The sequence below is a fragment of the Callorhinus ursinus genome, unplaced genomic scaffold (assembly GCF_003265705.2).
Source record: "Callorhinus ursinus isolate GAN/ISIS: 27379988/994484 unplaced genomic scaffold, GSC_fseal_2.0 scaffold4, whole genome shotgun sequence".
NCBI classification, from domain to species: Eukaryota; Metazoa; Chordata; class Mammalia; order Carnivora; family Otariidae; genus Callorhinus; species Callorhinus ursinus.
Genome location: NW_027397066.1, coordinates 127,877,579 through 127,949,667, shown reverse-complemented (window position 1 = coordinate 127,949,667; position 72,089 = coordinate 127,877,579). Strand labels below are relative to the sequence as shown.

The window sequence follows — 72,089 nt, the reverse complement described above, 5'->3', positions numbered from 1 at the left end:
CGAAGGCAGATGCTTGAGCCACCCAGGCACCCCTACCATATCCTTTTGATAAGAAATTTATCCATCAGTAAGAGGTGAAAATAGGACTCAGACATTCACATTTTTAAAGAAATACTTTAAAGATTTTTATCATCTTTGATTAAGCCAAGATGGGAATATAGGTATGTGTTGTCATGCTTGCACACACATACAGTGGGAGCAGCACAGCACTTGAGAGTAATGCAGAAGCTGATTTCATAACATTTTTTAAAGATTATTTATTTATTTATTTATTTATTTATTTATTTATTTATTTATTTATTGAAAGAGCATGAACAGGGGAGGGGCAGACGGAGAGTCAGGCCCCCTGCCGAGCCTGATCCTAGGACTCTTTGTGCTTTATTTTGCAGGGAGGATGTTTTAGGGAGTTCTTTGTATAATGCTTGCCTATTTCACTAGCTCATGCTTTTTTCTTTCTTTCTTTTTTTTTTAAAGATTTTATTTATTTATTTATTTATTTGAGAGGGAGCACAAGCAGCGGCAGTGGCAGAGGGAGAAGGAGAAAGCAGGCTCCCCATCAAGCAGGGAGCCTGATGTAGGGCTTGATCCCAGGACCTCGGGTTCATGACCTGAGCTGAAGGCAGACGCTTAACCTACTGAGCCACCCAGGCGCCCCTCGCTCATGGTTTTCTTACTGAAATGTCCACATGTTAGTTACCACATATTGTATGTCATCAAGTCTGAGATACATAGGTTATTAGAAGCATTCCATCTTCAAAAATGTTGTTTAAAAAATCATTTCTTAGAATTAATGAGATTCAATAAACTAAAGGTTAGCTTTTGTTCTGTAAAAACAAGCCCATTTGATTGCTTTTCATGTGACAAGTAGATGCAGTCAAGAAAACTTGTTCTTAGCTAATAGGAATAATAGGTAGAATTATCCCTGCAGGTATAGTACTATGTGTATTTTTTCAGATAAATATTCTGCAGCAAAGAAATCTACTGGCAACAAAAGGCCAACTAGACAGGTGTATCAGGACCTTAATCCTTTGAGTACCATATCTATCTCTGACACACCCAGGGCCTCATTGTTGGGCATTGCCCTTTATTTTCAGGGCTGGCACCAAAGGAACTAGAGATGAATCACTTGCCTAAAAACCTACAATGCTTTCATGCTTAACATGTGGAGAGATGTTTCACAGTAAAGTGGGGGAGTCATGAGTTGACCTATGTGCTATAGTTGAGGGATAATTAAACTGGCATGATTTCTACAGATGTGCTGTGGGGGGTATTTAATGAGGACTTTTCTGTTACATAACAAGCAAAATGGGAGAGCTTGTCCCCTTACTGTTCTGCTATTGCTCCTAAGGCAATGATACAGCATTGTTTTGGTCCACCTCCATCTATTCTGACAGAGTACTCTGTACTCAATTTATAAATTGAATGAGAACAAATGATACACCATTTTGGATAAAGGGAAATTGAAACAAAATGCCCCTGCAATATAGAAGTGGAAATTCAAAACAAAACAACACACCAGAAATTTTGTACTGTTTAAATTTTTAGTAGCCATTGATTCTGCTTTTTTTGGCAGCCAGGTTGATGCTTCAGGTTGTTAATTTTGGGACAGAGGATTGGTCATTTTGTTTGCTTGTGCATTTGTGTGTTAATATGTGGGTTTAGTAAAGGCACCAATAACATTAACATTATCTTATGTTGAAATTTATATTTAGAGGTATCCTTATATAATGAGAAACACATATGACTTAGAAGAAAAAGATCTTAGTACAAATTTTGGCTTTGCCTCCTAATACTATGGAATTTTGTTGGTATTATGTAACCATTCTTGCCTTATTTTCATCCTCTGTAAAACAGATACAACACTAAAAGTTGTCAAACAGGAGACAACATATTAATGTGCTTACAGCTATATTTGGAAATATAGTGGAGATTCAGTAAATGTTAGTTTCCTCTCTTGGTCAAGAAATAGCCTTTGTGAGCCTTAGTTTTCTCCAGTCTAAAAAAGGGTTAGTAAAAACAGCTTCATACAAATGTTATTAGCTTAACATTATTAGCATTATTTTAATCAAAACAAATTTGCATTGCATAAAAACTGTGAATGTACTTGGAAAATACTTATACTCAAAGTATTTTTTAAATGATAAAGTAGAAAATACGTGTTTTGAAATTAAAAGTGGAATAAAAATACTCTCTTGAAGGATTTAATTAAGTTCCATGTTAACACTTAGAAATTGTACATGTTCTCTAACTTACTTTATTTAGGTCTTTTTTATTTGCTAGTCAACAAAATATTAAAACAGGATGATGCCAAAAGAAAATGAATTTAGTGTTACTTTGCAATTGTATTTGAAGCAGTATGAGCAAGAAACCTTGTGTGAGGAAGAGTTTAAGAAAGTCATGAGAACTGAGTTCTTGACCACGTGAAATTCAGGCACAGTACTGCCCAAAGTCATAAAATGTTTGTCTGAATGGGCTATAGGGATCATCCAGACTAGTAACCACTACTGTTTATGAATTACTTGCATCAATACTAGATGAGTTGTTTATTTAAAACATAAAATATCCTCAGCCCCACCTCGACCACTGAATCAGACTCTTTGATGGTGAATCGTAGGACTCTGATCCTTACACTCCTCAACCAGCATTTGGGTGACACTGGTCTTCACCAAGGACCTTATTATACAGGCGGGGTCTCTGAGACTCAGATTAATTAAGGCACTTTCAAATGGTTCCATGGTGAATTTACTGGTGAAACCCAAGCTCATGATTACAGTTCAGTGCTCCTTATATTCTTTTCTCCTACCTGCATGCTCTAATTATCTGAAATAAAATACCACTTCCATGGGGAATTTTCAAGTTTGCATTTGCAATTTTGTCCACAAAGTAAGTTTTGTTTCTCTTGATCCTCTCCGAATTTGGAATGTTTTTCCTATCCCCTTAAATACGTTCTCACATAACTTTACCATGAAAGACCAAAGGAGGATACTTTTATCCAGGACAACTCTTTTTCAGAACAGAAATAAAATAATTATCAGAATCACGCAGCACTTTTGCAGATAAAGAAACTAAGGCCCACAGAGGTTAAACTGTAATCTAATTAGTGGCAGTATCTTCTCCAAAAGTTGGGTTTTCTGATCCCCAATTCAGTGCTCTTTCCACTATTCCTCATTAAAGGTTGGTGTGGGTTGTTGTTACTTTGTTTTAATGTAGTCATTGACTGCTAGTTTTTCAAGTTAATACATACTTCCCTTGGTGGTAAATCATGTATGTATACAAAATTTGGAACCAGTCTTGGAACCAGACTAAATAAGTAAGTCCTAGTAATATCGTCAAATATAAATACTAGAAATACTCTCTGGAGAGAATTTTGAGATCATGGTGGTGTGCTATTTCCTGACTCTTTGGGGATTCATTTATTTATTCAACAAATAGTTACTGAGCACCTATCAGGTGCTAGGTTCTACTTTGGACTTGGGATACAGTAGTGAACAAAACAAACCAAAACCCCTTTTTCACAGAACTTGCATTATAGTCAGGAGGGGGATGGAATGGGGGGGGGGTTGGAACTGGTTTGCAATTTTAGAAAGGTTGCCCAGAGTAGGTCTCAGAAGGAAATAGGGAAGCAAGCCATGTGGATATCAAGGGCAAGAATGTTCCAGGAACAGCAAGTGAAAAGGCTCTGAAGCAGAGCATGCTTGATGTGTTTATGGCTAAAGAAGAAAACAAGAGGGATAGGAGTAGGAAATTAGAACCTTGTAGGCCAACCCTAAAGACTTCGGTTTTTGCTTTGAAGTGGGAAGCCACTAGAGGGTTTTAAGCAGAAGAATGAGTATCACAGACTGTTTTGTGGAGAACAGAACGATGAGGGCAAAGGTGGGGAGCTGAGAGACTAGGTAAGAGGTTATAGGAATAATCCAGGTGAGAGATGATAGTAGCTAGACCAATGTAGTTAATGGTCAGATTCTGGATGTATTTTGAGGTTTAAAACTTTTAAATTTGTTGATGGGCCAGAACCATCTGACAGTGGTGAGAATGGGACAGTCAGGGATGATTCCAGAGTTTTGGGCCTGAGCAACTAATAGAATGGAGTTACATTTTACGGAAATAGGATTGTGGACGTGCATATTTGACGAGAAAGATCATGGAAATGTTAAGTTTCTATTACATATCTAAGAATACATATAGAGTAAGCAATTTTATATAGTGGTCTGGAGTTCAGGGAAGAAATCCAAGCTGGAGAGAGGAAAGTGTCTATGTGGCTCATACCTTTGTTGGAACCATCTAAGAGATGTGATTTCAGTGAGTAATTAGACTGTTGAATTATGTGTGCTTCTGGAAACAGTCTCATTTACGATCTAGTTTACAGACTGTGATGCTAATCCTTGTCAGTGGTGTACTTTTTAATAAAATGTCACAAAGTACTATCTGCTGAATATATGTATAATTTAAATCAAGGTATACTTTTTATTTGACTTGTTAAATAGTGTTTAAAACAAAAATGTTGTGGGGATGCCTGGGTGGCTCAGTCGGTTAAGAATCTGCCTTCGACTCAGGTCATGATTTCAGGGTTCTGGGATCAAGCCCCACATCGGGCTCCCTGCTCAGTGGGGAGCCTGTTTCTCCTAATCCCCCTGCTACTCCCCCTGCTTGTGCTCTCTCACTATGGCAAATAAATAAATAAAATCTTAAAAAAAAAAACAAAAACATTCTTTAAAGTCCTAGAAACATTGTGCTATGCAGGCATAGTTTTTGTCATGGACTTTTCCTCAAGTATATAGACATTTTTGACAGAGTTTTTAGTGTTTAAGGTCTGAATCAGTTATTTGTCTTCTGGCTTTTTTCGTTCTACATCCCTTGATAAAAGACACAGTTATATATCATGTATTGATAATGCTTTTCTACTCCTTTCTTAAGAAAACAGTAACAATACATTTACTGAAAAAAAAAAGAAAGCATCAAACATATATATTACCTTGAAGTAGAAATATTCATCATAGCTATTAATGTCATTAATCTATGTAAAGTATATAGAGTAGTAATGTGTTGAAACTTTTTTTACTCTTTTCATTGTAAAAGATTACATATGATATCCTTATTTTTATATCAAAATTTAACCACAAACACTTCCATAAACTATTTCTAGGGCAGGCATTCATATATGCAAAGGGGTTTAAGAAGTTTGCATTAAGGGGCATCTGGGTGGCTCAGTTAAGCATCCGCCTTCAGCTCAGGTCATGATCCCAGAATTCCCGGATCAAGTCCCTCATCCAGCTTCCTGGTCAGCTGGAAGTCTGCTTCTCCCTCTGACCCTCCTCCCTCTCCTGCTTTCTCTCTCTCAAATAAATAAAATCTTTAAAAAATTATTATGCTATCAAGTTACTTAAGCTGCATTTTTATCTAGTCAGCATAAATTGTCCATCACCCAAATCGGCATGTCCTATGCTAGTGTCCATGAATCCTTATAATATAGATGCAGAGGAACAACATGTTATGAAAACCCACCTTCGGTCCTATGTGGAATGTAAATCAAATCAGAGCTTATAGCATTGACACTAATTGGTCAGAGATGAGTGGAGATTGATCAGTGTTAAGTTTTGTCAAAGAGTATGTTTTGAACCAGGACTTGAAGCTGTGTGAGGAAAACTGAATAAAACAATCTAACTTCAAATTAACTGCTTTTGATTGGTCATGTGTATGCAGATACATGTATATGAGTATTTTTTATTTCTGTGTCAATCCTCGCCCTAACTAAAAAGGATACAAGATGAGTACTCTAGGAGAATGTTCTAGATGCATGCATATATAGAAATAAAAGGATTTATTAGAGCCTGTGTTTCCTCCTATTTGGGGGTAAAATGGGAATGTTTCCATGGTTTTTATGATTAAATAAGATAGTGTTTGTGGTAAGTGCTATGGGAGGAACACTACTGAAATATTTGATAGTATTAACATAATCTACACTTTATGATAGAAAAGAAGAAAGGAAATTCATTGTAGATTCTAAAGGGGTAAAAAAAATTTTAAGTACTTTAAAAAGCATTCTAAATAAGGCTTCCTGTATCCTCAGTATATCTCAGTTTTCAGTTATTATCTATTTCACATGTTACAAAATCCAGGTTCCTGGTTTGAGCAAGAAATGGAATGTCAAAATCCAGATCTTTCTAGCTCCAAACACCACCTATTGTTCTTTCTTCACCTGCTTCCAAAATGGACATCATAATTCACAAATGTACTTAAATCATCCTGCTCAAGGATGTTCTTTCACTTAAATATCACAAGGTTATTTAAATGTTTTATGAGATTATCGTGAGGGGAAATTCTGACATTTTAAATTATTCACATGGCTTTTTAATTTTTCCTTTTAGGAATCATGGCTCTTCTGTGCAGATGTTCCTCACTGGCAAAAAAAAAAAAAAGTTTTTAAATAATCCTCTAGTCTAGTTTAAAATAGCTCATATTTTTTAAAGTATTATGATGTATTTTTGTTTTTGTAGTACTTTGTTTCTGACCCTTTTGTTCATACTCTAATTTTTAGTTACTGTTTTATATTTTTGCTGTTTTTTATCTGAAATTATTTTCGCATAATAAATCAAAGCTCTTTTATTTTGTGGACCACAGGCGTTTGTCAGATGTGCAGTATATCCAATTATTAATTTCCCTCTTAAGTGATGCTGCCAGTTTCTTAACTCTCAGATCAGTGCCTTATTAACACCATCAAATTTTATGGTGCCCACTAGAAAGAATATAGAGAAAGGAAAATCATCTTTCAAAATATCCTATTTACTCAGTAGCCAAGTTGATGTTTCCAGATAAAACTTTGGTTTCTCAGCCAGTATTTTGATGGTAGATGAACATAAAACATTTATAATAAATATTGCAGTGCAAAAATATTTGTCAAAACCATGGCTGCTTTTTATTTTACAAAATAAAGGTAGCTAGTAAATTTGATGAGACTGATTATCATGTCAGTGACTTCTGGAGAAAATTTCACTATAAGTAGCCACCTTTTATGTTATGTATAAATGTGGATTTTCCTTTATGAGCTTCTAATTTGAGACATCTATAAAAATAATAAAAATTTCTACTTCCTTTTTCATAGAGCTGGAGTGGACCAGAGAAATTGCTTGCTTTAGATGAGCTTATTGATAGTTGTGAACCAACCCAAGTGAAACATATGATGCAAGTGATAGAACCCCAGTTTCAACGAGACTTCATTTCCTTGCTCCCTAAAGAGGTAAGGGCTATCAATTATATTCTTCATTGGGTGCTATTTGAAAATATAACTCAACAGCAACCACCTTTAAACATGGTCATGCTAATTATGGTATTCAGTATTGTCAGTTTAACACTCTTAATTAGTGTTAAAGAGAGCTGTAAATGATAAGCTACTATGACTTAATATCATTTTCAGATTGAAGTATATTTATGGACTGATTAAGTGACTTCTTTCCACCACTGCAATAAGTCATATATGAGAGTAAGCTATTGAGTTCCATTAATTTGATTATTTCTTTATCATGATTTTTTTCCCAGGTTATTTGAAGTCCAACCTTTAGTTGTCATGGTACATTTATTATACATAGTAATAGATTTTTTAGAAATTCTGATTTTAGTAAAACAGCAATTTTTTTCTTATTTTGTTGTTTATTTATCCAAAGTCCCTAATACTCCCTAATAGTTTTGTGATTCTATGAGTTGTAGTTCTCTGTTAACTTACATTGTGTAATTGTTTTGAAATATATGGAATTTCACTTTTTCTACTAATCATCCCTCTTCTTGCCCCATCTCCCCCCGCCCACACACACACACGTACACACACACGCACAATCACCGATTTCCTGCATTGATTACATTCTTACAACATTTCTTTTGGAATTAACTTATGCCCATTTGCTTTTATATCTTTATGTGAACTGACACTATTTTTTATCACAGATAGATTATGATCATATGGGCATTCTTGGCAGTATAAACGAGGCATAGCTTAGATGTAGTTCTTTTATTGATGTTAATAGGCTTCACAGTTTCATTTCTGCCAGCAAATAATGTAAGATTAAATAATCAATGTCACCATGGTTTATATTTTCACAAATTATATATGTGCCACTAATTATATGTCAGCTAAGAAGACAATATATAAAATGATAATATACCACTGCAAATGATCTTGAAACTTCAAATATGAAAAGGAGTGAATAACCATTCTAAATATCCTGTGGGCAATAAACATAGTCTCAATAATAATTTCACATTGGATACAAATAAAATAGTTTTATATTTAATGTATGAAACTAAGCATTACTCCAGGAAAAAGCAAACTGAAATGTTTCTGCTTTGGAATGATTTTTTAAAATGGTTAAAAAAAAATTGTATTGTCCCAGAAAAAATTTTTTTATTCTTGCTGGCTCATTCTAAAACTGAACACTTTGAATAGAATTGGCTTAGGAAATGACATAAGCTCTCTTTGCTTCCAGAAGAACATTCATAATAGGTAGCACTTTTATAAGTATGTGACTGAAAGTAAAGTTAGTCACCTCTAATATATTCTTCATGGTTTCCTTGGATAGCCTCCTTATTTTAGAAGGTAGTATTTTTATTAAAATGTAGACTTTTGCTTAGTCTCGTTTGGCCCCTTATATCTAAGAATGGTGAGTGTTTTGTTTTGTTTTACTTTATTTGTATTTCCATAGTAACTTTTGGACACATAAAAATGTGATTTAAAGTTAGGAGAATAGGAAATATTTTTAAGAGTCTAAGAATTGAGCACAAATTATCGATTAACTGGTGTAAGTGCAATAAAGATTTTCTGGGATTAACTGTTCTTTTAAAGATTGCCTGAGGAAAAAGAAGGGAGGCTAGACAGGAGAATGAGAGAGGACCCTGACTTAGCAGATCATCTGTGTTTTCCTTTTTTTTCAACTACTAGGAAACATTTCCTATTTTCTGTTACTGAAATTTCAAGTTTGGTCAAGGAAAAGTTAATTATATGAAAGAGATTTTCAATTTAAGAGCTTCTGTCCAGTGGAAGTCCTTAGGAGGAATTACTAATCTAGATTTTACCTTTAAGACAAATGAACACAACGCGGTATTAGCCAGACCATTTTACTTGTCTGCGAGAAACCTGTAAGCCCCTGCTTTGGTGTTCTAGAGATGTTCTTCAGAACAGTGCCCATTCTCTGTCCCGTATAAGGAACCCCACATGACAAAACCTTGCTTCCTTTGAGGAACTGGTGTACTTCCCCCATAATAAACACAAAGAATTGTGAAACTAATTGCCGTTCCCTTTTTGGTTGGCAGTTTAATTTAAAAACCATGTAAATATACTGTTGCCAGTATATTTGTGTTCTACTTTCCCCTGGTTCAAACCTTCTTTTCTGATTTATATTTTTACTAGTTCTGATTTTCTTATTCATATTTTTTATTTTGCTGTGTGTATTTTCTGAAATACTTCGATGTTTTGAATAGAACTGATTAGATTTAAATAGAATAAGTAGAAGTTCATGGTTGAGTTAGGGTCTTTGCTATTTTAAAGGAAAGTGTGCTGGTTACATGTGGAGTTAACACTTCAACGTACTTTAGCACCTAAATGTTTCTTTCCTCTTTAATGTGTGCAGACACTGGACTAGGTTATCTGACAATCACCAGTAATGAGGGATATTATAACTGATGATTTGGGATGTACCTTTGAAATCTGAGGTGCTCTGGATTTGTTTTCTAGCCTTTAAGATCCTTTGACTGTTTCTGTGAATTACCTGATTTCTACTTCAGCTGGATAACTAAAGTAAAGAATAGATTTTTTTGTATGACCATATTAAATATCTTGGGCACTAAATAGCATCTCTTTTCCACCAGTATAACTTTGTCCCTGATAATTTCTATGTTAAATATCAATTTCACATAGAAGAATATGGTGTTATCCCATTACTGTTATACTGACACTGAACAAACTTACCCAGGCTCTGATTGATTGATAATTTCAAAATTAAGTGACTTACGGAGTATCCATTAAAAAAGTACAATGTTGAGATATATATGTGTTTGCGTACTTGTATATGTGTATCTATATATACACATATACATAGATTGTTGAATGTAGTTATGCCTTTTTATTTAAAATGACTCAGACTGAATGGGCTTCTCTGATGGACCAAAATAATTATTCCACAAAAAGCCTTTCACTGTCAGTTATTAGTAGTAGTATTAAATTGAATACTGACTGGTTGGAGTATTTTCTATATGAAATGTACTCAAAAAATATGTGATTAATGGTGAACTCTCTGTATACAAAGTTCTTGGATAAGCGTAACTTACGTTATGTAATTACTGTTTAGCATCAGAAAATAATTCAAATTGTGCTTTTACTTCCCATTTGGCCTTTGGCCCTTTGAATGATTGTTTGTTTTAATTCTTGTAATTTAATTTCTGTAAAAACTAAATTTTATTGCTGTGTTTAACTCATTTTGATTCTAATATCATAACTTAAATTTTTATGTGATTAGTGAGGCTAATTGGATAAGCATACTCAGAAGCTACCATTCCCCCCTTTCTTCTTTCCTCTTCCTTATTTACCTGAATTGAGTAAACATGCTGAAAAAAACTTGTTTGCAAGTATTGGAAACAAAATTTTAAGATCAGTGATATACTAAAGAGCTAGTTCAAACATACAAAAATCTATCTGGCCGATCAAGAAAATCCCCATAAGCAATGTAAAGTAATTAGAACCTAATTACTTTTATATGTCTGTGGAGCAGTTTAGTAATTGTCCCCTATTGTCCTTTACAGTAAAGGGTATAAATGTTTGAAAAGTTCATCATTGTGATAATAAACACTTTGACATGATAAAGAACTATTAATTATATCTGTCAGAAGTGATCTGAAATCATACCACACAGAATATCTAGAAATCTCATTTCTTAATTTAAGTCCTGTCTTCATTGAATTTACATGGTCGTGGGGAGAGAAAAGTAGAGAATCTAAGCAACTAACAAAGTATATCTATAGACAGAAATAGTAGAATTCTCGAGTTGAGACTCACAGAGCAAAGGCAAGAGCAGAGGCAGGGAGGCTTAATAATTATTCCTTGAAGAGGTGAAGTTGGTGGAGTGAAGTTCATAAAAACCAATAGAGTAAGTTTTTTAAGTCTGCTATATGTTTAAGACTGACTCTTAGAAAGTACTGCCTTTCATAATTTTAAAAATTAGAATGTAGAATTATGTTTACCTAGGAGTACTTCATTCTGTTGAAAATAGTTATATATAAGTTAATTATATGTTAAATATAAATACACACACACACATATATTTAAAACGTGGGTATACTATGCTTTTTCCTTTCCATAGCTGGCACTTTATGTGCTTTCATTCCTGGAACCCAAAGACCTGCTACAAGCGGCTCAGACGTGTCGCTACTGGAGAATTTTGGCTGAAGACAACCTTCTCTGGAGAGAGAAATGCAAAGAAGAGGGTAAGGTTCAAAACCACAAGAGAAAATCTTTATACTTTGAAAAAGCAAAGTGATTCTGAAAACAAATAGAAAAAGTACAAATTAGAAGTTTTACGTGCAGGTAGAATAAAGTAGTGGATAACTGAGAAAAGAGAACTTCGGCAGCCTATCGAAGAATCAAGAATGAGTCTTCATTTATATTCACCTACTTATATAAAATCCACAGGTTATCCCACACATTCCAATGAGCCAAATCTTGGAGCTAACCCCTTTAATGATCACTAATAACTAATAGCAAATATTTCTGATTTGCTTCCCAGTCTCTAGTACAATTAACAAACAATGAAAAGATCAAGATGAGGATGATTTAAAGGAAACCCAAAAATCAAACACAGACCCATAGATACAGAGCAGATTGGTGGTTGCTAGAGGGGAGGGGGCTTGGGGGGCAAAATCATGTAAAGGGGATTAAGAGCTACAAACTTACAATTAGGAAATAAGTAAGTCATGGAGATGAGATGAAAGCGTGGGGAATATAGTCAATAATATTGTAGTAACTTTGTAAATTGGCAGAGGATAACTAGATTTATTGTGACCATTTTGCAATGTATGTATCAAATCACTGTGCTGTACACCTGTTATTAATATTGTATGTCAGTTATACCTCAATTTAAAAAAAGACAAACAAAAGACCTCAATACAAACTTTTGCTTAAAATAAGATATATATGAATTTCTACCAGCAATTTTATGGAAGAGAAAGGTATCCTGCCTCTCCAGTACTTACAGTTAGAGGTAAGGTTATAATTGCAACTGTCCTTGGGAGAGAAACTCGCTGACTAGAATTCACACTAAATAAATGACTACTCTCTCACTCACTCACTCACTCATTAAATAAAATAGAATGAGGGAAACCCCAAAATTATATTAACAGTACTCAAATACTCCATATTCTATTCTTTCCTTCCACAAATATTTATTGAACACCTCCTATGGGCTAGACATTCTTAAATGTTGGGGATATAGTAGTGAACTCCCATTTTCTTCCCATCATGGAGCTTATGTTCTTGAAAACTGTAAGAAAAAAAAACAAAAACAAAACTCCTTTCTTAGTAAAGGAGAAGGTATCCTCCATATTAAGTAAAGAAAGGACTTTTTTTCCAGCAGGCCTATAGAAAAATTGTATTTTTGAAAAAAATGTAAAAGTCTGGTTTGTTTCTGTTAATCAGAAATTTTTAGAAATAATCACAGAGCATGAGACAGATACTCTATAGGTTATCCTCCCCTTCAAGGAGGTTACAGGTGAGTGAAAGGTGAAGATCTAAGATACTTGGTTTCTGATCCTGCCTCTGCCCTGTCTGTAGCTTGGACTAATTAGTGAAACCTTCTCAAGAATCTGTATTATATGAAGTGGGATTAATCATCCCTGCCTTACCTTCTCTCATAGAATCATTATTTTAATGACTTTTTAAAAAAAATTATGGTAACATATACCTAAGACAATTTATCATTGTAACCATTTTTAAGTTTACAGTTCAGTGGCATTGAGTACATTCATGTTGTTATACAGTCCATCTCCAGAACTTTTTCATTTTTCTCGGCTGAAAGTCCATACCTATTTAATAGTAACTCCCTAGTCCTCCTCCCTGCAGCCCCTGGCAACCACCGTTCTATTTTCTGTCTCTATGAGTTTGACTTCTCTGGGTGCCTCATATAAGTAGAATCATATGGTATTTGTTTTTTTGTGACTGGCTGATTTCACTTTGCATATTGTCTTCGGGGTTTATCCATGTGGTGGCGTGTGTCAGAATTCCCTTCTTTTTTAAGTCTGAATAAATATTCCATTGTGTTTGTGTGTGTGTATGTATATATATGTATACATACATACATACATACATACATACATACATACATACATACATGACATTTTGCTTATCCATCGATGGACACTTGGGTTGCTTCCACCTTTCAGCAGTTATGAATGATGGCAGCTCTGAACATGTGTGTACAGATACCTGTTCAGGTTTCTGCTTTTAATTCTTTTGGGTGTATGTCCAGAATTGGAATTGCTGGATCATACGGTAATTCTATGTTTAATTTTTTTGATGAACCACCGTACTGTTTCCCATAGCTGCTATACCATTTTATATTATCACAAGTATTGCATAAGGGCTCAAATTTCTGCACATCCTCACCAACATTTCATAGAATTATTTAGAAAAAGAAATGAAAAAAATATGAAAACATGCCATAGAGAATGCAAACTTTACATTATTGTTTTATACTAACAGTGTTAGAAATTGGACAGCATCCTGCATTTCAGTGGTTTTGAGCATAGGAGGAAATGAGATATATTATAAAATGTGGAATTTTTATTATTGGTGACAGCAGTTATACTCTAACTCTTTAAAACTAGGTATCGATGAACCATTGCACATCAAGAGAAGAAAAGTCATAAAACCAGGTTTCATACACAGTCCATGGAAAAGTGCATATATCAGGCAGCACAGAATTGATACTAACTGGAGGCGAGGAGAACTCAAATCTCCTAAGGTAATTGAACTCTGGCACGATGTACCAGCAACCACAGATCAGTGTTGGTACCTAGTGTGCTCTTCTTGGCCAGGAGTATAACTTGACACCTATCTCCTATAGAAAGAAACAGTGTATTTTTAAATAACTGAAAATGTAATGAACAGTCGTCCCCTCTTGCTAATTTCTCCAGTCTGACAGCTGATGGTAAAAGATGATAAAAGATGAGTTGAATTGCATGTCATTCTACCTTAGGTAAATGAAAATTTCTGAATATCCTGTTGAATTTTGTGTTATATACGTTTTACCTAAGAATTTTCTTGCTCTCTGACCATGTAGTTAGAACATGATTTTTTGAGGAGTGTGCATTTGTGTTTTCGGTGTCTCTTGTAAATAGTTTGTGTTTTGGGTGTTTCTTGTGAGTTTTATTTTTATAAATTTAAGCATAATACTGATTTTCTGTCTTACTGCAAGTATATAAATAGTGGCAAAATGCTTGAAATTCTTAGATGTATTTATATGACTGGAAAAAAGCAATTAGGGGAGATACTGTTATATTAATATGTATAGATTATATCAGGCCTTTTTTCTTTGAGAGAATGAGCGGGTGCGAGCAGGGTTGGGGGAGAGGGGCAGAGGGAGAAGAGAGAGAGAGAATCTCAAGCAGGCTCCACACCCAGCATGGAGCCCTACCTGGGGTTTGATCTCATGACCCTGAGATCATGACCTGAACCAAAATCAAGAGTCAGACGCTTAACTGACTGAGCCATGCAGGCGCCCACAGGCCTTTCTTGTTTTAAGTTGAGAAAGTTGATAGTTATTGTTACTCTTGTCTTTCTAGTTTGTAAGTGCTTTTTGTTTTTGTGTGTGAAAATTGCAAAACATAGATGCGTATTTTTTTGGTTTGAACAAATAATTATAAAATACATTTGCATTTGAACCATCTTTATGAAGTTTTAATATAAAAGTCTTGACTCACTCAATTTTAATAGTTGATATCTCACATATAAATCATAGAATATGGAAAAAATAAAATGTTTAATACTTGATTCATCATTCAGGAAGGATGATACTTTGTGTTTTATATAAATTGTAATTTTAGAAATAGACTGTAGATTGCTGCTCCTATTTATGGCTTTATTTTTCTTTTCACCATTATTCTAAAAAATGTAATTTAATAACATATTTCTAATCTGTACATTTATCTTGTAGGTTCTGAAAGGACATGATGATCATGTGATCACATGCTTGCAGTTTTGTGGTAACCGAATAGTTAGTGGTTCTGATGACAACACTTTAAAAGTTTGGTCAGCAGTCACAGGCAAAGTAAGCTTCTTTCTACACTTCAGTTTTGGTATATGTCTTTGCAAGGATCAGCCAGGGAAAACATGGGTTCATTTTTGACCACAGCTTATTTTGATAACAAGTATCAGAGCTTCTAATTTATTTTTTCCCCTGGCACAAAGATAATGTTTCTCAGGATAGGGATGTCATTGGTTTCTTCCTATAAATAGTTTGTCTATCTTTGTGACTTAGCTATTGTATGATTTTTACAGATGTGCTTTATCTTTTTTTTTCTTTTTCTTGGCTTAATATTTCCCACTTTTATTAACCATCTCAGTTATATTGTCCCTTTTAATCTTTTTCAAAACTATGATTGAGGGATATTTGTTTTTCTTTGTAAACTGCTTTGTTGATAACTTACCTGTAGTTTAGAAGTTTAAATAGATGTTAATTTAGGCTTATCTCAAGCCCTGTGCGATGAAAGTAAAGCAGATACAGTATTTAAGTAGGAGTTTGAAGAAAAAAGCAGTCCAACCAATCAGTTTCACTGCATGCAGTATTATACTTCAATGGTTCTGTGGTGAATACTTATTTTTATCTGTCCACTGGAAAATGTTTGCATAAATTAAGTAATTGACCAGCTAAAAAAAACACAGAGGAAAATGTGAGGGAAAAAAACCTGTCTTTTAAAATGTTTTACAGCATGCTAATTCTTGGGCAAGAATCTTCTAAATAGTCCAAATCGGATGTTAAAATTTTTTAAAGCAGCTTCATACTTTCATAGTGTAATATTAGTTTTGGATTTATTTCAGAGTTTTAATATCTGTCTTTACTTGTCTAGAAGTACCTTGCCTGGCTCCTAACTACTGCCTTGGGGCAGATTCAGATGAAATGTGCTATATAGCCACACCTAACACGGTTGGCATTCTTTCATTGAATCCATTCCTATGGAAGTAACCAAGTTGCAGTTTTAGCATTATTTTATCAGAGACCAGGCTGGAGCTGTCATACTTTAATGAGAAGTGTTTTACTTTCTACAGACTTGTTCCTCAGTTGTATCTGTGTGTTTAATATGTAATGCTACTGAACAAGCAAAGCAATAAATAGTGATGGTATCATGTTATATTGACATGAAAAATTATTTTCTGATGGGCCAAACAATAAAATTTTATAAATAACTTTACCCCAAATTTTAATGAGCTACTGAAATGTTATGTAAATCATTTTTTTCTACCCAAAAGTAATCATCTTAAGTGTTTTTCCAGTGTCTGAGAACATTAGTGGGACACACAGGTGGAGTGTGGTCATCACAGATGAGAGACAATATCATCATTAGTGGATCTACAGATCGGACTCTAAAAGTGTGGAATGCAGAGACTGGAGAATGTATACATACCTTATATGGGCATACTTCCACTGTCCGCTGTATGCATCTCCATGAAAAAAGGTAAGGGAAAATCCTGTAGTGGTTGGGAATTCTTCCTCTGTTATCAGTTGTCTAATACAGTGTTTATTAGAGAGTGATAGTGTCCTCTTAAATTAGACTTTAATTAGTAGACTTCAGATGTTTCTATACTAGCAAAGCAGTAGTGTATTGGCTTAAAATTGGGAGATTGTCTTTAAATTTCCTTCTTCATTTAATGGCATTGTTGGCTTCCTCCTTGAAACTCTGTTCTCTAATCTTGGGTGGCACGTTATTGTTCTATATCTTTGATGACTCATCATCTCCAAAACAGTCTTTTTCTTTCTCTCTCTTTTTTTTACATTTTTATCTCTGCTCGTGGGACAAATTCAGTTATTTAGGCTTCCAGCTTCTGAGTCTTTTTAATTACCCACCCACCCTACCTGCACTCCATCATATCCCCTTATATCTAGACAAAAGCTGAGGTCTGCGGGTTTTTGTTGAGTCTCTCATTACCGATCACCTGAACTAGTGACATAGCTATCACACGTGGTTTTCTCACCTGTTACACAGCTGACAGAGAATCCTTTTCTAATTATGATAGTATCACTGCCCTTTGAGAGCCTTCTGTTGTCTGTCGAGTCAAGGAAGAAATCCTCAATCCCGTTTTCAAAATACTTTCAGCCAAACCAGACTGGCTTGCCGTTTTTTCTTCTCAGTGCCTTTACTGTTGCTTTGATCTCCTCCTTAAAGCCCTTCTGTTAAAGTCCTTTCGATCTTCTATTGGCATGTCTTCACAGTACCTCGTTAAACAAATGTGATTTCGACTTCATTTGTCATAAAAGGTCTCTCTGGCAGTCCTTACCATGAATCCGCTCCCGTCCTTACCTTACCTTTATTTCTATCCACAACATCTTCTTTGTGAAAACCATTACATTAAGCAGATTTCACGCTAGATTTGTAATATGTGAAGAAAAGTACTATTTCATTTGTAATCTGAATCTACTTTGAACAGTGTGCTCTATTAAAATTTGGGGGGGTTGACATTAAGAAACCTTGTATTTCAGTTTCCATTATATTCTGACTTAAATCTCTCAATGCTCCTTTCTACTCTTCCAAATGTAGAAACTGTGGCCTATCTTTATCTCTTAAGACTAACATGAAAATACCTGAATTTTCAGCTCTCCTTCGTAATCCAAAGGTGCTTGTGATATTTGTATCACTCCCGTCTTCCGAAGAGCATAGCTTTAATAATGTTGGGCCAATTTTTTAAGGGGTTTCTGTTGCCTCCCCGTGTGTATCTTCTAAAATCTGCATATCTTAATTCCTCCGTAGCCTGCTGACTATAATTATAAGCATAAGCAGCCTTTGTTTGAAGATATTCTAAAACTGGTTAATTTTACCAGAATTATAATGGTATAAGGCACATATCTTTAACTGTTTAAATTCCAAATTCAGATTTGTTTTGTTGAATAACGTTTATTAAATGTCTTCCCTAGTCACAAAGAGAATGTATGTTCATAATTACAATTTTGGGAAATGGCAGAAAGAATAAAGAAGAAATACAAAATTTTTCAAAATACTACCACCAGAGTTCTCCCATTAACATTTTATACATGTTGCCCACATTAGCATTTTATTTCTAAAATCAAAATCTTATTGTTTATATTTGGAGCTGGCCACTGCTGCTTCTGCTTTGAATACAATACAGCAGTTTTCAGGCCATCCCACAGAACCCCGGGTGCTGCACGCCACTTATAAATGTGGGAAATGTGGGAACCAAGCAGGTACAGTTCTAGGCTTCCCAACTTCCCATCCCAACCAGAGTAACTTGACTTTTGTATGTTTATATCTCAAGGTTTTACATAGGATTTCTTTGAAAACAGGTGTTCCTGCTTAAGAAAAGAAAAAATTCAATAACCACTGACTTTATATATCATGTTTTCTCATGCTATTAAAAATTTTAATAACTTTTTTTTTCTGTTCCCCCCCCCCACAGAGTTGTTAGCGGTTCTCGAGATGCCACTCTTAGGGTTTGGGATATTGAGACAGGCCAGTGTTTACATGTTTTGATGGGTCATGTAGCAGCAGTCCGCTGTGTTCAATATGATGGCAGGAGGGTTGTTAGTGGAGCATATGATTTTATGGTGAAGGTGTGGGATCCAGAGACGGAGACCTGTCTACACACGTTGCAGGGGCATACTAATAGAGTCTATTCATTACAGGTAAGAGATCATATCTCTCCTATCCCTTAGATGCTTTGCTGATGAATCATGAGATTGTTTTACTCAGATAATCACTGTCAAATTGCTGATTCAATACAATCCAAAAAAGACAAATCAAATTATCCTGTTGTTTACATATACTTTAAAATTGGCATGAAGAAAGCATAAATTTTTAACTTATTTAAATAATTTGTTTCAGTATTTCTGTGATCTGTTGTTCCTCTAAAATACAAATATTTGTCTTGGAACCTGAAAGTTTGGAGCCCCAAGTTTTACTATATTAATTAATGGGTAGATAGTCTCATAGGAAAATAACCTGGATTTTAATAAACTCCTTAGCAGAGGATTAATTTGGCCAAAAACTGCCCCTTTACCTTGATAGCTGAAAGTTGATGGACCATGTAATTGTGATCCATTCCCATTCAAAGTGGAAGCAGAGACTTTCTCCATCAGACTGCTCTACCATCAAAGGGCTGCTGATTTGTAGTCATAGGAAGTAAATTTGACTAACCTGATTTTTTTTGTATACCTTTGAACATGATATTCTTGAGTGAGTTGTCATATTTTTGAAATTGATAGCTAGATTAATAGCAAATTTAGAAAATGGGTCTTGTTTTATTTTCTGAAAGCATTTTCAAGTTGAAAATTTTTCCATTACTTATATAGTTTATTTACCAGTTACTGCCCATTAGTGATCAGCAGATTAGTACGTAGTCCCAGTGCTGACAGTTATCTATTCTTGGAATATTTGGCTCTTAATTTGTGGAATACTGTCTATGTCACAAAATATTGATATATAATAAAGATAAACTTAAAAAAGTTTATGAATTTGGAGGAGAGGGAATTGGCTGAAGTTGTTTTTATGTTTTGTGATATGTTCAGAACCTTAATGAATATAATATTCTCATTTAATAAACCATTAGATTGAGAAAAGAGGTAGCAATACTATTCTAGATCTTCTAGGAATTGACATCTATTGACTTTTAGTATAGCTGGGAAGCTGGAGAAGAGGTGCTATATAGCTTGCTTTTGTTATCAAAATGCCACTTCTTGTAATTCCAGATGTAATTATCTATTGGTGCATTTCCTAATTACCATTTGGTTCTTGTAAATGAAATTTTTATTTTACATACAGATTTTAATGGAACTTTTATTTTTTAAGATTTTATTTATTTATTTGACAGAGAGAGAGATCACAAGTAGGCAGGCAGGCAGAGGGAGAGGAGAAGCAGGCTCTCTGCTGAGCATGGAGCCCAGTGTAGGGCTCGATCCCAGGACGCTAGGATCATGACATGAGCTGAAGGCAGCCACTTAACCAACTGAGCCACCCAGACGCCCCTGGAACTTACTTTTAAACACCATGAGAGTTGTCTCTAGTCTTTTCATGCCGTAGGTGTGTTAATAAACACACCCTTTATCACAAGCTATGTCAGTAGTTTCAACTTTGTGTTGGGAAGTAAGATTCAAATGGCAATCTTTATTGAATGATCCATGATATTTAGCTGATCATCTGTGGCCAGATGATCTGAAACTAACATGTTCATTTTAGGTGTTTTGTTTTCTTTTAATTGTTTCTGCATCTAGTTTGAAGCCACTGGCCATAAAAAATTAGCAATTCTGGGGGTACCTGGGTGGCTCAGTTGGTTGAGCATCGACTCTTGGTTTCTGCTTGGGTCATGATCTCAGGGTTGTGGAATCGAACCCTGCGTTGGGCTCCGTGCTTGGCAGGGAGTCAACTTGGGATTCTCTCTCTCCTCTCCCTCTGCCCCTCCATCCCTCTCTAAAATAAATAAATAAATCTTTTTTTTTTAAATTAGCAATTTTGATAGAAGCTTCTGAGAACATACACTGTAGATTTGCTTGATTTACCTGCACTTTTATCCTGTTACCTCATTTTATTCCTGGCATTACCTCTTTCCTGTGCTTTATTTTTCTCCCCTGTAGGATTAAGGTCAATAAATAATATCAAGAATATCTGCACTTCTAGTCTAATAAGCTGTGTCTGTTGTAGTTTGATGGCATCCATGTGGTGAGTGGATCTCTTGATACATCAATCCGAGTGTGGGATGTGGAGACGGGGAATTGCATTCACACGTTAACAGGACACCAATCGTTAACAAGTGGAATGGAACTCAAAGACAATATTCTTGTCTCTGGGAATGCAGATTCTACAGTTAAAATCTGGGATATCAAAACAGGACAGTGTTTACAAACATTGCAAGGTAAGTCTTGGCTACTCAGCTTTAGTTGTGTTCGTTAAAAATGGGATTGTTAGTCAAAAGAGAAATATGGAGCTTTTATTGTCACAAAAAGAATTAACCTCATACAAAATGAAAATGCTTATTTTGGATAAGTTTCTGAGCATTTTCACTCTGACTTGACAGAACTAGGCTACCCTTAAGAAATTGTTTTAAATTGTGTTTTTAATATAAAATTGTTTAATACTTCCTTACATGTACAGTTAATTCGACCTAATCTTAAAGAACAATGTGAAGAAAGATCTTGGCTATATCAGAGAAGCAACAAGCTCATTTTTTTTTTGGATGATTTTTTTTTTTTTTTTTTTTTTAATTTGTAGTCCAATTCTAAATTAAAGAGCTACCTTACTGGGGTAAAAAGAGCATCTCTAATCTGATAGAAAATTGATTTGGCCTCAACTTAGACCCTTTAACCATCTGCTTAACTAGGATGGAAGGAATGATAGCACCCAGTAAAATGAAAAAATAAACATGTGAAAGCCACTAATATTAAATGAGGCACAACGGTGTTAACATTTTTTGTCATGATTAACTTCTTTTTATTGGTCATAGCCCTGAAAAGTGTTTTTTCATTGAGGCCATTTGGTGGGCTGCAATGCAACTTTTTACTCATTGGTTGTGTCTATTCCTCAGAGTTTTGGAATTGTGGTCATTTCAGCCTTCACCTCTGAGTGGTCAGTTCCAGGTGGTAAGGCTGGTAGATTTGGTGCCCATTCATCCATCAGCAGAATACATGAAGCTGAGCTATCTCCATCACCACTAGGAAGGCTCTTATTTGCACAGCCGGAAAACAAAACGTGTGCCCCATAGCTAACCAAGCTTCCTGGAAGACAGAACTCTTGAAAGTTAAATGTTTCAGTTACAAATAACTACCAGATTTTCTTGCAACCCTGCTGATCCTAAAATACTCACAGTTTCTAAATATGCAGCATTTTAAATATTTCATTTATTGTATGTTCTAATGTAGAAGGGTACAATTACAGTGTAACTTGCCCATACCCATGATTTCTAACCAGTAATTTAATTCCTTTGGTTTTGCCTAGGTCCTAACAAGCATCAGAGTGCTGTGACCTGTTTACAGTTCAACAAGAACTTTGTAATTACCAGCTCAGATGATGGAACTGTAAAACTATGGGACTTGAAAACGGGTGAATTTATTCGAAACCTAGTCACATTGGAGAGTGGGGGGAGTGGGGGAGTCGTGTGGCGGATCAGAGCCTCAAACACAAAGCTGGTGTGTGCAGTTGGGAGTCGGAATGGGACTGAGGAAACCAAGCTGCTGGTGCTGGACTTCGATGTGGACATGAAGTGAAGAGCAGAAAAGAAATTTGTCCAAATGTGTAGACGATATACTCCCTGCCCTTCCCCCTGAAAAACAAACAAAAAACAAAAACAACAGAAGAAAAAAAAGAAAAAAGAAAAAAAAAGAAAAAAAAGAAAAAAGAAAAGAAAAAGAAAAAAAATCCCTTGTTCTCAGTGGTGCAGGATGTTGGCTTGGGGCAACAGAGTGAAGAGATCTACAGACAAGAAGGAAAAGAGGAAGACATGACAAACCGTAACTGACGAGAGAGGCGTCTGCTGTCTCAGCACATAAAAGGCTTCACTTTTGACTGAGGGCAGCTTTGCAAAATGAGACTTTCTAAATCAAACCAGGTGCAATTATTTCTTTATTTTCTTCTCCAGTGGTCACTGGGCAGTGTTAACGCTGAAGCTTCGTTAAAGATTCTGTTAGCCTGTCCTTTTACCACTGAGACCTAGGAAGGGGCTGCAATAACACCCAAACAGGGACTGGCTGACTTTCTCAGTAGAGAGCATCTGCAACAAAAAGTCATTTTTCTGGAGTGGAAAAGCTAAAAAAAAAAAAAAAAAAAAAAAAAAAAAAAATTTACTGTGAATTGTTTTTGTACAGTTATCATGAAAAGCTTTTTTTTTTTTTTGCCAACCATTGCCAATGTCAATCAATCACAGTATTAGCCTCTGTTAATCTATTTACTGTCGCTTCCACATACACTCTTCAATGCATATGTTGCTCAAAGGTGGCAAGTTGTCCTGGGTTCCGTGAGTCCTGAGATGGATTTAATTCTTGATGCTGGTGCTAGAAGTAGGTCTTCAAATATGGGATTGTTGTCCCACCCCTGTACTGTACTCCCAGTGGCCAAACTTATTTATGCTGCTAAATGAAAGAAAGAAAAAAGCAAATTATTTTTTTTTATTTTTTTTCTGCTGTGACGTTTTAGTCCCAGACTGAATTCCAAATTTGCTCTAGTTTGGTTACAGAAAAAAGACTTTTTGCCACTGAAACTTGAACCATCTGTGCCTCTAAGAGGCTGAGAATGGGAGAGTTTCAGATAATAAAGAGTGAAGTTTGCCTGCAAGTAAAGAATTGAGAGTGTGTGCAAAGCTTATTTTCTTTTATCTGGGCAAAAATTAAAACACATTCCTTGGAACAGAGAGCTATTGCCGCCTGTTCTGTGGAGAAACTTTTCTTTTTGAGGGCTGTGGTGAATGGATGAACGTACATAATAAAACTGACAAAATATTTTAAAAATATATAAAACAAAGTTGCTGGTCAGTCTTAGTGTTTTACAGTATTTGGGAAAACAACTGTTACAGTTTTATTGCTCTGAGAAACTGACAAAGCAGAAACTACAGTTTTTGTAGTAAAGGCGTCACATGCAAACAAACGAAATGAATGAAAAAGTCAAATGGTTTGCCTCATTCTCCAAGAGCCACAACTCAAGCTGAACTGTGAAAGTGGTTTAACACTGTATCCTAGGTGATCTTTTTTTCCTCCTCCTGTTTATTTTTTTTTTGTTTTATTTATAGTCTGATTTAAAACAATCAGATTCAAGTTGGTTAATTTTAGTTATGTAACAACCTGACATGATGGAGGAAAACAACCTTTAAAGGGATTGTGTCTATGGTTTGATTCACTTAGAAATTTTATTTTCTTATAACTTAAGTGCAATAAAATGTGTTTTTTCATGTTAGTATGCCTGTTTCTTCTAGTGAAGTAAATGATACTTCATTATAAATATTTAGGGTTTGTCTCTAATATTTAAGATATCAAAGTCTTGGTTGGTTTCTTTGCATTCCTTGTAGTGTGACATAGAGATAACTACTTCCTGTTTCATACAGCTGAAGTTTCAAACAGCAGGCCTGTTTCATACAGCTAAAGTAAGAATGTGCCTAGAATGTAAATTTGGTTTATTGCCTTAGACTATAAGGGAGGACACTCCGCTGTGCCTATCTCTATATAACATTGGATGTATAAATATGAAAGCTGAGCCCCTCAAAGAGTCACAAAAGTTTTGTGATCGTTACAACTGGAATTCCTATTTAAAAAAAAAAAAGTTCATTTTTAAAATTTGACCACATATTGAGTACTTACCGGGAACGTTCTGTGCGTTATCTCTGAAGCCCCACCCTCCCTGAAAGGAGATACTATTCTCTTCTTTAAAGGTGAGGGTGGAACTGGCTCAGACTGGTTAGGTGATTTGTCAGAAGTCAGATAACTAACTAGCAGAGAGCCAACATTCATACCCATGCTCTTCAAGAAGAAAGAGACCTAGAATTTTGACAGACTTTCCAAAAGTGGAGTTTTGGAAAAAGTAAGTCATTTTTCTGGTACTTTCAGGCTCTTCTGTTGCTCTTTTAGTCAATAAATCTGGTATTTTATAATATGAGTGAAAATAGCAGGTTCTGTTTCCCACTCACCTCGTCTATATATTTAACATTTTTTAATCCCTACATTTAGTCACCAGACCATAGATGAAAATCTAAAACTTAAAACAGATGCTGCTTAGAGAATACATTTCACACAATCATAAAGTGTGTGTTCTTTACTCCTAGAGCAGCAGTTCTTGGGCCTCAGGTTCCGAGAGCTACTAAAGCTGAACATCAGGAAGTGGGGCCCAAGAATCTGCATTTAAACTAGCTCACCTGGCGAGTCATGTTCACAACTTAGAACCACTGCCTTAGATCCCTACTGTTGCCCATTTGGTTTATTATTCCCCAGCACATTACAGGCACAGAACCATCAGGGAGAAGTGACAGGTTAAAGGAAAAGACAGAAAAACCACATGGCTAAACACAGGCAAAAATCACTTTAGGTCTTAAGAGCAGGGACAAGCAGCCCTGCCTGCTTTAGGATAAACCAGGGCATAGCCCAGCGCCGTTACTACTGTTCATCGACAACCCTGAATGATCAAGAAGTTGTAATTCTATTTGGTAATCTTGAAACTGCTTGATGTTTCATAATACAAATGTGGCTTACCTGTAATATAATTAAAGAAAATCATCATCTTTAAAAAAATGTACATTACAGAACAGAATTGAGCTCACAGGATTTGCAGACAAATAGGTGGGAATTCAAATCCCAGTTTTGTAATACTGTCTAGTTATGGGAATTTCATCAGATTTCTTGACCTCCTGTTTCCTCATCTTTTAGTATGTAGACAATACCCACCTGCTAAGGTTATTGGAGGGATGAAGAGAATTGTTACAAAGCATGTAACACACCAGTGGCACTTCAAGCTCAATAAATGTTAGCTACTATTAAAACTTAAGGAAAAGAGACCCAGATAATTGTAACTTTCTACATTTGGGAACAATTGAATGTGTTCGTGACTCATTCAGGTACGTAATAAAAATAGCATTTCTCTACATAGAGCAATTTACGTTTTTTTAAGTGGAGTCACCTAGATTTCTCATTGGAGTCCTACTGAAACCCTGTGAGGTTGACAGGTAGGGGCACCTCAGTGATTTTGTACACACTTCGGTGTTCATTAAATATCATTTCATGAGTAAATGAATAATCTTTCTTGCAGTGGACCTGTTCCTGCAAGGGAATATGCTAACCTCGTTCTATAGGAATTAAATTGTCAGCGTGGTAAGGAAGGTTGCGAAGGGAACCCTGCTTTGTGGCCTCCTCAGTGGAGAAGTTCACCACCTTCTGTAACTGAATTTTTAAATTTTCACACCAGAATACAGGCAGTTCCCACATTTAGGTGTTACAAGTTCCTAAAGATCAAACACTGCCTGAAACTAAAGCTAAAATTAGGACAGAGAAGTAAACCCATAAAGGCCCATAAGAGGTGCTCAGTAAATACTTGTTGAATTGAGCAAAGGGAGCTTTTACTGTCTTTTATTATTATTGGAATTGTTTATAATTCTGATGCTTTAAAACTCCCTTGCTGAGATTTCAGTAACCACAGCTATTTCATTAATCGGCAACAGCCAATGCATACCACATGGTTAAGTACACGTTCCAGCCTACTGTTTTGTTTAATTTTAAAAAGTAATTGACACTCAATTGTATGTACTATTTTAAAGCCACTTTTTCTATGTCTTTTGAGCTAGTCTATTAGAAAGTCGCCTTTCTATTTATCCGAATCCATCAGAAGCTACAATCAAACACCAAAAATGACTGCTTTTCTCTCCCCAGAGTGAAACAGGAAATGAAGGCAGCCTCCCCAGCCCTGGGCTGTGCCTTGCTTTTGGTACTCCTCCTTCACACACTCACCGCACTTGGCCAAACAAAGATCCCAAGCTAGAGGAGAGCAGACACCTGGAAGGAGCCTCCTGACTCCATCCTGGCTCCTGTAACTCCTCCCATTCCAGACTGCAACCTGGTACCAGCAGGTCTGCGTGGCGGGAGTGGCTCATGTTACATTTTTTCCTGAATCCCTCTCTCAGACACAACTTTATTCATTTTCCTTCTATTAGCCGTCCTCCGCCCCCGATAAAAATCAGTCAGGATTATAACCTGTACTCCATCAGATTCATCAGCCAGTAAAGGATTCAGCATTGTGCCTTACAGCAGCTCTAAGAGAACCTCCTGTTTGTAGAGCCAGTCTACTGATAGAAAAAGGGGTTTAGTGTTGCTGATGAATTAATTTGAATAAATGCTTCTGGCGCAAGTGGGTTTATGTTCCCTGCCTTACTGCGTTTTGAAGATTACACATGCGTACATACACATACACGCACACAAACACGAATATATTGGAACCTCCGAATAATCATGTTCTCAGTCATAATAACATCATTTCCCATAAGCCTTTTCCATCTTCGTCCATGAAAAAAAGAATGGGCCATATAAAGGGAAGGTGTTGGTAGCTAAGAGGAGATTTCCTAAGTCTTTTCCAGGATAGATCAGTGGCTGAAGAGGATGTGTGTGTGTTCGCACAATGTTCCTGGAGTCCTGCATTAAGCAACCGTATGGTAATTTGAAAAGTTGATGCCTAATTTTTGATGTTGGCATTTTCTCCTGCCCCGGGACATGGATTTTGAGTTAGACTCAAAGTGGTTGCACCCAGTCCCCTTTTATTGGGAGTGCCTAGTCATTGATTTGAATTACAAACAAAAATAACATGGCATTGTTCACTAGCCAACGTGTTTCATTATCCATTCGGTTAATACTAGTGGTGCCCAAATGAGTGAGGGTCTCACCAGCTTCGTCTTTCTGCCACCTTCTCTTTCTAGGTGGAGGAGACCAAAAAATTTAAAAAGTAATTTCAAAGGTTCTTCAGGGAAAGGGAACACCAAAAACTGAAAGGACTCAAAATGTACCTTTCCCCAAAGTGTAAAGTACAAATAAATTCTAGATCCAGTTCCTAGGAAGACTCGTTGCTGAGACGAAAGCCTGGCAACGTCCCGATTTGCAATTGCGTATAAAAATAGCAGAGTTTCTATTTCAGATGATCTGATTCTCCCCAGGATTTTTAAGGACAAGGAACCACTGAGTGGACGTTTCGACATTTCATTCCTTGCTTTGAAAAATCTAGCGTGGCAAAAACCTATGAAAGCTATTTATCTTTGGGTTTTGTTTTGCTTTAGCAGTTATGGTCTGCAAAAGAAAAATTATGTTGAAATCACAATTGCAAATCAAAGGTTCAAATATAATAGACCACAAAAATATATTGCCAATTTACCCTTTTTCTAGGAGATTCAGGGATTATGAAAGAGACGTCAAACCAGTACTCACCATAAAAGGAAGGTTACTTGCAAGACTTCTAAAACTTATATTGATGAAGTCTATTAAGACTTTACTGAACCCTTATGCCTTGCTAAATGCAATCAGCAAGACAGTATAATCCCCTGCTACCATGGGGCCTTTCAATTTGAGGATGCTTTCTATCTCTGTAAAATGAGTTTGACAAGCTTAAATAAATCCAGCAAGGACACAGTAAAGTTTAGAGGTTAAAAGTAAAACCGTATGCACTTCTTCTGGTAAGAGACAGTTGTGGGTTAAACTTAAGGACCCTCATAAAGAAAAGACCCCACATAATTAGATCCCAAAGTGAGTATTTAGGATAATAAAGATTATAACAAATTACTGGAGCCTTGATACGCAGATTCCTCTTTTCTGACATCTCCTTAGGCAATTGCCAGAATTACTTAAGAGAAGTGCTTCTAATTGCAGCCTGCCTTCTCTTTCCCACCTGGAACACTCTACGACTCCCAGCCACCCCTAGCTCTCACAGGGATCTGTTAAATGAGGGACCTTGAAGCTTAGCGTCATCAGTTTCAAGGAAAATCCACCTCTGCCTCTCTCAATTTCAATTCCCCGGGATTACATGAGATGTTGTATGTCAAGTGCTTACCAGAGTGGTATGTAGTGAGTATTCATTTAAGGTTTGTAGTTATTCATGGTAATGAAGTGTGGTAGCTAGCTGCCATTGTACACTTATGTGCACTTTCTAAAACTCAGCATGGTTTTAAGCATTTTATTTTTATTTATTTACTTAATGCAGGGCTTGAACTCATGACCCTGAGATCAAGACCTGAGCCAAGATCAAGAATTGGAGGCTCAACTGACTGAGCCACCCAGGTGTCCCTATGGTTATAAAGTATTTTAAAATCATTTATTATTCACTTAATCTCAACTGTCTCATGATGTATTATTATTAATCCCATTTTACAGATGAGGAAATAGATACAGAGATGTCAAGCAACTTACTCAAGGCCACACAGTTAAGGGGCAAAAAACCTTGGAGAAATGGGGACTCAGGCCTAGGCATTATGACTCCAGAGCCCAGGCTCTTAACTACTATATGACATTATTGATTCACAGCCGCCTTGCAAGTATGGGAACATGTAGTGTGTGTTGGGTCATAGCAGGCAGTGATGTAACCCTCAGTCCCAACCTGTCAACCTGGGAACTGCCATGAAGCCATAAAGGAGGTCAGGTCCTGGGTTTCAGCTATGGATGCCTGAAGAACATGTGCGTAGCAATTCCTGGCATGGCTTAGCTGCTGTGAGCCCCCTCTCACTTTTTCCAATTGCAGAGTGAAAAGAGAATGAGTTACCTATGTAGAGAGGACTTATTGTAAGAGGTTCACATAGCAATGAGAATACAGGCAAGGTGGGTAAAATAATATATCATTAAAAGAAAGGTTGTTTCCAGATCATTCAGGAGTAAAAATATGCTATTTCTACAAAAAAAAAATATTTTCGTTATGTAAGAAAATTTTTTTCTTTTTTTTCTTTAAGATTTTATTTATCCGTTTAGAGAGAGAGAATACGTGGGAGCGGGACAAGGAGCAGAGGGAGAGGGAGAGATAGAATCTCAAGTAGACTCTGCACTGAGTACAGAGTCCAGCTTGATCCCATGACCCTGAGATCATGACCTGAGCCGAAATCAAGAGTTGGACGCTTAACCAACTGAGCCACACAGGTGCCCCCCTCAATTGTTTTCTTTTTAAATCACCATTGATGCGCCTGTGTCTCAGACAACTAGGCACTAAGGAGCAAGATTTGCACTCTATTACCGCCATGAGGAGAAGCAGGGCCAGTAGAAGTTAGACTGTTAGGTGGTTAATCCTCAGTAAGTGTTAGCACCTGGTAGCAGCAGCAATGAGGTCAAATTCTTTCAGCTATTTGTGTGACTGGGAGAGTTTAAAAATCTTTCTCAACCTCTTTCATCATCTGTAAAAGAGAAAGTAACTTGTGAATGCCACATGAAATAACATGAAGCACCTGGTACAGTGCTGATCACCTACTCAATGAATGGTAGCCATCTTTAGTACTGTTGCTACCGCCAACAATAGTATTGGTGACCATGTCTCAGGCCATTATTTCAAACTTAATCTGGAAGAGGAGATCTGTAAGACTTTCAGAACACAAGGCCCAAACTACCTTCCAAAATGTGCCAGGAACCCGAGAACAGTCTCCCCTGTTAGAAAGTCAGACACAATCCAGTTTGAAATGACAAATTATCTCTTCCTCTCCAAAGACCTACTTAAATAATAGTAGGGAAATTAAAAAGGCATAACCCCAAACGAGGAAAAGGACAGGGGAATCAAGTAGACAAAAGATTTCAACAACTTCGGATGAAGGGAAGCAGATGAAGAAGTTGTCTTTAGACTAGTAGATTAGAGAAACTACAATCTCAAGTGTCCATGAAGAGGAGGGTAACAATGAGAAGTGAGCTAATTCCTTTTTTTTTTGCGGAAGGCAAGGGCACGACGTGGGGCTGAGAACTAGGAAACTGGATGAGGTAAGAGCACATAGAAGGATGAAGTCTACCTCCCTTTCTCATCTTCTTGCATACAGCGGACTACCTTGTGAGCCCCTCCAACCTCCCCACACACACGCCATTTACAAGAACTATGAAGGGGATGTGATCCAAATTGAGTATATAGCCATAGAAGGGAGCAGGGGTGAGGCTCAGAAATGATGATGGAGATTAAATTACAGGCTGCAGTTCTCCTTACAGTCTACCCTCTCCCAGAATGCCAACAGTCTGGCATCTACCAGAGGATTCTTCCCCAATGAAATGAACAACCTGAGGAAAAAAGTCTCCATATACTGGCATTGGGCAGAGAGGCGAATGAAACTTGGCTGCCCACCCAATCAAAGAAGAAAAGCTCCAACCACAAACGGAGAGCTTTCTATCCACTTTTCAGTGTCTATTTCTTAAATATGAATAGCCAAGTATCTAAGACCTCCAATTTGAATGACTAAGCCAAAAAAATTATGAAATAAACTTTGAAAAAGAATGATAATGACAATCTCAGAAAGATAAATACTGCCTTTTATAATACAGGAATGGGATACAATTTTTAAAAGGTCTCATAGAAATTAAAATGTGGTGGAAATTTTAAAAGGGAAAGAAAAACCTTCAATGGAAAATAAAAATTTAGGAAATCAAAAGTTAAAAGAGATGGAAATTAGTAGAGAAAATATAGAGGAAAAAAAATAGAGGATTAGTCTGGGACATGTAACTTCTACATAACAGCAGTTTCAAACAGGAAAATAGAGAATAAATTATTCAAAAATAAATACAAGAAAAATTAACAGAATTGAAAGACAGAAAACCCCTGGATTGAAAGGGCCCACTGAATGTCCTATGAATAAATGAGTGGGGGGAAAAAATAACGATTCACCATTACAAAATTTTGGAACACTTGGGCTAAAAAGAAGCCCCTCAAAACCTGTGGAGAGAAAGATCAGAGGGAAAAAATAAGAATTGCAATTTTAGACTTCTCAGTAGCAACATCTGCTGCTAGAAGACAAAGGTCTGCAAAACTCTACAGGCCAATTATGCTCAAGTTAGCATTGCACACCCAGCCAAATTACTGATCAAGTGAGAGGGAGAATAGAGTTATTTCCAGACATATGAGGACAGCAAACACTACCTCTCACAAACTCTGTCTTAAGAGGCTTTTGGAAAATACAGTCCAACAAAACAATGAAATAAGCCATGAAAGGGGAAAACATGGCAGAAGAAAAGGGCTTCAGTACAGGAGAGGGTTTCTAGGATGATAATAAGCATTGGGATTTGGGAACTACCAGCTGAAGTGTGAGCAGGGAGGGACTTATGAGGAAGTCCCCCACGAATATAAAGGAGAGTGGTAAACACCATCTCATTATCATGATAGATCATTTAAAAAAAAATTCTCAGTATTCAGGACATCTAATGATAAAGTTAGAATTTTTTTTAAAGTTTCAGTATATTAAAAGCAATGCAACAGATAAGAATGAAACAATTATTAATTCAAAATAGTATGTGAAAAGACGTAAGCATAGTGCACTATTTAGCCCTGCAGTAAACCATGTTTATCTAGCTATAAAACTGTAAATACTGATGAAGGATTTTGCTAAAATGTATGCAGTGGGGAAGGGAGGGAAAGAGATTTAAACCCTCATCTACCATAATTAGAAGTTCCCAATGTCTAAAATGAAAAAAAAAAGTCAAAATAGAGGATAAGCACATTTTATAGAAAGATAGGAGATACACAGAATTAGCTAGTTACAAATGTTTGCCTCTGTGGCTGGGTGAAGGAGAAGATGCAGCATTTTGATATGCTTTCCTTTTTTGCATTCCTTTGCTAAAACTTTATTTTTAAGGCAAGATCAAACAAGTCAGTGTGGGAGATTTCAGAAATAATGACATTTCTTTGCCCAGGCCAGTCAGTGTCCTTCTTGACAAGGCCCTGTTCTAGGTAGTCACCAGAAGTTACTGAGTCTTATGGCACGCGGAGGGGCTTAGGGGCACTCCTTCTGGAAGGGTTCCACAGTGAGGTGGAGGCACAGATGACAGCCGTGTGGGGGCAACTTACCAGGTTCTCCTTGTGTTTGTTCTTCCTTCATCTGTAAAAGGGGCCCGATAACAATTCCTCCTTATTAGGCCATTGGAGGCCTGAATAGATGAGCCATGTAATAGGCTTAGCACCGTCTCTGGCTAATGAGTTCTTAATAAAGGGTATTTTATTTTTAACACCATCCCTCAGTCCCAGACTGAAAACTAACTTAAGATCTGAAACTAGCAGGATCCAGAGCTCTTGACTTCAGGTTCTGATTGGAGCATGTAGAGACAGACAGACCGAGTTGTAGCCCTGTGTATGCAGGATCAAGAGCAGGAGCCACCTCTGGAGCCCCAAGGATAGAGCTCCCTCACCCCTCTCCAACCTGTCTTTCCATCATCTCTTTCTAACTGGCACTGGGTTTTACTTCCAATTTCTCCCACCCGGTACTTGAAGCGTTTTCCTTACTTAGAAATACTTCTCGGCAAATGAAAATGACTCAAGTTTCCATAAAGTGAAGTTCAGGATATCTCTTTTGGAAACAGTTTTTCCCTTGAAATTCTAGACCAAAATCTCAAAAAGGCCAGAGCGGGGCAAGTAGATGAACAGAAACAATGAGTTGGAAAAATGTCCTTTGTGCCTGAGTGAGGTCCTGCTAAATGGAATGCCAAGGGTACATGCATAATTCCCTTGATGCCAAAGGCTTTGTCATACCTGGGAAGCTTGCAGTGCCTATTGGTAGCCGGAGCACCCGTGATGAGATGTGTTGTCACCGTGAGTTACTCCTGACCTTCCAAGCCTACTTAGAACTGACATCACCATGTGCCCTGGCTGTTCTCTCTAAAGGCTCTAGAACCAGGGGGAGCCTCAGAGGCCCACAGGTTCAGGAGGACTGGGTGGGTGGAGGGGGCTTGCTGCAGCCAGCTCAGTCGTCCAGGCTGATGCCTAAGGTCTAAATGACAGACCGACTGTAGCCACCTGATCCTTTTGAACACTTCCTAAGTTGCCAGAAAGCTCCCAGACATCCGACATTCCGTGTCTGCACTTGGCGGTTTGTGGTGTTTGGGTATGGAGGCTACTCATTTCACTGTGGCTTTGGTTGGCCGTCTAGACTCTTACCCAGTGAGATTCCTGAAGGTTTCAAAGCAACTGGGGAGACCGTTAGCAAGTGTTTCTTTTTTTGAGAGCTATTTAACCATCACTTTATCAAACAACATCAGCTATCTGTTAAAGTGGGTGGCTTCTTAATTTTCTGGCCCTCAGTGACTTTTCATAAGATGTAGCCTCAAGTTTTAAGTTGGTGTGAACAGATCAGGCCTAGTATCACCACCCTCAGTGCTTTTTTTTTTTTTTTTTCCATTAAAGCAGCCATCAGAGGCTCAGGGTCTAATTTAATTAAACTATTCTGCTTCATAACCAGGGCTCCAATGGAAGAATCTCTTACGTATTGATTTGTTGCTTCTGGAAATCAGCTGAGTTCCCACCCAGGTGTGCCATGTTGGAAGGAGAGAAATGCTGGGACATTTCCTCTTCTCTCAGAACGCAACTCTCCAGCTTTGGGGAACGGAGTTCTTTAAGACTCCTAGAAGAAGGACTCCGGTACTTGCTCTCCAGGGCCTTCCCGTCCCTGACCACACAGCCCCCTCCATCTGCAGGGCCTGAGCCTACACCCACTGAGGCCTTCTGTTCATTTCCCCTCAGCTAAGGAGTCATTGCAATGGGAGAAATAAATTAGAACTAAATTAGACTGAGATTCACAGTCCTGGAAGCGTGACTGCCGATAAGCATTACTGGTTGTTTTATGTCTGCTGCCTAGTGGGGGTGGGGGGTGGGGCTCCCACATCAGTAACCAGCAATCTGGCTAATCAGTGCACAGAGCAGAAGTCTGGAGAGGGGTCCCACTCCGCTGCAAGAGTTTCTTTCTTCAAGTTGTGTCTGCCCCTAAGGAAAAAAAAAATCACTTATCTACAGCATATTCTCGAATTGTTAAAAAGCTCTCACTTCACTCTTTTCCTTTGCTTACCCTGGAGAAATCCAAATTGGAAAACTTCCTATTTAAGATAATCAACAGAGGAGAACAACAGATCAACTTGGGCTAATATCAGTAGCAGGAAGACCAATTAACAAATTCATGAATTGTGCTGTTTACACTTCTATTCCTAAGGTTAATTATGTGATCAAGTAATAGCTTTTGCCTTGATTATAGGACCCTTAGGAAATAAAAGTGTGTTTCCACTTTACAAGTATGTTTGCATTTCGGGTCCTGCTTTGATACCACAGGAACTGGGTTCAGCAAATACCTCCCATACGCACAGTTATAATCAAAGGACAGATTTAAATAGCCTCAAGACTCGCTGTATAAACAGAAGCATAATTCATAAAAGTGCTAACATCCACCTATACATGATTCTCTCTCTCTCTGCTTTGGACTATTTATAGTGTCAATTCTTTCCAGATGTTGTGGACCAGAGAGTGTAGGCTCTTTTCTCATTATTCTCTACTGGGAGGAATCAGTCAAATTAGCTACTCGGCCTTAAATACAGAAAAAAAAGAAACATCGCCTACACTTTTAAGGGACACTCCCTCAGCAAGGCTGTTGCAGCTGCCTGTTAATAATTGTAGTTTCTATCTTTTGAGGGATTATCCCATGGCAAGCACCTCACGTGAATCCATTTGAGTAATTTTCTAAGCCTAGAGGCAGATACTTTCATTATCATCATCTCTCCTTTACAGGTGAGGAAACTGAGGTACAGAGAGTTTATGCGAATTGCCCAAACCCATAACAAATAGGTAAGTCAGAATTTGAATCCAGGCAGTCCAGCTTCAGAGTCGACACACTTAACTACTAGGTGTTGTTGTTTTCTCCCTTTGGGTCCCAACTTTGGTGCACAGTGTTAGGGGATGGTGGATTATTTCACAAACTGGAGAAGCAACACCTAGAAGGTACATTGTGCCATTAGAGATCTTCAAGTGAGGTGCCCAAATTAACCTCTTCTGCCTGCCATCACTTCTGAGTAGTCTGACCCAAAGCAACCGGAAAGAATATTGGTTTCTTGGGAGGCTGCTGAAGTGTGATAGGGTGTGACCAGAGAGCTCTGTCAGGCTGATTCTCCCCTCGTCTCGCCAGGTGAGGCCCCAACCGGGGCTCGCTGACGGCAGTCTTTCCCCATAGCAACACAGCCATGCCTGGAGAGATGCAAACTCTGACAACATGCAGAAAGGAAGAGATGGCTTCTTAGCTTTGTCCAGGACTAACCACAGAATTCTCTAGATTAAGATACATGTATCAGATTCATTTTGTTTCTACCTTTTCACGAGAGCACCCATTGGAAAAGGGCAGAGGCAGTCATGGGGCAAGGTTATGGAGTCAGACTCTGCCCTTTACAGCTGGTGACCTCAGGTGTTTTCCTTCAGCTTCTTGCTCCTCGACGGCCTCATCCAGAAAAGGGTATCGACCTCATAGGTTGTAATGGCAACAAAATCAGATAATCCAGGGAAAGCGGCGCAAAGTGTGGTCCTTAGACCAGCAGCAGCAACCTCATGGGCGGCCTTCTCTGAAAAGCAGACTCCCAGGTCCCATCCCAGACTCGCTGGATCAAAATCTGCATTTCGTCCTCCAGGTCATTCACCTGCATGGTCCTTCATCACAAATACTGACATTGGGGAAGCCGTGGTAAAGTGAACACATGATCATTATTAGTTGTAATTTTATCACTTGAGATTATCTACTCAAAGTAAATTCAGCATCACCGTTCTGGGAGTAAAGGGCTAAAAGGGATGGGGGGAGACCTTGGAAATGAGCTGCGAGGCCCCGGTTGGAAACCCCTCCCTTGTCTCCACTGTTGCTCATTTCCTCAATCCTCAGAGCTGAGGAGAAAGCACCTGAGGAAAGTCACAGAGACTTTCTGGGGACACTGTTGGGAAAACCAAAGTCAGGGAAACAAACAGCCATGAAACATGTGGCTTTTGCAGCAGGCCATGATTGGAAGCTGGCAAGTCGTGCCTAGTACTGAAACCCAAAAAGCCTTTTTATAAAAATTACTATTATTATTACTTCCAGCACAACCCAAGTCTCCTGCCAGATCATGGCTTTTAATTTAAGTGCACAGTTACTGCTCAGAAGTGATTCACAAGCCTTTAAAGAGCCACTCTCCTTTGGAAGTCGGTTTAGAATGCAGAGGGTTTGGAGATTAGTGTTGAGAGTGAGAGCATTTGACTGCCTAAGGATTCAATCTCCCAGGTACTTAGATACGTCGTCGCAGCGAGAACTGATGTTCATTAAACTGTAAGCAAATTAGAGTTCAAGCCAAAGATATAAAGGAAGACATAATTAGTATACAGGAGCCATCCACCATCGTTCGACTTCTCTTAGGTGAGAAGTCTTATGGTTGAGAATTAGTTCCTTGCACAAAATAAAATTACATAACTGCTTTACGCCGGCTGCTGATACTGTGGTTTATCGCCCTCAATTTCCAATGAAACGAAGCAGGAGTCTGCAAGACGGCATTAAAGTGTTAATTTTCCTTTTGGGCTTTACTTCCATTTTATCTTTAGAGGAACCCAGAATGGTTTGGTAAATAGCGTATTTTGCCAGCCAATAAATAAAAATCTATTTTTACCAAGGGGACGCTGGGCTGCCACACGCGATGGAAGCTTCCCAGGAGTTGAGAGGTTGGGAGGGCACACCATCTTCAGCAAAACTGATTTGGAGAAAAAAACACAGCTCCCTGTCCTCCAAATCTAGACTGCCCTGAAGTAATGTGGTTCTGTCAGGTTCTGACACCCCCTGGGGGCTGCCTTCCAGGCATAGCTCTAGGGAGACAGACAAAGGAATTGAGCTCCCAGAGCAAGATAAATCCGTGAGATGTATTGTGGCACCAATCCTGCAGCTCCAAGAGGAGCTTTGGAAGAAATGAGATGCCAGTTCTCCCTCCCCTCCACCCTGTCACACTTTATTGGCAGACAGTTGAACTAGAAATACTGAGGGAGCCATGTTTGAATTCGTAGAACTGCCATATGCCCTACCCCACACGCCCTCTGACAATCCCTCTGCAGACATTGTGATTTGGAAGTTGGGGCCAACTTGGAAAGAGCTTGGCAGAGGCCCTTCCTTGGATCTGGAGGGCAATGGTAGACCAGCAAGGTTGGTGGGCAGGCTGTGGACTGGGACCCCAATTCTCTGAGTCTGCAGAGCAGGCAAAGGCCTCCTTGGGTCTGGCCTGAAGGGAAGAGCAGTGGATGCAACAAGCAGCCAGATAGATCCTTGACAAGGAGCAGCAGTATGGCGGCTTCCTGGAGGGGCTGAGGAGGAACCCGAAAGCTGGCTGGGAGGTTGGGGCTCAGCAGGTGCATCACATCCAGCCTGTCCTCCACCTGCAGCCGAGGGTTCTGGCTTTGCAGGAAAGGTGCTGTTGCAGCTCAGTAGGCTGGGAACACAGCTTTGGAAGTTAAATAATGACAATAATAATAGCTATCTCCCAGAGAGCCCATTTTTACAGTGAGTCTGAGAAATGGATGAGTTTTATCTCTGTTTTATCAATGTCCAAACAGAAGTTAAGTGCATGTCTGCCATTTGCCTAAAGTCACCTAAACAGATGGTGGTAGAGATTGGAGATTAGCCTCCACACAGAAAACTAAAGCTGGCCTCCCTCTCTGCCCAGTTCCAGAATGTTCTGGAAGCTGGGAAATGTGTAAGACACAAGAAAAAACTTGGGATGTTCTTTCTGAGGGAGGGAGTAGCATGTCCAGAAAAATGGAGGAAATGGAGATACGGGAGAGCAGGGAAGAAACGAAGAGAAAGAAGGATCCCAAGAAGGAGAGAGGGTGTTAGGAATGGAAGGGAGTTGGTGGCCCCAAGTTCTGGGCAGTGAGCAGTGAGGCTCTCCACTTCTGTCCCCATTTTGTTTGTGTCAAGAACCTCGGAAACTTCCTGGAAGCTTGAGTGTGGGAACTGTAGCCAGGATGAAATCTAGAGGGACAGAGCACTCCGGAGAGTCCTTCCCGTCATGGAATATGGGGCAGCAGGGCAGCTACTGGCCTATTGACAAAACCCCAGTTGGAGCCTGAGACCCCTTACCCCCAATTTCTCCTGCCCAGAGGATAGCACAGGATAGCTAGGGACACTCCTTGGGGACACTCTCCCAGAGCAGTAGGGAGCAGTCTTGACACCCAGTCTCTGTTTACTTAAATCCCTGTTCCAAAGGAGGCTGCTGGTGGGGTCTCACTGGCCTTTAGGAGAGTGAGGAGATGGGGCCTCCCTAAATCAGGTGCGACGCCAGGGCCAGATTGCACAGAGCTCTTCTTTCTGGAGCTCTGTCAGCTCCCCACGTTTCGATTTCACACCTTTCACCCAAGTGCCTTCTCCCGAGGGCACCATAGTGTGTTGTCTGCTTGTTTGTTTTATAAAGTGTACCCTTTAAATTTAATTTCTTCGATGGCTTTTAAGATACGTGTACGTAGAGTTTGGACCCTCATTTGTTGAAACATTGGCGGGGGAGGGAGATGGAATGCAAGAGGGAAAGAGAAAACTAAAAAAAAAAAAAAAAAAAAAAAGTCCTTTGTGCCAGCATGGTAAATGAATCATGAAAAAACCTCCCCAAGCAGCCATCTCTCTGCTCTTTTGCTCGGGAACAGTAGCACCTGGCGCGCACGAGCCTTTCCTGGGCTCGGTCTGCCGGTGACTGGCCTCCTCCTCATTGGTGACCAGTTCTGGAAGGCCCTTCCAAGGGGGCAGCTGAGGGCGTTCAGCTTGCTGTTAAGGCCATCAGGCAGCTGAGCCCTGATATTCTGTAAAGAAACAGTAGTGGAGGATCCAGGACCTGTGGGAGTAAGCGGAGCACAACCAGGAGCATGGACGGAGGCCAGGAACAGAGGCAAGGCCCCGCCAGGCACCAAAAAGGATTCAAGGTAAGTCTCCAGCCTGGAGCCCTCCTGGGGGACAGCAGGGAAGCCAACCGACCCGGGAGTCCCCTCAAGAGGACGGCCAGGAGCTGCAGAGCTAGAAACGGGGCCTCAGACGTACAGACACCAGCTGTTCGGAGATTTCCAGGACTGTCCTGACGTCCTATCAGTCTTTTCCATTCATTTCTGCTCTAACGTCACATACACGTCGCTAAAAAATGTCTGAGTTCTACAAAATAGCATGCTAAAATAATAGGGCTTATGGGAAAAATAGAGCCGGACAGTCCATAAAAGTCTGTGGGACTTGGTAACCAGAGCACTAGCAAAAACAATCACAACCCTAATAAACTAGGAGGCTGGTTATGTCTCCCGGCATTTGCACTCGGCCTCACCACCACCGGCTGTGAATTCTTCACAGCCTTCACCTTCCCCCTTCTCCTTCTAAACGTGGGCCCCCGAGGGCCTCGGCTTCCCCCAGAGATAAGTGCCATTTAAATTGGAAATTTGAGGGCGCCTGGGTGGCTTAGTCGGTTAAGTGTCTGCCTTCGGCTCAGATCATGATCCCGGGATCCTGGGATCGAGCCCCGCATCGAGCCCGGTGTCGAGCCCCGCGTCGAGCCCCGCATCGGACTCCCTGCTTGGCGGGAAGCCTGCTTCTCCCTCTGCTTGTGTTCCCTGTCAAATGAATAAATAAAATCTTTAAAAATAAATAAATAAAAATAAATTGAAAGTTCGAGTCATGGCTGCCTTATTAGGTGTTTTTAACTTTGGGGGCAATATAATCAAGCTCCTAGGTATAACTTTTATTTATAAGAAATATTTTGAAGATCAATGAATATTTGATATGGCACCATGAAGATAACAATTAGCCAAATCCAACGGAAACCTGATTTGAACAAACCAACTGCAAAAATAGCTTTTTTCAAACAGGGAGAATTGAGTGATGGCTTGTAACAGGTGATATTCAGGCATTAGTGTTCATTTCGCCGGGTGTGATGTGATATTGTGGCTCTATTTGTAAAGTATCTGTTAGACATAAAAACAAAAACAGAAAATGAGGTAGATAAGTGAAAAAATGCTAACACTTGTTAAATTTAAGAGATGAGTATGTGAGGTTTATACTACTCTCTTTACTTTTCTGTTTCAATGAGATATTTTTGTAAGAAAAAATATGGGATCTTGTACTGCAGAAAGTAAAGAAGGGCTCAAAAAGAGAAGACAAATAAAAAAAAAACCCCACAATTATGGGAGCAGGCCAACTGAAAAAGCTCCCAATGGCCAAAGTTGGACCAATTTGAACATCAATAACAATAAAAATAGCATTAAATATAACCAAAAGTAGAAAATAAATATTTGTAAGTCCATACTGATATTAAATAATGATTATATAAATCAAAAAACTGGGAAGAAGAGACAAATCTTCTATGCAGAAGAATTCCAAGGAATTTGTGTTTATTTATACTCTGCCCTCACGGAGGTGGAATGTAACAGTGTGGGCTATGCATAGTGACTTCCTTCCAAAGACTTTGGGAAAGGAGGGGAAAGGAGTACCTTTACAAGTGGAGAAACCTGGCAAATAGTACCTCGGCCTGATGGTGATCAAGGTCAGCATCAACAGTGGGAAGTCATGTTGATAACAGGTTCCTTTGATGTATGTTAGAAATGCTTCCCGACCTCTGTGATCTTCCCCCAAATTCCTATAACCACAGTCTAATTATGAGAAAGACATCAGACAAATCCCCATAGAGGGCCATTCTCCAAAATACTTGACCAGTGCTCTTCAAAACCATCAAGGTCATGGAAACCAAGAAAAATCTGTGAAACTGTTCCAACCCAGAGGAGCCTCAGGAGACTTGATGACTAATCGAAACGTGGTATCCTGGATGGGATCCTGGAATAGAAACATGACATTAGGTAAGGAAACCTGAATGAAGTGTGACAAACGTACTATACTGTGCTATACGATACTAACGTGAGATGTTACTAGTAGAGGAAGCAGGGTGTGGGCCATGTAGGAACTCTCCGTACTATCTTGATGATTTTGCTCTAAAAAAATAAAGTGTATTTTAAAAAATAGGAGCAAATACATTAGCAAGATATAATTGCCCCCTCAATTATATTTTGATTTTAAAAAATGTCCCAGAACACTGTAACAGTTAAAGGAGTTCAGGTCAGTGCACCAGTGGACCAGATGAGGCAGGATCGGGAACCCCCCATCAACTCCACTCATTTTTATTCATTCCCAGCTCTTCCCACAATTCCAACCTTAACACCTCTGGAAATGCCCTTGGTTCACTCCTGCAATCCTGCCACTGACTTACTTGATCCTTGTTTTTAAGCAGGCTCCACACCCAGCCTGGAGCCCAGTACAAGGCTCGAACTCATGACCCTGAGATCAAGACCTGAGCTGAGATCAAGAGTCAGACACTTAACTGACTGAGCCACCCAGGTGCCCCAGGAGGTAGAGTGATTGTTGGTTTGTTTTTTAATAATCGCTTTATTGTGATGTGATTCACATACCAAAAAGCTCATCCTTATAAAATGTACAAGTCTCTTGTACTTAATGTATTCATAGAGTGGCACAACCATCACCACTATCTAATTTTAAAACATTTTCATCACTCCTAAAAGAAATCCCATACCCATTAGCAGTCACTCCTTTCAACCCCCACTTTCTGGCAGCTATTAATCTACTTTCTGGCTCTAAGGATTAGACTATTCTGAACATTTCATATACACAAACTCACACAGTATGTGATCTTTTGTGACTGGCTTCTTTCACTTAGCAGAAAATTTCCAAGATCCATTCATGTTGTAGTATGTATCAGTACTCCATTCCTTTTTTATGGCCGAATAATTTCCCATTGTATGGATATACCACATTTTGTGTATCCATTCATCAGTTGATGAACATTTGGGTTGTTCTCATTTTGGGGTTATTATGAATAATGTTACTATGAGCATTCATGCACAAGTTTTGTGTGGACATATGTTTTTTCTTTGAGGTAGATATCTAGAAATGGAATTATTGGGTCATACGGTAACTCTGTGTTTAACTTTTTGAGGAACTGCCAAACTGTTTTCCAAAGTGATACACCATTTTATAATCCCACCAAGAATGTATTAGGGTTCCATTTTCTCTTCACCAACACTCGTTATTGTCTGTCTTTTTTTACTGTAGATATCCTAGTGGGTGTGAAGTCAGGTATCTCAGTTGTGATACTGATTTGCATTTGCATAATGACTAGTAATGTTGAGCACCTTTTCTCTTATTTTTCCAGGTTTATTGTGGTATAACTGAAAAACAAAAATTGTTTATATTTAAGATGTACAGCTTGATGTTTTGATATGTGTATATATATGAAATCATCACCATAATCAAGCTAATTAACATATCCATCATGCTAGATGTTAAGCACCTTTTCATGTGCTTATTGACTATCTGTGTATCTTCTTTTTAGAAATGTCTATTGAAATCCTTTCCCACTTTTAAAATTGGATTTTTTGCTTTTTTTATTGTTGAGTTATGAGAGTTTTTTATGTATTCAGGATACAGGTACTTATCAGCTACACAATTTGCAAATATTTTTTCCAATCCCATAGTTTTTCCATGGGTTTTTTTTTCACTCTTTAAATGGTACACTTTGAAGCACAAAAGTTTTTCATTTCTATGGGATCCAATTGATTTTTTTTTTAATCTCATGCTATTGGTATTATATCTAAGAAACCATCGCTTAACCCAAGGTCATAAACATTTACTCTGATGTCTTCTACTAAGAGTTTTATAGTTTTAGATCCTGCATTTGGGTCTATAATTCATTTTAAGGCAATTTTTGTGTGTGGTGGGAGGTAGGCGTCGAAATTCATCCTTTTGTATGTAAATATCTAGTTGTCTCAGCATCATTTCTTGAAAGAAATATTCTTTCCCCTATTGAATTACCTTGCCAGGCTTGTTGATAACCAACTGACCATAAATGTAAGGGTTTATTTCTACTTCCTTGTGTTGTAATACCTATTATTTTCTTGTTGCGAAGAAGTATTTGTTCATTGCAGAAGTTTTAAAAAATATGACAAAGAACAATAACAGCAAAACTATATTAAAGCATGTTGTAGTCTCAACATCTAGAGCAAATCAGGCTTTTGAAAACCAATTTCAAAAGTTTTTGAGGGCACCTGGGTGGCTCAGTCGGTTAAAGGTCTGCCTTCGGCTCAGGTCATGGTCCCAGGGTCCTGGGATTGAGCCCCGCATCGGGCTCCCTGCTCAGCGGAGAGCCTGCTTCTCCCTCTCCCTCTGCCTGCTGCTCTGCCTACTCTATCAAATAAATAAATAAATAAATAAATAAATAAATAAATAAATAAAATTTATTTATCTCTCTCTATCAAATAAATAAATAAAATCTTTAAAAGAAGTTTTTGAAATATTTTTTTCTTATAAAGCAAAAACCTGGGGCAGGGGTTATAGGTGTTCTGACAGTCTTAATATCCTAAAAGCTCTATGGTGATTCTTATGCGCAGCCGTAGTTGAGAACCACATGCAGAAAAGCCATCTTGGGTTGTGCAGATGTGCTCAGATGGGCAGTGGGGATGAGGCTTGCACAAACATCCTGGGAGAAAGCTGCCACAGGACAGCATCTCTGCAGCTGAACTTGGAGCAGGCAGGGAGTCAGGGTGTGTGGAGTACTAGATCTCCCTCACACATGTCCCCTTCCCTTCCCACTGTTGCCATTCTTGGAGAAGCATTCCCATGCTGCTCCTACTTTGGTGACCCACCAGACTCAAGACTTAGCCTTTCTCTGTCTATGTTATTACTGTTTCTGCTGGTCTTTTTTGATTTCTTCCTAATGTCTCTTTTTTTCTAAGTCTTAAATTTACAACCTTCCAAGAGAAGATCTGACTTGGTCAGTGATTCACATCCAATGTGGAGCACCATGGAGTCCTCAATCTAGGTCACTGGAGATGACTTTTTAATCTGTCATTCAAATTGACCTTTTTGAGAGTGACATGAAAGCTAATTATAGTTAAGCCGGAGCAACCAAGGTATAAACCACGATTGTTCCAGGTAGACTTGGATGCGTAGTCACCCTACCAATCTTCCTTAGATTTACTCTAGCATTTTCCAAAGTGTGTTCTGTGTGAAACACTAATATATTATATCCTTCCTCTTCACACCTCTTTTTTGGTGGTTTATAGTGCACATTAGCATATTAGAAGCCAAGAAGGATTTGAATAATTTTATTCAAGATTTCCCATATTTATTGACTGGGTTCTCTTTCACTTCTCATGACCTGGCTCTAGCCAACTGGGGCATCCCATCCCATCCCCTTGAATTCACCTGGTCAGGGATGGTCCCATGATTGAGCTTGGGCAAAGGAGAGCACTGATCCCAGAACTTGCACAAAAACTACCAAATATTTCCTCTCTTCTCCTCCAGAAGACGCATGGTAAAGATGGGATTGCTGATTCTGTAAAGTCAAAATAAGCCCAAGTTTGCCATCAGCTCCCTGGAGCACAGAGAAGAAAGCCTCTGTACCCTACCCCACCTGGGAAGATCACGAAATGAGAGACTACTTCTAGGAGAGGATAAAAAAAATGGCAACGATCCCTGCCAATGACCAACTCAGAGGCCATTCATAAGGAAAAATGTGGGGGGAGAGAAATAGCTGCCCCAGAAAGAAACTGGGTCCTTGGTCACATTGTTGAACTAATTACTGATGGTTTCTCAAATGAGTCCAGCCCTGACTTTGGATTATTAGCTGATTACATACCTTTGCCTGTTTGGTTTGGTTTCTCTTTCCCCTACAGCTAAAAAAAAAAAAAAAATCTAGTTTGAGGAAAGCTGATTTTTGTCTTAATCTTCTAGACCTCTGGGTCAGGGTAGTGGGGGTGGCAGGAGGTGGTGTTCCATGTCACATATGCAAGCAGCCGTGGATGAGTACCTGCTCAGGAGGGGGCGGTGGTAGTGGAAGGCTGGGTGTACTTTTTAGTATATTATTTGACGATTTAGCACAATTTTCTATGGCATTAGATACACTTCTGTAACATGGTTTATAATCTCTGTATAGTATTCCACTGTATACATTTATTATCCATTTACTTGATCAACCCCCTGACTTATTCTTTTTAAAAATGATATAAATAATGCTTTGATGAACATCTTGTGCATCATTGTTCATCTCTGATCATTTCCTTATGGTTGGTTACTAGAGGTGGAATTGCGAGGTCAAGTGGTATGGCATGGTCTTAAAACTTTATACACCATTGCCAAATTGCTCTCCAGGACTGTTGTTGCATCAATTCATACTCCCAGTGCGTGCACATGAGAGAATGTGTGCCTGTGGCCATTTAAAAATCTCTGCCAACTAATAGGCAGGAAATTGGATCTCATTGTCTTAATGTGCCTTCATTTTATCGTTAAGTGGCCATCACTGGCCTGTATGGGTTATTTCTAGTCCAAGAAGTAGGAAAATCCACAAAGAACGCTGACCCCAAGCGACTGGGGGAGGTGAGCTGGAACCTGAAGGCTGCAGGGCAGTGCAGGGCACCCTGTGGGCTGATGGGGAGAGTCAGGGAGTCAGGCCTCCCACGGGTCTGGAGTCCAGGCTGGGATATGGAAGGAAAGAGCGTAAGAGGAAAGAGCATGGCGCAGAGGGGAGGGGAGGCTTTACAAGACCCAGCAGCATCAAGTAAATTCCTCTTTCCAGGGAGACACGGGAGAAGAAAGAGGAAAAGGAAAAGAAACTCAGATCCTTTCCAGTTGCGGGGGAGGGGTGGGGGAAAGAGGCCAGCCAGGGCTTGCTTCAGCCAAGTCGTTAGACTGGTTGTCGAGGCTCTTCACCCCATCTCAGACCTGTTCCTGGAGGAAGGGGAGGGCTTTGTGCCCCAGGATGGGGGCCGCCCTGCCTGCCCAGGACCGAGGATGCTTCTTCTTCTTCTTCTTCTTCTTTTTTTTTTTTTTAGATTTTCATTTATTTGACGGAGAAAGAGAGAGCATGTGTGTGAGTACAAACAGGGGGAGTGGGAGACGGAGAAGCAGGCTTCCCGCCGAGCAGGGAGCCCGATGCTGGGGCTCGATCCCAGGACCCCAGGACCACAACCCGAGCCGAAGGCAGACGCCTAACGGACTGAGCCACCCAGGCGCCCCCTGAGAATGCTTCTTTAGATTAAATGCTGGTTCTTGTTTTAGGAATAAAATTATATGGATTTTGTTTGTTTTTCGTCTTTAGCCTGCAGAACAGACCCCCCCAGGGACAAGCCCGCACCTTTCCTGGACTTCTCTGGCTGGCCTTCGAACCCTCTTCCCTTATTTGAACACTTCTCTCTCATCTGCCTTTGCCTGTGGCTCTCGGATCCTGCACACGCAAAGGCACCCCAAAGGCAATGGGACCTAAGATTGATTTTAAAAACTCCTGCTTTTGGTTTTTCCCAACTGCAAAATCCCCACGAGAACAGAGAATAAGTACAAGCTGCACATACTTCTACCACCGGAGGTAAGGACTAGTACCATGCTATTGTACCATCTAGTAGTTTTCCTTGGCGTAGATAAATATATAATCCTTTCAAAATGTGATTTCTGAAGGAATCTTCTTCCCAAGTCCTCTCCATACCTCTCCTTTCCCCACTTGCTCCAAATAAATGGTGCGCCACAGAGTTTATTGGAGAAAGAGAGAGAGAGCTTACTGCTTTAGAAATTCCCTGTGATGAGCATGAAGGAAATTACTACCTCACCACACATTTCAAAGATTTCTTTTGTACAAATATGACCTGTCAGATGGCCCCAGCTTCCTAAGCTGCGAGGAAGTGATTGTGAAAAAGATTCTTTCTTTCTTTACTTTAACAATCATAAATGGAAAATAAGATCCTAGCTGGGTTAGTCCCGAGGCCGAGCGGTTGCTGGGAGAATGGGAGGCAAAGAGGAGCAGACAGTAAGGGGGCTGAAGTGAGGGGTCTCTCCTCTGCGGGAAGCAAGCAGGGAGGTTTCCAGACATGCTCAGGGGGCCTCCATGCGGTTTGCGGAGCCTTGGATCCCAAGATGCCCTTATTAGCACTTACTCTGGTAGCTTCTTTGGTTTCACTGCCTGGCCGCCAGGGTAGGTAAGTGCGAGATTACCGATGATGCCCTCGGGACAGATGGGGAGCCCCAGGTATAGTGGCTGCTGAAGAACTGTAGACCAGGGCACCCCACTTCTTGACCCCACGTGGCCCAAAGGGGTCTGCCAACAGGTATTTCCTACTTAGGAGGATGAGCTCTGGGTCTAACTCAAGTCGTTGGAAAGCCCAGGAGATCTTTGGACAGATTTCTAGAACGGCAGTTGGCTCATCTAACTGGATAAGATTTCTTTAAAAAAAATAATAAAGGTGTTATCCCGACAAAAACAAAGGTGGTTTCTACTCAGATACTTTACTGGTCCTTTACCGCTCCTTAAGAATACTTTAGAGCAGCGGTGCTCAAAGCAGGGTCCCGGATGACAGCATCAGCTGGACAGACATGCAAGTTGCAGCTCCCCCCAGACCAACGGGACCATTGCTTAGACCACACCCATGCAGGTGTGACCACGAGTGGCTGCAAGCAAAGCCCATTCTGATGGAGCTTCGTTTTGGGAAGACTTGGGAGAAAGACCTTGCTCACATCCCCCGCGGGGACCCACGTGCCCAATCAGAATACAGTGGATAGCAGGTGGCAGCTTTAGGAGCTCATCTTTCTAAAACAAACTCAGCGCCCCCCCCCCGCCTTTTGCTCCATTTTCCGCTCTCCCAGTTCCTCACCCTTACTCCCATCCCTCTCTTCCCACCCTTAAATTTTCCTTCCTTGCCCCTGGATGTCCCCTCCATGCTAAAGAATGCTTCCTTTCAGGGACTAGCCACCCGCTCCATGAAGCCTACCTGGATTCTCCCCAGTAGGAAGCCTTACTCCCTTGGCTGAACCCCCATGGCATCCTCTCCAAAATCTGCTGGAGCCCTTGGCAGTCACCTGTGTCACCCCCACAATCGTGCCTGCTCTGGAAGGAGGGAGAACCCCCCGAGCATGCCAGGAGCAGTGAGTAAGAAATCACAGCAGAGAGTGGTAGGGAGAACTCTGAGTGAAGGAGAATGAAAAGCCACAGAAATAAATCAGCATCTAAATGGTGACATGATCGACCAAGACAAATTGGCCCCCTTGCTTCCAGTTTAAAGATTGATTATCATCTTAATGTTAAATTTTATTTAAATGAGCCTGTTTCTTCACAGTGGGCATTCAGTAAAATGTTCCTTTGGAACAGAATATTAGGAGAAAAAGAATAAAGTCTCAATGAAGATGGGAAATCACTAAAGGTAAAACTAACTGCATCCATAAAACTATCTCTGTAAGACTTACTCCCCTCGTCTCAAAGACATCCATCCTTACGTTTCTTTTTGCTACTGGCCCGGTTGCTCCTTTGTATGATTAACAATGAGTTCTTTAACTTTCTACCTCCTGACCATGCTCCATTCATGCAAGGTTCATCCTCACCTCCCCACCCTTCTCTGACATTTGCACCTCTCATTTCAGGAACGTAACTGCTGAAAGGCAAACTCTGGATCCTGGGAATCTAGAATGACCTTTGTTGGTCTAGCTTCTGCCTCACCTCCCTGTTTTACGTCGATCCACTGAACTTAATTCAACACCGGAATGTCCATAACGTCTTGCACAGACTATCGGTGGGAGGTGAGACCTCGGAGAGTCCATTCACCTCTCTTTCTCCAGATGTGAGAACTGGCCCGTTCTTCCTGTCCCAGCCCAATCGCAGCTGCCTTTGATCTTAAGCTGTGTGAAAACAGCCATTCAAATTCTAGTCATTTCCACCAGAGCAAGTGGGGTCAGAACCAGCTGTGTTTCTAGATGCCCATGCACCTAGATATGAACAGAGCGCTGGGGGCCCGTGAGAACAGCCGACGGGGGCCATCCTGGATTGGATCTCTGTCCCAGCACTCGTTAGCTGTGTGACAGTGAGTGGATCATACTGTCTGCAACCAAGAACCCATGGCCCCGTGTAGCCTCTTCCAGCTGAAAGGGAGGTTGTGAGGACTGAAGAAGAGAAGCAGGGAGAGTGCTTGGCACAGTGTCTAGCACATAGTAAGCACCCAATAAAAGATAATGCTTGGCTAATAAATATAACGATAATAGCAGACTTCCTAATTGATGTTCTGCTGGGATCCCAGGTACCTGTGTTTTGCTGTTCTTTGCTGTCACCTAACAGGCTCCCATTGGGTGGCACTGAAGCCCATACACGGACCCAGCTCCCACTGGGGAGTCATCCCAGACGGTTTCTGGAAGCTGGACTTGTCCCCTGAGCACCTGAGTATCTCATCTAGATCACTCTGAGGGCAGGACTTGTGGCTTGTAACAACCTGAGAACAGGGACTATGTCTTCCAGGTCTGTATCTTCACTCTCAAAAAAATCTTTGCTGAATGAGTGAATGAATGAATGAATGCAAAAAGGACCCTGATCCAGCTCTAGTTGAATTTCTTCATCCTCTCCAGCTCCAGCTAAGTCACTGTTTAATGTGCCTCTCGCCTGTCTCTGGGGCTCTGGGGCCTCCTGGACGAGGGACTCTCTTCTCTCCTGGTTGCCCATCCACACCCCGAGCCTCCCACCTGGAGCCGCCCGCCCCTCCCTTGGCAGGAACAGTGGAGGCTGAGGCAGACCTGAGCTGAGGCAGACCGGGGCTGAGGCTCACTGATGGCAGAAGATCAATAAAACTCCCTCTGCTAAGGGAAAAGTTCCAGCAATGAGATACGGCTGTCCTGTTTCGTATGGTAACCTAGAGCCGTTCTTTTTCCAATCTAACTTTGCACAGAAGCAAAAACTTTTATTTGAATGTCCTTTGATTTTAAACATTATCAATCAATGTGCATTTAAGAGCACCAGATAGGTGGTTAGCATTTTACTACATGCTGGGGCTAAGAAAGAGGGACTGTCTTGCTTTGAATATCAAGTAGGTTTCCTTTACAATTATAAAATAAAACACGCATTCCTGCTCTTTGCTTTCCTGGTGCCTTATGCACTCAAACTCCATCTCCAGGAAGGGAGCCAGGGGGTCAGAGGATATTGGCGTGGGAGGAGGTGATCACAGCACATGTGATTTTACTTATTGTTAGTAACATTCTCATACATTTCATAGCACCTTGAGTCAATAAATGACATAGTGTTTTAGTAAGAAGTAAGCATAGAGGCATAAATTAAATATAATTACATCTAAATTTAAATGGTTATCAATGAATGTTAGACTCTGGTTTTCTTGTTCATTTGAAGAAAAATATTTTGGTGGTTCCATGTTGGTTGGGCCCAGTTCCAGACCTTTCAACTTCCACTGTGGTAGCTGATGCACGGAACAGACGTGCTGGGAAGCTAGCTCCCAGGATGGCCGGGGAAGGCTGCAGGCGGGAATGAGAAAGGCAGGACCTCCCTGGAGCAGAGGGCCAGGCACAGAGCCGGCCTCGCAGAGACTGAAACAGAGTCCAGGAAGTGGGAGGATCTAGCACAGCTCTTGGAACCGGGTTCTCTCATTGCCCTCCTTGACAGGAGCTTATTGATCTTTTGCCCATATTGAGACACAGCCCCGCTCTGCCTTGACTTCTCCTTCCTGCCTTTCCAGTGAACTCCTTTCTCCTCTGGCCAGGACACCATCCCTGTACCTCGTAGATTTTGTGTCTTCTGTTTCCACGTAACTTGTATTCTCCCTTGGCCCACTTAGCTCCTGCTATGTGAGGGGCAGAGGAATCTTTTCTGCTTCTGGTTCTATTCAACAACCGATGAATTATCTCATTCTAGCTCCCCCCCAGCCCCTCCCCTGCCCCAACGCCTCCCCACCTCCCACGCTCCCAGTTCAATCCGTAGAAAGAGGATCAGATTTTAGCAGCTGGTCACCATTGTGTTTGGGAAAGGTGTTGCTCCATGACAACTCAGAGGCCTGTGGCCGAGGACAGAAGAAAGAAGGCCACCTTTGGCATCTCACGAAGCACAGCACCATGATATCAAGTACTAGTCAGGGACATTCTGCCTTCTAACAAAATGCTTGAGGCTTTTCTCCTGTTGCCCTGAACTGTGAGTGCCATCAGGGCAAGAAACAGGGTCATTTTACTCAGTACAGAGGACAGAGCCAGTTGGTTCACAGGAATCTGAATATTTTTTGGAATATTGAATGCTGCTGAAATATCTTCTCCCTGCACTTCTTTGCCTTGGCTAAATCCTACTCAGTCAAGGGCCAAATCCACAGATTAACTTCCGGAGCATTCTGGGTCTACATCCCTCCCAGCGCCCTCACTCCATACTGTAGTTGTGCATTTAAGCTTGGCAGCAAACAATTGCCATTTACAGCGGCCTGAAATCTTTTGAATAGTTTCTCCATAGTCTGCTCGTTCCCCATGATACAGATCTCAAATCCCCACCCAAGAATGCCTATCATTCCCAGCCTCTTGTGCTGGGGTGCAGATATGGATTTATATTCTGCCAGTCAAATACACTCAGGCAGGACTTGGATTCAGATCTAAGTTTCATGGGAAAAGAGGCCAGACATGGGCCATTGGTTCCCATCGCTGGCTTCGATAGTGGCCCCTGTGGCGTGGTTCCGTACGGAGCCAGTGGAGGGGACAATGGCTGCCTCATCCACCCATTCCTGTCTGTGGCCATGGCCCCTTGTCTTTTGGCAGACTATTTTGCTGGATTCCTGGAAGCGCAGCCTAGAGCTTGTTTCTCCCCAGTGATTTCGTGAGATATTTGTAAACTTAATTAACTCCTTTCAGTTTAAACGAGCTAGAGGGGATCATATTGTCTGCAACCAAGAACCGTGACCCATACCTGCCTTTCTCCTATCAGACTGCAGCTCGTGAAGTCAGGACCCGCTCCATGCTTGGTCTTTGCCCGTCTGGCCCCGAGGACAGCGCGCAGCACGCTGTGGGCTCTCAGTAACTACTGTTTATGGAGGACGTGCATTCATGCGCTAGTCATCTACATGTGCTTACCTGTGTACAACTCTTCCTAACTCGTCAGTATTCTTGTCGAAGGCAGAGCCATTCTCTCGACACCTCTTACTTTTATCTGCTTATGCGGATCATCGTCCATTTCAGCAACTGTGCTGGGCGCACATAAAGTTGAATAAGGTAGAGTCCTCATTTCTCCCTCAAACCAATGAAGAGATCCATCATTTTCCTATGTAACTATGATTTGTAACACATACTTGGAATGAGAAAGAAAGCAAGTGAGGTGGTAGTTGGCCATCCAAAGGTGAGGTATGATAATGCCAAAAATGCTACACATGGTATTTCTAAAATATTCCTCATTTAACCACAGTCAGCTCTTGATTATTTGTACTGATGGTGAGGAATTTGACCGTCTTAATGAAGTTGATCAGTCCAAATAACGTTTACATGGGGCTTTGGAGCTTTTTTTTAAATACGCAGAATTTTATGTTTTGGGAATTTATTTCAAACAACATGGTGAAGCAGAACTGGAAAGACTTGACTCAGTTGGGTCTGGGAATCCATCCAGTTTCCCTCGCCTGCCCCTCTGTTCAAACCTTTCCTCTAACCCTCTCAATGCTGCGAATAGACTCTTCATCCATTGGATTAACGCAAAGCATCACCCAGAGCATGGCTGCCCTTACTGAAATCTTTCCGAGAACTGGAAATATCACTAAGTATTTCATTTCCACAGGGTTTCCCTGTTGGGATCCAGGGTTTTTAGAAAATCAGAGCAACACCCAGTTGAGGTGACAATGAAAGAGAGAGAAAATCGTCAGTACCTTGAAAGCAGAAAAGATAGAGTCTAATCTGCTGACAAACCTTGAATAGTTTTTACATCTCTATTTTCTCCCCGGCCTTGAAAAAAAAAAAAAAACACACTTTTCTTTAACTCCCCTGGAATCCCAGGTTTGCTCAAATAATAGCCATTCTTGGCGTTCACTTCTCGCCAGGCACGAGGCTACAAGCTTTCCCTGCATTATCTCATTTGATCCTCACACTAGCTTTCTCTGGGATATATTTGAATTCCAGTGTAACAGACAAGAAGATGGCTCGGAGGCAGCAAGTGAGGAAATGGGAATGAGGCCACATAGGCAACGAGTCGAATTCTGCTTGTTCTCGCTCCAAAATGCATGTGCTCACTCCTATTCTATACTTACCCAATACCAAGGAACAGGAGGGTAGTTCCAAAAACTTTCTTGTCCTTTTCAGCATTTTGAGGGACTTAAAATCTTTTGCATCCTTACCTACTTCAAAATTGGATCCCTTCGGATTGTTTTCAATGGCTAAGCCCCGAAGTGTTCAAGTCTACCCATTGTATTTTTACTAACTGTATTCCATGGCAGAAAATCACATTCTCCCCACATATGGTTGGTTTTATGGTGTGTGTGTGTGTGTGTGTGTGTGTGTGTGTATGTGTGTGTGCTAAAAAATGACCGTAGAGTCTGCAGAATAATATCTTGTATGTCTGTGGTGCTTTTTTTGTTTACAGAGGGATCATGAATCTATGACCTGTTTTTAATCACAAAGCTATGAAAGAGATATTAGTGGTATTTTTTACACATAAGAAAACCAAGGCTCAGAAAGGATAAGCAATGGGTCATGATTATACACATGAATATATACATAAATGGCAGAGCCAAGCAAGGTAAAGTTGTCCTTGGACCCTGGGCTCCTCACTACGACTGAGGGAGCCCAGCAGCCTTGGCTCCAAGAGCTCACTTGAAGAGGAAGGCCCAATGGAAGTGACAGACCATCGAAAACAGGGCTCAGAAAGCTCAACTGTAATTTCCCACAAAAGGACAAGTCTTTGAAACAGGCCACAGTTAAGTTTCCGGTGGCATAAATGTTCCTTACAGTGGGTTTCAAAAACACAATAGCAGCCAAATGACTGCTCTTTGGAGCAAGCAGAAGAACAAAGTGTAATTTCACAATTTAGAACTCACTTTTTACATTTTTCAAGTAGTTTTCCAGGAAGATCTGTGCATTTTAGGGGTGGCTGGTGCTCACACATTCTTGTACTTTATGGCCTCTCCGAACTGCACTGAGAGGTCTTCGTGGGCTGGGGGATAGGATGATGCTTCCTTCTCCTTGGCTAATGGCTGCACAATTTCCCACTTTCTGTAAATGGCAGATGACAGAACTCCTAAAGAAACTTCCCATGGCTGTATGTTTCATTTCATTTCATCCAGGGAAATGAAAATACCCACATTTACATGCTCCGATGTTTGAGGCTTCATTTGCATATTTTATTGATCACACATTGAGTCTAATCTGCTGACAAACATTGATCACTCCCAAAGAAACGTCTCATGGCTGTATGTTTCATTTCATTTCATCCAGGGAAATGAAAATACCCACATTTGCATGCTCCGATATTTGAGGCTTCATTTGCATATTTTATTGATCACACACACACACACACACACACACACACACACAAGGTTTTCTTTCAAGAAGGGAAATGTATCGATCTCCTGGCACTTACCTGCACAGCCATGTTGACATTTGGGCTTGGAACCCCCCTGGGAGGCAAAATAGCATTGTGAACCCCTGAGAATAGTGTTCGTTTTACAGCTTTCCCTATAGCCTTCCTGGTTACTAGGCTCAAAACTGACCCGGTAAAGCCAGTCTTAACAATCGTAAGCATTCAGCAATGAAGAGTGTCCACACAATTTTTTTTTTTTTTTTTTTTTAGATCTGGAAGTTCTCTCACAAGTACACGAAAACCCCAAACAAAGGAGAGGGCAAGAAGAGAATTTATTTCATTTTCTCGGGCTTATTGCCTGACATTGTTAGGTTGGCAGCTTCTGAACAGGTAGATGGGGAAAAAATATATGTGTGTGCATGTGTCCCTCTCTATGTACTTGTTTTTATGTAAATCTTCAGGAAGAGGAGAACTACCATTACCCTTTTTTGGTTACCCTGTCTAGCATTGGGAATTGAGGTAAGTCAGGACTCAAAGACCTAGGAACAAGCGTCAGGAAACCCAACTTAAATCAGTTTAAGCAACAATAAAAGGAAAAAAAATTTCTTTAGCTCATTTAGCTGGAGAGTCCAAAAGTAGTGAAGCTTCAGGAATGGCTAGATCTAGGGAATCACATGGTGTCATCAAAGCTTGGTCTCCTTTCTCTACCTCTTAGTGTTGGATTTGCTTCTCAGCCAGACTTTCTTAATCTCACTCCCAGAAGATCTGAGCTTTTAACTTAACCAGCTTGGCCAGTCCAGTGTAAAGAGAATGTCTTTATCAATAGATGTAGTAAAAAGCCCTGGGACCAATTGGTTCACGTGTCCATCGCTGAACCAGTGACCATAGCCAGGAGCATAGCATATTTGACAAGGCCAGGCCTGAATCAGGTGCTCAGAACAAGGTTGACCCACTGGCACATGTGGCCTGAAAATAAGGAAGAGATGGTTTCCTAAAGCTAAATACGAGTTCTGCCACCAGAAGTGGTTATGGATGCTGGTGAGCCAAATATACAAATGTCCACTACATTTACAGGCCCCTCAGGATAGATTTCAAAACTCTTGTTTTCTGAGTTTGTCCTATTATTCTCCACGAACTAATTTTTCAAAGATGGGACTCCTATGAAGAGGTGAGAATAGCCTTACCTCCCTAGTTAATCTGTCCCAGCCCTTTGCCCGGTGTGGTTGACTGGATTACTCTTCAAAAATGTTTGCTGTGTGATAAAATGGTTTAGATCTAAACACAGACATACACGCAAATGAGTCCGTATAAAACGGGCGACATCGGAATAAGGCTGGTGGATTCTACCAATGTCAGTTTCCTGGTTGGGGTATTGTTCTATAGTTGTGCAAGACGTTGCCATGGGGGTAAACTGGGTGAAGGGTACACTGAATCTCTGTATTATTTTTTTATAATGCATGTGAATCAACAATTATCTCAAAATAAAAAGATTTAAAGAAATCTATTGCCCTTTCCTGAGAAAAATTTATATTTCCCAACTCCATCAATGGTGGACATTGGCCAAGGAAACGTGAGCAATGACAGTGCTGAGCAGAAGCTTAAAGAGCCAGGTCACAGTTTGCCATGTTCTCATTGCCCTCTGCCAGGATGAGTGGCAATGTTCCAGACCAGGCTGGGTGTGTCAGCCTGGGTCCCGGAGGAAAGCACAGCCAAGCGCACAGGGGACATGGAGTACGAGCAAGAAAGCAATCTTTGTCATTGTGCCGTTGGTATTCGAGGACTGTTACTGTAGCGTAAACCTAGGCCAGTGCTTCTCAGATCTGTGGCTTGCTTCAGAAACATCTGAAGAGCTTGTCAACACGCAGACGTCTGGGCCCTGCTCCAGAGACTTTGCTTCAGTCCCTGTGGGGTAGGATGTAAGAATTTGCATCTCTAACCGGTTGTGCTGATGTGGCTTATCTGAGGGCCACCCTGTGAGTTGCCCTGAACTGGTCCATCTTGACCGATAAACCGTCATCACTTCTCCAGCAACCCCGCCCTTGAACTTTCACAACTTGTTCACGTCCCTCCTACCGCAGAGTCCAGAACTGGGCCTGGGACAGTGCTTGACAAATACAAGCACTCGGTCAATCTGTTGAATAAATAGGTATAGCCCAGTATTCTTGACAGAACCTAATCTACCAATTTAAGTGAAAAAACTGATCTTTCTAGCCATACCATCCCAGTAAAATGATTGTGATCTTTACCAACTATGCTTATTTTTTTTCCTGATTACAAAATAAAAAAGTGTTTATTGTAGAAAATTTTATTGCAAACACAAAATTTTGCAAACACAAAAATAAGAACGAACCCATAATCTAAACACCCAGAGGAAGCTACTTTAAAATCTGGGTGTATATCCTTCCTGTTCCATGTTGCCCACAGTTCTGGTAGAGCTGCACACAGTACGCGTGCAGCTTGTGCTTCTTCCAGAACTCTTGGCTTCCCTTTATTCATAACTGTTCTCACCTAATCATTTCCTCTCCGTGTCTGTACAGTCTTCCCTGAGGCTTTCACCAGGCCTTTGTCACTAGTGTTCTTTGTTTTGAAGCCTAAAATATGAGCCAGTGACTGATAAAGCTTTGTCCATGAGTTAAAGAGTTGCTCTTTGAATAGTATCCGAAGATCTTCTTATGTTGGTTCATGCCCCACTTCTACTGCCCTCCAGGGCCCGGCTCCCTTCTGTCTGCCTGGCAACCCTGGCCCAGTGACTCGCCAGAGAACGAAGCCAGGACACAAACCACCACGGGTCCCGATGGGGCCTGGGTGGGAGCCCTCCAAAGAGAAATGTCAGGTCTCCCTCGGTGCTCAGGGGGAGCATGGAGACGCCGGAAATGGCAGTAATCCAGAAGCTCACGATGGAGCCAGGCAAGCCCTGGAGGTCCGACAAGGGATGGAGAGAAGTCAGCTTGCTGGAGTGCCTACTCCCTGCCGCATGAAGGGTTTTTCCCGAGGCCCTCCCGTGTCATCTTCACAGTCCTCATGTGAGCCCACTCTTAGCTTTTACATCTTCTAGAGGAGAAGACGATGAGTGTTTATGAGGTTTGGGTACTATTTGTTAGACCAGGGGTTTTTTAAGGATTAAAAGAAACACACATAAAGCACTTTGTAGAGCGCTTGGTACCATAGTAAAGATTCAGTGAATATTAGCTATTATAATAATTAGGGAGCATGTTGTACCACCTAAAAGAGGTAACTCTAGATCAAAGAAAAGCTTACTTCACAGGGTGGGAAGTAAACTCGCTACACTTATGTTAACCCCAAAGGTGGCACAAACTGAAAATATAAGTAGAATAGAAAAGGGTTAGGTCATGAGTGAGTAACCTTTTCTCGACCATAAGCCAATGACATACAAGGGGAAAAACCTCCATCTCTGGTCCCGTGTAAGTCAAAGAAGCCATCATGGGCTGTGCAGGGGACTCAGTTAGTCATTGGTTGCTATGCCAACGCAAGCATCACCCTTCCACCTACTCCCCCATCAACACATTTGAATAACTAACGATCAGAATAGCATGCACTAAAAAAATGCTATTTTTAAAAAAGTTAAGTGTACTTCTGTCAAAAGTCTGGTTTTCCGAAACAATCGCTATAGGCCGGATCAAGATTTGCATAGAATCCCTAAAATGGGTTGTGCGTAATCACAGAAGAGAAACCTTCTATAGACCATTAAGGGACTCTTAGAGGTTCTTTGATAGGGGCTAAGGAAGGGGGAATCCTCCTAACATTCCAGGCTTGACCAAATGGCCCTCTGTGGTGTCAGAAATTGAGCTGGGGTTAGACAGTCCTCAGCTGGCTCTGCCTTTTCCACGCCCGAAGCCCGATGTGGACCCTGGCCTTCTTGAAGGACTACTTGAGTATCTACAGTTCGGTGGTGTGTATCTCCAACTTAAAAAATAAAAATTGATCTAAGAATTTAGTTTCTCATAATGAATCCTAAGAAAAACATAATTGACATAAAATAAAATTTATAATAGCAAAACCCCCCAAGCCCAAAAATGTCCAAATTAAATTGCTGTGCATCCATATGCTAGAATATGATGAGCTATCAAAAATGAGATGGTCAAAGAACATTTGATGATGTGGGAAATTATTATATATGGCTAAGTGAAGCAAGCAGGTTACAGAGCAGGGGAGTTGGTAAAATCCTAATTTGATGTATGCAATTTTATGCAAATATATACATAGGAAAAACTAGTAGTGTGTTACTCTAAAATGTTAATGGTTATTTCTGGATGATAGGATTACAGGTAGCTGTTATTTTTCTTTTGTGCCTTTCTATATCTCTAAAAACACTTCTTATGATAATTGCATATTTCTTCTGTAATCAGGAAAAAAAAATCCGATAAACTTTATATGCAGAGAACTGATGGCCTGCTGGGTGTCTTGTGTGTGAGAAGGCGTGACCTCAGGGAGGGTTGTGCTTGGTCATCTGTGGCCAGGCCCCGCTTCACCCAGGGCACCAGAGGTCACATCTGAGGTGTCAGCCAAGATGACTCAGTTCAAGCCTGAGATGGCTTGGGCTCTCAAAGGATTTGTCAGCTCCCTGAAGAAGCATTTTGCACTTCCCGAGCTTAGCCTCACTCAGCGCCACAATCGGTCTGCACATTCCGGGCAAGACAACCACAGATGTTGCCCCAGGGCTAGTTTTCTCATGGAAATTTGAAGGCGGAGGTCATTACTGGGCTGTGGAGGCCCCACGTAAGGTTTTATGACCAAAAAAGCCCTGGTCGTTGCCTGGCTCTCTCTCCCCAAGCTCCCATCTTATCCCTCAGGCCCAGGACCACCCTGTGAAAAGGAGCCGGTGGAGCCGTACCCCTGGGAGCACCATGTTGTGGATCACTGTGCAAGACTACAAAGGGAATTTCTCCAGGTTCAGCCCTTCAGCCACCTGCCTTGAATTTCCTGGCATGAGAATGCAGATTCCTGGAGCCACCCGAAACCTACCGAAATCCTAAACTCTGGGAGTGGGGGGTTATTCTCTCCACCCTAGAAATGGGGGCCCACTTCCCCAAGAGCCAGGAAAGGGGAATAAGAATGTCCGAGCATCTGGACTAAGTAGTTTACAGAGGGACGCTGCACCTGAACTAGGCTCTCACTTTTGGACACTCGAACCTAAACATACTCCAGCACTTATTATTTACTATACACCTGACACACCCCTGTGCTTTATATCCTTTATCTCAAAGAACCTTCTCTACCACCTTCCCAGGGAGCTTTTATCCAGATGAGGAAACGGAGAGTAGGAGCTGACTAGAACTCATGTTAAGAGTCTTTACATATGAACTTGACCACTGTAAATAGTTCCTGTCTCCTCTCTTTTCTGCTTTTCCCTTCTCTCCTTCCTAAACCTACAGCTAAGATACTTTTCTTGGCTCACGTAGATAACGCGGTTTTCTCTGAGAAGAAACTCCCGCCGCTCACCGCGTGCGGGTGTCCTTTTTCCCAGGCCCCTTCACTACATGTTTGCCCTCAGGGCTTTTCCAAGTCAGGGGGCGCGCTGCATAATTGTTTGCATGGCGTGCTGTGTAGGGCCGAGTGTGGATGCGGTCCCAGGGTAGACGTGTACTGGGCGAGAGTCAGCTCCCAGCTCTCTTCCCTGGGCTCTGCTGCAGGGAGTGCCCAGGCTGCCATGTTGCCCCCACGTGGCCCCCTCTCACCTGCCCCACGCGCACCACTACAACGGCCCGTGGGTGTCAGAGACAGCTGCTTGACTACCTGGCACGGAGTCATTTCCTAGGCAACCTTAAAGCCAGGCTTAGTTATGTGGATATATCGTGGCCTTGGGAGTGGAGGTGACATGTGCAGTGCCACGCCTTCCCTCTGTCCGGTCCCGGGGCTGTGGCTCTGGGGGTGAGCCATCTTGGATCCTGTGGGCAAAGTCGTCACAAGATGGGAAGAGCCTCGAGCTCTTACGACTGCCCCGAGAAGAGCAGGCACGACCACATGGCCTTTCACGAGAGGAACACACACTTTTGTTTAAGCCAGCTGGCATTTTGGGGTCTCCCTGCTGTAGCAGTCAAACCAGTTTCCAAAAAATTGCCCGGAGCTGACCCAAGTTCTCTCCCAGGAATTTGGAATGAACACCCTGAGTGTTAGCTCGGGGCGGGGGGGGGGGGGGGGGGGGAAGGGTCCCAGGCCAAAGGTCAGAGACCTCGAGCACCGGGCAGAGAAAGGAGCATGAGGCAAATGCGCAGTGAGGAAGAGGGTGACAAGCGGCAACTTGGAGAAGGTGGCTACTGCCATTCCCGGTGACACTCCCGTGCCCAGCACAGTTCCTGAAGGACCCGGATGTGCATCTTGCTTTTGAATGTTATAACGCTGCCCTGGGTTCTTTTTGCTCGAGCTTCCTGTACTGTGGTAAATGTCTTATTTTTTTCCCCTCTCAGGGCTGTTGGTCAATCAAGGCTCTGTCCTAGGACCACCCTCTTCCATTGCTGTGGAAGCTCCCTAGGAGAAGGGCTTGGTGCTGGAGACTCTTCAGGGCTGGGCACACAGATGCTCAGTAAATATTCAGTTAAATGAGGGACCCAGGCCGTCACGGGGGTCACCGAATCAGGGACTTACCGTGGAGAAAGAAATGGAGGAGCAGCCCCAGGACACAGGTCCCAAGTACCAGGTTCTCTTGCTCTAAACCTGAACTCACGCTTTCCACGGCCACATCCATCCATTGGCACAAGCTGTTACCAAACCCCAAGCGCGTTCTCTCTTCCTTCATTTTAAACTCCCACTCTAGCTTTTGACTCTTGGCTCTAGCTCTTCCTCCTCCTCTGAGGGCTTTTTTTTTTTAAAAATTATTTATTTATTTGAGAGAGAGAGTGAGCAAGAGAAAATGAGTGGGGGGAGGGGCAGAGGGAGAGAGAGAAGCAAACTCCCCACTGAGCAGGGAGCCTGATGCGGGACTCGGTCCAGGGACTCCAGGATCATGACCTGAGCCGAAGGCAGATGCTTAACCGACTGAGCCACCCAGGTGCCCCATCCTCTGAGGGCTTTCTTAGAGAAACCCACCCTTCAATGCATTAACATCACTCCTGCCACAATCCCTCACCACCCCCCTCCCCAGGAATGGCCAGTCATTGTGGAGCTCACCTGTTGGACCATCAGTTCCTTTTTGGGGCCACATGGCAACTTTTCTTGGTGGTCCAGCAGGGCACACAGTCTGGGGGCTCGTTCCCCCATCATCTCTGCACACACCACTCTAGGCTCTGGGATGCAGTGGAGGACAAAACACCCCAACCTTTATGGTTAAGGGCAGTCACCACTGCTGAGTGCTGAATGGGGGCCAGCTGGTGGTCCTTCTCTCCAACCATGTGAGTCAGGTTTTACCATGCTGGATGCTGCGGATACACAACAAACCAGACCTAGTCCCTGCCCTCCTGGAGCCTGGGGCGTCAGGGTGAGGGATGCCGTTAGAGGTGGAAGCAAGTAGGCCTGTGGAGGGTTCTCCTGCTGGCCACTGATCCCCCGGGGAGGGAGGGGAGACTGAACTGTTTTCCTGCCACTTGAAGAACAATGGAAGCTCAGGCAGGGTCTGGCCCATATCCTCAGGAGTGCCGCAGTCCTGCCCAGCCCAGAGCTGAGAGGGCCTGAGAGGGGTAGGAAGGGGCCTACTCGGGCTCCCCCTATCCTGGAGTTAATCCCACCAGGGCCAGAGAAGGGCAGCCAGGGAGAAGGGAAGGGGACCGGGGATGGGCGGTGTCACAGAGAAGTCGGTTCGGGCATCAACAGTACCGGGGCTGGCCTGGACATGGTTGATGGAACAGAGGCGCCGGGAGGCCCGGACAACTTCAGAAAGGCACTTCTGGGGAGTGGTGAGAGGAGCTAGGATGCCTGGCTGGGAACTCTCTCTCTAGCCAGAGCAACACAACTTCAGGTTGGAAGGGACGTTGACCTGAGGGGTCCTGGGCAAACTGGCATCATGGGGGCAATGTCACCCTGAGGTCCAGCCCCTTGGCAGGGGGAGATGTACCGCTGGAGCAGGACTGGGTTGGGGGGGTGGCCTCAAGCTGCCCCTCGGAGCTGGCCGGGCAGGTTTACAGAATAATTATAGGGCCCCGGTGTGGAGACTGTTTGCATATGATTTGCATGTGATTTGCACATGAATAACCTGCACTTTCTCTTCCCAGGCAATTTTCAAGTTAAATATTAATTGTTGTTGCCCTTTGGGTTTTTATATCTCGATTCTGGCTTCTCTTGTTTTTTTTCTTGCCCCCTCGCTTTCAATGACCATGATCTCTGGGTGGCCGGGGAGGGGAGGGGGTGACCAGGGTGGAGAAAGGGCAGCCCCAAGCATGGGGGCCACCACACCTCTACCAGGGGCGGGGTGGTCTCCAGGGCTGGGCCTCCAGGGAGGGGAACACAGGTGGTTGGCAGGTGTGGGGGATCAGGTATCTACTACTATTCAGAAAAAATAGGCATCTAAAGCCACACACCAGCCCCTGCTGCTAGAGGAACTTCCCAGAGTCCTCCCGGCCCCAGGAAGGGCCCCAGGCAAGGCCCCAGGCAAGGTCTTCTCTCTAGGAGTGGTGTAGAGATCTGTGGTCTCCCCAGCCGAAGCCAGAGCCGCCCCTCCCACTTCCTGGGTCTCTGTGCTTCCATCCCCTTCCTCACCAGAGGCCCCGGGGCCGCAGGCAGCTTGCAGACAGAGGGGGACGGGGAAGCCCCCCCATCTTAGTTGGAGCACTGCATAGCAGTGGTTAGCTCCCAGGCTCCGAGACTGACTGTGTGGCCTGGATTCGGATCCCGGCTCTGTATTCTAGTAACTGTGCAACTTGGAGCAAGTAACTTACTATCTGTGTGCCTCATGTCCTCTTCTGGAAAAATGCAGTTATGCATAGTGCCTGGCTGGTGTACAGACCATGCTCCACACGGGTGAGGTGTAGATATTCGTGCCTCGGGTGTGGGTCACCTGGTCCCAGCGCTGCATGGGGTGCCCCACACCAACATTGGATCGTCCAGCTTCTGTTCAGACAGTTCCTGAGGCAACACCTCACCAGTTCTGTTCTTCTGAGGGTTGTTTACACCACACATGTTATAACCACATTAAAGGAACTTTGAGAAGGGAGCCCAGAGCCTTCCCAGGCAGCACCTGCTGTTCTTGATCAGCTCTCATTATGAGAAAAGACTCCCTTGGGCTGCCTCCTGCCTCTGTCCTACAAGTGGACTCAAGTCTGTATTCTGGGGCAGCTCAGCCTGTGATTCCTCTTCTATCTGAGAGCCCGTGAAGGATTTCAGGATGTGCTCCCTTCCTGTGCCTCCTCTTCCCAAGCTTCTTAGACCTCAATTCTTGCCCCAGAACATGGTGGCCCTCCAGAGTGGTCTCCGTGGGCCTCTGAATAGACTTAAAGAGTCCCCTTTGGAGTTTTCCAGCACCTTGCTCTCTCTTAGCCCTCACGGCTGCTCCAAGAGGTAAAGGCCATTGGTATCCCCATTTCACAGCTGTGAGAACTGAGACTTAGAGATGCTGAAGAGTTTGCCTCAAATGGCTCAGCTTTTCTGCTGGGGAGACTGGTTGTGACCCTGACAGGCTGGCTCCGGCCTCCAGCTACCATCTGCTCCTGGGCTAGCTCCCCAACAGTCTTTTTCTCACAACTGGGTTTTCTTCTTTTTTTCTTCTGTAAGAGAATGACACAACATATGAATCCTTCTAGAATCTGCTTGTCTCCATATCTGCATGGTAAGCAGTTGGGTATGTAGCAAGAAATGGTCTTTGTTTCTTTTGGCTTCCCTTATAGATCTGAGGCCTTGAATTGTCCTTGGGGCTCCCTTATCCAAAGGGATGCCTAATCTGGCCTCTCTTTTCTGCTGATTCCTTCAATGTCCCCCTTGCCCCGAGGGGACTTGGCACCTCTGCGACAAGGGCACCGACTTCTTCCCAGTTGCAAGCTCGAACACAGATTTCTTCTCCTCGCTCTACATTATCATCATGAAAACTGCTCCCACATGCTCCACTCAGGCCCTTTGTGGGCTGAGCACTTTCAGCAGCCCAGATGCTGGGGCCCTGACTGCTCAGAAGAAAATGTAGTTTCTGGAGGGCTTTCTAGGCTAGGTGGTCCGTGAGTCTCCCCCATGACGAAGAATCACGGCCCCACATAAGCTTGGAAATAACCTCTGGTGACCATGACTTTATCGGAAACTGCATCTAAATGTTGTATTCTTGTTAACCTCAGCAGAAAAGTCCAGAAATCTCTGCAAAACTCAGCCAGGCACCAGCATAATTAAGGAGGGGGAATACCATTAGGAAAATGGTTAATAAAGTTGTTATGTTCTTTACATTTTCAAGAAAACAGCTCTGGAATAAGGTTTTCATTGAAAATTTCAGGAGCCTGTGAAGTACGAGGAGGCTGGGCGGATTCCGACTCTGTTGGGAATACCCAGTGAGGGACTGAAGCTTTACTTTGTAAATCCAAGAGCGTGCGCCTGGAAAGAGGAGGCCACTTATTCACATTCTTATTTCCCTAGATAGAGCATAGCTCTTGGCTAGCGAGTTTTCTGGTGGGGAGATTAGAAATTCAAAAATCACCCCTTCAGGTGCCCTCCATATCCCATGAGGAGGGATCCGGGAGCAGCCTGGGAATTAAGGAGACCTTGTTCCAGGTCCAAGCGCCGCCAGACCTTAACTTCCTCTTGTTGGTCCTTAGGCTCTGCAGAATGGACTGACTCGGGCTGGCCTCCGTTGGCCTGGAGCCTCAGTTTGGGGTGCCGTACTTGGTGGTCTCGCTCCTCGCTTCCTTCTTACCTTTTCTCCCACTGACGCACGCTCCCCCTTTCCTTCTCTCCCTGGCAGCTGGGGGCAGGGCTCAGCACCCGCTGTGGTTTTCACTGCGGAGCCTAAAGCTGCTGCTAAGTCTTCATCTAGAAAGCTCTTGCAGGCCAGCTTTCTTCAGTGACGTCCCCAGACAGTGGCCCACGCTAACTGGAGAATGGCTGCTGTGGGGTCCATCACGCATGAGTCAGGAAGGGTTGCCAAAACAGGTCATCATTTCTTGAATTTATTGCCTCCTTTACCTGAGGTGCAGTGTCAATGTCGCTAGGAGAAATTTCTTTTAATGTCCTGGATCATTAAAACCCAATAATCTCTTTGAAATGGCTTAACTACTTCCTGCCAGGAGATAAAGTAAATAAAACTGTCGTCTCTGGGTCTGCTGTCACTGTATTGAGGGAGGGTTTCTTTTCTTTTTTTTTTTTTTTTCATAACCGCATTCATTTTAGTTCAGGCCAATGCATTTATGCCATGCTGCTGGTGTATAAATTTGGTAATTAAATCCTGTTATCTTGACACTATGGGCAGAATAAGAAGCAGTGTGATGCTTCAGAAAGGAAAAATACTGTGAGGAGAGAGAAGGAGATTTGTTTTTTATTTTTTTTTAAATCATTTTCATGGAGACTTTTTTTTAGTGCTAGATAGCTGACAGATGCCTGACTAACAGAGAGATCCTGTGTGGGGAAGGACTCTAACGAATCTTGTGAAATTACTCTTCACCCCAGCAGTGTAAAAAGTGTATGCTATTTGTAATCCCACATACCTGGAATTTGATCTGAGCCCTACAGCTTACTAGCTGTGGGACTTCAGGCAAGTCACTCACTTTCCGTATCTGGCAGGGTGCTTTTGGCTGCAAACAAGAAAAGTCCCAACCCAGAATGACTCCATAATTACAGAAAATGTTTAATATCCTATAATAAGAAGTTCTGGTTTAAGGTTACTCCAGGGATGTTGAATTCAGCAGCTCATCAATATAAACGAAGAGGCCAGATTCTTTCCAGTATTTTCCTTTGCCATCCTCAGTGGATTGGCCGGGGTTTCCTAACCAAGCCTTGCAATTGTAAGACGGCAGCTTCAGTTCTGAGAATCCCACACAGACCCAACAAGTACAGCAGCAGAAGAAGGTCTGTCTCTTTTATCAGAAAGAAAGCCTTCCTGGAAGCGCTCCAGGAGACACAGCATCACATCCTATTGGCCAGCAGTGTGTCACATGCCCATCTCTGAACCAATCACTGGCAAAGGGCATGGAATAATTATGATTAGCTCAGAGAAATTATAGTTACTTTCTACTCCCTCCCACGTTGGTGGTGGGACCCCTGAAGTACATGGCCATACAGAAAGTCTGAATGTCTAAGCAAAACCAGGGTCCTCTTAGAAAGGAGGATGATGGGTGAGTGGTTGTTGGGTTGGAGGCCAGTAGTATCTGCTACAATGTCTTTGAGCCTATTTCTTCTTCTGTAAAACTGGATGATAAATACCTACCTTAATAATTCTGTTGTGAGGATTCAAAGAGATGAATAATAATAAGTGTTAGTTCCAAACCTTTCTGTTGTGGACAGAGTGTTAGCAGGATAGGGAGCTGACGACTTCTCCAGAGGAGGCTGGTTGGTAGGCGTGGGTTTGCTTCCCATTCAGTCCCAAGAGGACAGAGATTCAGGCTTCCACTAAATGATGGAACTTGGTGCTGGAATGCTCCCACATGGCTGGCCAAGGCCAGTCCTCCAGGTGGTCCTCCTGTTGTCTAGCTTTGACTTTTTCTAAGATGCTCATGACTCATGTAACTGGAGTATGGGCAGGGCGACCTTGTTTTCCATTGTAAAGCGTCTCCAGCTAACAAATGGTGCCATCTGGGCTTATTCTGATTCCAGTATTGAATCTGCCTTACATTCCACAGGAAGAATGGTGCAGGTGAAGCCCATGCCATCTTGGAGGTTAAAGAAGTTCTCTCCTGAATAGTCAGGAAGTTCTCAGGTTAATAAACAGTATAAGGGCCAGTAATTGGAACCCTCATCAACTTGATCAACACCCTTGTCCAACATAAGGGGAGGCCCTCCCAGACCTAACTCTTGGGAAAAGGGTATCTACTGTGATGTTCCTTCCCAACCAGCCTCTCTCTTTGATAACCCCTTGCCCTTGAAGTCCCCTCTTCAAGTCCTTTGGGCCACAATCTTCACCTCTCTGGAAGACCCTGTGACTTCTTATGGAACAAGAGGTTCCAGTCTCATCCCTTCCTACGTCTTGCTGGCCAAACCAGGGGAGAGACTGTCTTTCAGTAGCACAGCTGTGGGTGACAGAGGAGGTGTGTCAATCCTAATTCACTACTTCCTCTCTAGTGCCCCTGAGAGGTAAGCACAGCTCACCTAGGCCAAATTTAACTTGCTTGGAGACTACACAATCTTAACTTGTGTAAAGGACAAGCATTGCTCCTATTAGGAAAGCTTTGTTCTTGGCCTTTCCATAGCATTAGCCCCTGCCATTATTGTACTGAAAAGCATTTGGCTTTTTCTTGAATCTGCTATTGTATTACATTACAAGGGCCACACACTGATAATAAAATGGCTCTCTCTGTGGTACCCAGGAGGGACGGCACCCGCTTGGATTATATTCTTTTGGATTCCCCTGATGAAAGAGGGGGGAGGGTTTCACTGCGTGTAGTGGTGCTTTTGGTCTGTGAATGAATTGCTTATTTCATGAAAGGTAGAAGTAGGGCGAACATGAGCCTGTTCACTACATTAGAGTTCCAGAACTAATGGATAACAAGAGAGGTTTCTACACTTAGGACAAATAGAAGGAAATACCACATTATCCAGCAGAAAATAAACTTTTAAAATTCCTTATCCCAAGAGGTGGAAACAATTAAAGTTATACGTAGTTATAAGATTAGATTTGCATATAGTACAATTGTTTGCTAGGAAAACCCAAAGAAATGAACTAAAAAAAAACAAAATAAAATAATTTCATCTAAAGTTCAGTTAAAAGAAGAAATCAATGACATTCCTGCGTTACTTGGAATATTCAGTCAGAAAAATACAAGGGACAAACAAACAAAAAAGTGTTGGCTTGGAGCAAGCTTCCTTCTCCATGGGATTTAGTCAGGTTACCTCCTACCTATTGACGAGATATAACTGTAGACATTATGTCCTCAGGAAGGGCTTCCCAGATACCCTAGACTGATTAGGTACCCTCTGTAGTGTGTTTTCAGAACACTCCGTACTTACTTTGGTCATTGGAATTACCAATTATCGCTCAAGTGTCTATCTTTACTAGACTGTATCCTGAAGGAGGTCTTCCTCACGGCTAGTCTTAGTGTCTTGCATAATACTGTTGAATGAATTAAAGAATGAACAAAACAGAATATTACTTAGAAAAATCTCTCTTTAGAGAAATGTGTGTGCCCTATATGAAGAAAAATGACATACTTTACAAAAGATCAAAGACAACTTGAGAAGGTGTGGCCAGGTGCCTTGTTCCTAGGTGGGACAGCTGAATAGTGTACAGTTGTCCTTCTGCCCAAAATAATGTATACACTTAACTGTTATGTCAACTGAAATCCTCACAGTATTACTGGGGGAAATGTTGTGAAATGATTATGGAAGGAAAAGTCCATAAAAGAAAATTCTGGAAAAATAAACTATGAGGTTCCTGCAGGTAACATCCTGTCTCTTCTCTTTCTCTCCAAGTAGTCTCTCACACACAGCATGACTCAGGGCCCCATCCCCCTTCCCTGCGTGCTGGGTTTTGTCAGGGGGCAGTCACTTGAAGATAGCAGAAGGACAAGCAGAAAGTCCCAGGACTAATAAATCTCTGTCTGATCTTGTATTCCAGAAAGCAGTGAGAGCTCAGCATAGACAGGGACAAGGTAGGCTTATGAATGCTCTTTCAGAGTTTGGCACTAACATGGCTATTGTGATGGAACATTCACAGTCTGGGACCTGGACAGGATGCAGCTGGAGCTCACAAGGTTCTGTGCAAGAACTGGGTACTCTCTTATATCCCTACCCTCCCTCTCCAATGGCTAGTCTGGCAGTATCTGTCTCCCCATTGTCCTGCTTCTGCTTATTGTTTCCCTGACCATTGCCTCCTTACAGAACATTCTAGAGCAGCATCTCCCAGGGTGATTCTGTACCTTGGTTCTCTGGAATGTCTTCAAGAGGGTCTGTTGACTTCTGCAGCTATTCCAGTCTTCTTGCCCAGTAGTATCTGTAAACCAAGAGCATCCCAGTCTGACAAGGATGTCCCCAGCTCCCTCTGATACATCTGGCTCCATTGACTTACTGCAGGTCTCAATACAAGGAGTCAGAAAGAACAATGGAAAACACTAGGCAATCATGCATTTCAATAACTCATTCTTGAGCCAACCAATCAATCAACGTTTGACACCTTGCTCCCTCACCTCAAACTTCATTAAATCAAATGTGATTGAACTCCCTATAAAAATACACCTACCATGTCACTTCACTTTGTCCCTGAAGTTGGAACATGCATTGTAAGTTATAATACCTAACTCCATCCTCTCAAACATTTAAACCCATTAGAAGAACTCTCACAATGATTTCCAAGTCCCAGCAGACAATTCGAGTGAATTTCCCACTGGATACGGGACCACAGATATTCCCACTGGTTGCCATTGTAGTGGTATTTTTAGACCAGACCAAGGAGATAATTTCCCTCTTTTCCATTTTTGTTTCCAAATGATTCCAGCTTGAAAATGGACAATTACAACAGGAGACAGAGGTCAGGAGTTACAGTGCAGCAAGAAACCAGGTTGGGAAATCTAAGGTCTAAGAAGTAGAAGAGGAGAGTTCAGTGGGTTCTGAGGTAAGGGGGTCCAAGGAAGCCACTGGAGTGGGGAATTCAGGGGGAAATGCAGGGAGCAGCAGGTGAGATGCTCCAGGAAGTCATCAGGAACATTTGCCTGGAGCTGGACCTTTTGTTGGCTGCTCCTTTGGGTCACAGGGGAGTTTGGATGTGCCTGGGAAAGAACACATTCTCTCTTCCTCATTCCTTGTAAGTAGGTGAGCTACCTGCAAGCAGGAACTGACTGAAACTCACAAAGTCAATCTCCAAGTAACTAGTTTGGGGCCACATATTCCATGAGAGCCCAGTCACAGCTGCCTAAGAGACAGCATGCTCAAATTCAGACCCTGGGCTTAATTCGGTGAAGACTTGTTCTTCCTTCGTCTTCCCTTGGGGAGTTGCTCCGGTGTGCATCCCAACCGACTAGGAAGCCCATCCTCTAAAATTGTTCTTGCATATCCTTTCCCCAGAGCTTTCCTTGACTTCTGCTCTCTTTTGTGTTCAGCTTGACTTGACCTCCTGGCAGATGACTCAGAATTCTGTTGTTCATGGAGAACCACCATTGTCTAGAAGTCCTACACTGGGCTCTGTGCCAACTACCTTGCACATTTTGGGGACCTAAACAGTACTCAGTGTAAGGGACTGCTGGTTTCTTCTTAGGGAAAGGGCATTTACCAATTGCCCTAGTCGGTTTCCTCCAGACAATGACCCTTGCTGTCCCCATGTTTGACTTTGGCTTGTGTTCCTTCTCACCAACTGAAGCTCTGAGACCACTGTGTGGCTGGGGCTGTGCAGTAATTGATGACCAGGCACTTCTGGTCTCCCGGTAAGAACGGGATTAGTAGCTTTAGAATCCCGGGTTTAAATCCCAGCTATGCCATGTACTCTGTGGGTGGCTTTGAGCAAGACGTGTAGCCTCACCGAGCTTGAATTCTCCCACCTACAAAGATGGGACTAGCAATACCTACTTCCTGGGGTTGCCGTGTGAGGAATAAATGAGACACTATGTGTGACTACATCTGGCATTTGGTCAATAAATCTTTAATCCCATTCACAAATCTTGTAGGACATCGTACAATTTATCATTCCCTCCAGAAAAGTCATCCTCATCTAACGCTGTTGGTAGTATCTGTATTCTCTTTCCTCATACCCTATAAGTGAGCTACTAGCAGGTAGGAATTGATTGAAACCCACAAGGTTGATTTCAGAGGGCCTAGTTTGGGGCCAAATGTGCCATGAGAGCCCAGCCACTGTTGCCCATGAGAACACACTCAAATCCCCATGTGGAACAGGCCAAGGGACATCGCAAATTCTGCATTTACCCTGTGCAGAGTCTCACTGCCGGCAGGTTCACCCGTAAATGAGAAAATGACTGCATAAATATGATCCATATACACCCCCACATGGATTAAAAATATAGGCCAATATCAACTTGCCAAGGAAAGGCCTAAGCTCTTTTCTTAAAAAGATATATTTAGACCTGACAGCAAATCCGAATATTTGCTGAGAGAAGGGGCCTG

General features: G+C 41.6%; 1 protein-coding gene and 2 long non-coding RNA genes across 7 annotated transcripts in view; 2 read left to right on the top strand and 1 right to left on the bottom strand.

Moving 5' to 3' along the window:
- Positions 1-24,132, top strand: part of FBXW7 (F-box and WD repeat domain containing 7) — a 221,462-nt gene extending 197,330 nt beyond the window's left edge. For 4 of the 5 annotated variants that reach the window (XM_025874313.2, XM_025874315.2, XM_073892368.1 and 1 more), the window contains 8 exons: positions 7,100-7,234; positions 11,340-11,463; positions 13,858-13,994; positions 15,186-15,299; positions 16,523-16,704; positions 18,659-18,884; positions 20,896-21,106; positions 22,186-24,132. In XM_025874313.2, the coding sequence (XP_025730098.1) occupies positions 7,100-7,234; positions 11,340-11,463; positions 13,858-13,994; positions 15,186-15,299; positions 16,523-16,704; positions 18,659-18,884; positions 20,896-21,106; positions 22,186-22,454 (1,398 nt within the window). In that variant the 3' untranslated portion in view covers positions 22,455-24,132. Of the gene's footprint in view, positions 1-7,099; positions 7,235-11,339; positions 11,464-13,857; positions 13,995-15,185; positions 15,300-16,522; positions 16,705-18,658; positions 18,885-20,828; positions 21,107-22,185 lie in introns of those variants that run through there. The other variant, XM_073892369.1, reaches the window with a different exon arrangement.
- A 17,193-nt stretch (positions 24,133-41,325) lies between these two features.
- On the bottom strand, positions 41,326-47,824 carry LOC112826078 (uncharacterized). The gene is made up of 3 exons (XR_012377794.1): positions 47,620-47,824; positions 44,903-45,032; positions 41,326-41,461 (listed from the first exon to the last, which is right to left on the bottom strand). It is a non-coding gene; the product is annotated as an uncharacterized lncRNA (long non-coding RNA).
- Positions 41,360-50,264, top strand: LOC141372523 (uncharacterized). Its single transcript, XR_012377795.1, has 3 exons — positions 41,360-41,484; positions 46,794-47,057; positions 49,097-50,264. It is a non-coding gene; the product is annotated as an uncharacterized lncRNA (long non-coding RNA).
- The last annotated feature ends 21,825 nt before the right edge of the window (positions 50,265-72,089 follow it).